A 72089-nucleotide genomic window follows, 5' to 3' on the forward strand; every position below is an offset into this window, starting at 1 on the left:
ATTAAAGTAAAGAACAAAATGTGCTACTTATGATAAGAGAAAAAGAAAAAAAAATGAATCAATAGTTAAATAAAAAAATCAAATGTGTTCGATTTTTTTTTTAGCTGGTTTTAACATTTAGCATGGGAATTATTGCGGTGTTCTTTGTCAAAACTTTTTAGATCACTCTCATCATGTTGTTAAAGTTAAATCTGCAATTGAAATCTCCTTGATCTGCACATCAAAAACTGTTATTTTCGAGCTCTAAAATGCTACACAGTAATAATCATTCATTCATATTACACTGATTACCGGTACCCTGCGTTCAAGGTCACAGGGATGCTGGAGCCTATCCCAGCTGTCACGGCAAGAGGCGAGGCAAAACCTTTGACCGTTCGCAGGGTCACATATTGAGATACAAGCTTCAAGCGTTTACCTTGCCTGCCAGCTTAATACCAATGTCATCATGATAATCATTAGGAGGTAAAATTTCAATTTCAAACTAATATATATGCATATATTCTTCTTCTGCTTTCCACTTTTCCCATCAGGGGTTCGCCGATATACAAGTGTTTATATATATATATATATATATGTGTGTGTGTGTGTTTGTGAATGTGATGAGAACTTCATTTATTTAGAATTCAAGCAGCTTTACAGTACTGACTCATTCACCCATTCATACTCACACTCATACTCTTATGGTACAGTCTGACATTGAAGATGCCAACCACATTATCAATTCAGTGCATTTATTCTCCTGCCCTAGGACACCCTGACATGGTCTCCATGGAGCTGTGTGAACCACTTTCTTTCCAATTAGATAGTCAATGTGCCTCCTGAACCAGGCCAACAAACCTGTTTCTAAGACTTTTACGGACATCAGAAAGAACTTACATTTTCAAGTCTGATGGGTAAAATGGGAGCATAATGTCCCTGAAATAGAATTCTCATCTCTTCATCATCACTGTCCGTTTTGAATTGAATGATTTAAAACTGCAGCAGAATAAGTGGTAAATTGTAAGTAAAATAAGTGAGTGTTATTGGGTGAGAAAACTCATATAAAAAGGTATTGTTTCTGAATTTAGGTAATGCAAGAAAACCCTACCCTGCAGTTGTTGACACATAAACATGTCATGTGCATGTCAACACAAAAGGAATACCTCAATTTTGAATGTTAATTTTTCTCAGATAATTATTCTTTTTGTGATATAGTTCCTATAATAATGTTTTTCTTTTCCTTCGGCTTTTCCCTTCTGGGGTCTCCACAGCGTATCTACCTTCTACATCTAACCTTATTCTCTGTATCCTCACACCAACTAACTCCAACTAACTCCTCTCTCACTACGTCCATAAATCTTCTCCTTGGTCTTCCTCTAGAAATCCTGCCTGGCAGCTCCAATTCCAGCATCTGTCTACCACTATTTTCACTATCACTCCTCTGTACATGACCCAACCATTTCAGTCTGGCTTCTCTGCCCTCCTCACCAAAACATCAAACATATGCTGTTCCTCTGATGGACTAATTCCTGATCCTATCCATTCTTGTCACTCCTAAATAGAAAATCAACATCTTCATCTCTGGGACCTCTAGCCCTGCCTCCTGTCTTTTTGTCATTGTCAATGTTTCTAGACCATACAGCATGACTGGTCTCACCACTGTCTTGTACACCTTTCCTTTCATTCGAGCTGATAGTCTTCTATCGCATAGTACATAGTCCATAGTAACACTTTTCTCCATCCCTTCCAACCTGCATAGACCTGTTTCTTTACCTCTTTTCCGCACTCTCCATTGCTCTGGACTGTTGAGCCTCAGTACTTGAAATTCTCCGACTTCTTGATCTCCACTCCCTGTAGCTGTACCGTTCCACCCGGGTTCTTCTCTTTAACACACATATTCTCTGTCTTGCTGCAACTAGCCTTCATTGCATTCCTTTCCAGAGCATACATCCATCTCTCAAGAATTTCCTCAACCTATTTCCCTGCTCTCACTAATGCCATGTGAAAACATCATGGTCAACGGAGTCTGTCATCCTATCCATCACCACTGCAAACAAGAAGAAGCTCAGAGCTAATACCTAATGAAGTCCCACCTCCACCTTGAACTTCCCTGTCACACCCACAGCACATACATGTCCTGTACCAGTCTAACATATTTCTCTACCACTCCAGACTTCCTCAACAATAGGGTGCCAAGAGAGGAACTCTCTTGGCACCCTGTTTTATGCTTTTTCTAGGTCTACAAAAACACAATGCAGCTCCCTCTGACTTTCTCTGTTCTTCTCTATTCACATTCTCAAAGCAAATATTGCATCTGTAGTATTCTTTCTTGGCATGAAGTCATACTGCTGCTCACAAATGCCGATTTCTGCTCTCAATTTAGTTTCCACTGCTCTTTCCCATAATTCATTGTATGGCTCATCAACTTTATCCTTCTATAGTTGCCGCAAATCTGCACATCCTCCTTATTCTTAAAAATGGGCATTGTCACACTTCTCCGTTCCTCAGGTATCTTCTCACTCTCTAAGCTCCTGTTAAATAATTTAGCCAGAAACTCTACCGCTGACTCTGCCAGACATACCTCCACAGGTATATCATCAGGACCGAATGCCTTTCAACTATTCATCCTCTTCAATGCTTTCCTCACTTCAATTTTACTAAACCCTGCTATTTTTTGAACTGCAGTAGTCACCTCTTCCACCCTTGCCTCCCTTTCGTTTTCCTCTATCAGCTCTTCAAAGTACTCTTTCCATCTTCCACCAGTCTTCTAGCATCTGTTTATACATTTTTCTCTTTGTTACTAACAACCCAGACTTGTACATCCTTACCATATCTACTGTATCTCTGTGTTGTACCAACCTGTACACGTCATTCTCTCCCTCCTTACTGTCCAACCGAGCATACAAGTCATCATATGCCCTTTGTTTTGCCTTTGCTACATCTGTCTTTAGCTTATGCTGCATCTCCCTGTACTCCTGCCCGTTCTCTTCAGTCCCCTCACTGTCCCACTTCTTTACTAATTTCTTTCTCTGTATATACTCCTGCACTTCCTCATTCCACCACAAGGTCTCCTTATCTGTTTTCCTTCCAGATCACACACCAAGTACTCTCCAACCTGTCTCCCCGATCACATTAGCTATAGTTGTCCAGTCATCTGGGCGCTCTCCCTGACCACCCAGAGCCTTTTTTAAATTCCTCCCTGAAAATCATACAACACTCCTCCCTTTTAAGTTTCCAAAGCACTGCCTACTGTTCTAACTTTGTCTTTTTGATCTTCCTCATCACCAGACTCATCATACAAACCACCATTCTATGCTGTCTGGAAAATTAAAAAAAAAGTTGGTTTCAGTTGAGTTTAAAGCGCTTCAATGCTTAATCAGATGTAGATTTAATTTCAGATGGAGAATACTCTCTTTGATTTGATCCATGTATGCATATTTTCTTTTGTCTTTTGCATCCCAGTATGCTATGTAAGGTTTCTGCTTCTGAAAGTGTGCATCATCGTCATTGATATTTGTTTTTCACCTGTGCCAGTTAAACTAGGTATTTTCAAAATTGAGCATTTAAACATTTCTTTTCAGCAGAAAATTTCACTATATGTATGATATTGCATGAAAGATGAAATTCATTAATCTCATGAGACAGGCTGTAATAAAGTGTAAAATTCTTCAAGCTTTTCACAGAATCTTTGAATTGCCATCCAGCCACTCTGGCTTGATATCCCCAGCTACCTATTTCATTGTATTCAGGGACTTGGTACATTATCATTATGTGCGTGCACGGATCTCCTCAAGGCTATAAAAAGGCCTTTTTACTACTCCCAGCTCATTCATTTTTCATTGGCCAAGCCTAGTTAATTAAAATGCTGAATGGCACACTTTAGGTTGCAAACACAAAATTTTCGATATGACCTTTTCTCATAGCCAATATGTGGTACTGTTAGGTGTTGATGAATGGATAATGTACTATCCCAGATGACAGGCCTCTTTGGGAAAGACAACAAAAAAAACAAAAAACAAAACCAATCAGTTACAATATTGTAAGCAAAGACAGGGATTGTTGAAAAGAGGAGTTGATCTCAAGCTATTGCTAAACTATTGTGCATGGATTTCAGTTGTAATTGAGCTCAGAATTGGTTAATTGATAATGTGCAGTTATTTATCATGCACACACTTGATAATTGAGTAACAGACAAAGGTGAGCAGATCCATGTGGAATGTAGCGTGTAGCAAAGTTGGTAATGTTGGGAAAGACACATTTATAATTGTGTCATCTGTCTGTCCAACATTTGGGCGTGTCTGTTTTCCATCCTCTTTGTTCTGCTGATCATTAAAATCAAATATGCAAACTTATAGCACAAAATGGATGCTTCTCAAATGGTGGGTTGTCAGACATGGCCAGTGAATTCTCCTCATTTGAATTAAAATAAGAATTACTCTACAATTAGAGGCAGGGAAGCTGAATTTCAAACAGCATGCAATTGAAACTCAACATAATGTAGCAGCAGTTGTGCTTTGTGTGTGGAGGGATGTCATCAAACCCCCGACTGATGTCTTCGCTCACTCATTCCCCTCTTCCTTCTCTTCTTCATTTTGTCAGGAAAAGCTGCAAAAGTTGGGGATATTATGGATGAAATCTAATGTCTGGTCTATTGTTCTTGACTATCTCATGGGTCATTACTGGAAAGGTGAAAAAGATTATCCAGCAGATTAGCATGTACAGAGGAAATGTAATAAATAATCCATAGCTTCTATGATGACCACATGTTCAGAAGACAAAAAACATTTTTTGAAAGGTTCAGAGATTATATGTGAAGGAAGGAGTGATTTATTTAACTGATATGCAACATTGAATGAAGCCTGTTTTAGAAGATACACCTGGAGACCTCTAGATCTTCTGTAAGCATCATCATCATTTGTCTAAAATTACAAAATATATCATGGTACATATCCTGAAACAGTGAGCAATTTATGATGGTCACATACTGCTGTAGTATTAATATTTATAGAATTCAACATAATGTATTGTGCTTCATGCAGGGACACATTCATTTTATTATATTACATTTCCACTATAAGTCAGGGGCATAAATAATTGTCTGTGGCTACACATTTGTGAATCTACATTGATGTAGATGCAATCAGTCGGGTCAACAAAATTGTGGATGGGGTTTCATGTTGAACTGACACACATATCACCACATCTCTTCATCAAAAAAATCAAACCAGTGTGTTCACTTTTCTGCAAGACATAAGGTCTGTCATCATGGGAGGATTCTGTCTGATATCTACCCGTCTGCAGTAAAAAGCATATTAATCACTTCCATAATGGCCTGGTATAGCAACAACTCAGCATCAGGCTGCAGGGCTCTGCAGCGGGTGGTCATGACATTCTGTCTAATCACAGGGGCTGTTATACCACCCATAAAGAACCTCTTCTACAAGTGAAGTCTCAGTAGAGCCTGCAGCCTCGTCAGCGACCCTACATACTTGAGTCATCACCTGCTTGCCCCATGCCATCTGGTTGAGAAATCCAGATACATTGGAATACACATGCAGACTAAGATACATCTTATATCCCAGCGATACACGCTAATATATTATATAGATTCCTTTTTTATTTTCAATTCCATTTTCTAGATCATAGTGTACCATTTGATTTTATCAATCTATTCATTGCAACTCGATATAGAATCTATCTATGCACCAGTTAACCAGTGCAGGAACATAGTTGAGCTGTACTGTGACCTAAGAATACTTTAGATAATTATTTGATCTGTTATCAATCCACCCGTATATTCATCAATGAGATCAGATGGGCTGTTTCCTTTTTGTTTTTTTATGAACAAGCCAATTTGCGCTTTAGAAATTATAAACCAATGAGGATTAGCCCAATATGCAGTTTTATCCTTTGCTTAACTTTGAACTAAATTACATATGCACATAAAGTGTTTAGTGGTGTCATGATATGTGTATCTCATTCTATTTGGACTTTACAAAACAAATGATTACATAAAGAATCATTGGAACCGTGTGTGTGTGTGTGTGTGTGTGTGTGTGTGTGTGTGTGTGTGTGTGTGTGTGTGTGTGTGTGTGTGTGTGCATGTGTGTGCTGTAAAATCAGTCATCCCTATTCGTAACACATTCAAACAGATGCACTTGCAGGTGGATCTACAGTAATTATCGAAAAAGAAAATGCAATATATATATATATATATATATATATATATATATATATATATATATCTGGGGAATTCTACACATCACAAATGCATGCTGTATTACACTGCATACCACCAATGCACTATTTTCAACATAAGACAGGAACTTGTACCAAGATCCTACCCTGTTCCTCTGCACACGCACAAGGTGATCCAAGTAGTATTTCAAACAAAGTCACTGAACTCCTCCAGCTTCAGTTTGTTTCTGTGCATTAACTGAATGGTCCACATCACTGTCTTGGTTTTAGAGATAATATTCATATTATTTTTTTTTTTATGGGCAGCCTTGGTAAATACTTGTAAATTATTCAAAATTACAGTAAAGTTTCTGGTAGTTAGAAACTTAAAGAAACTTAGAAACTTAAAATGTGTGGAATTCTCATGCATTCTTGATGCTCATTCTCTTCTTAGCTATAAAACTAGGAAAAACTTTGGTCTTCAAGGTGTCTTCCATTAAAAAAGAGATATATCTTCAGTCTGATTGTACTGATGAAGTCATGTTTAATGGAAAGTATTTCAAGTATGCATGACTTTAACCATGCTGGATAGAGTTACTACAGCCACTTTACTGATGCTGGATAACATTTTGCTTTCCTAATAGAGACTGTGATCAGACACCTGGTATCTGAGCTAATCAGGCACCACACATTCTTGCATGATACATCCTCTGGAACTGTTAATTGCCTGTTTGGGGTCTGTGTTCACTAATACCCTTAACCCAAAATAGTGTGGTCTGTTTGAGCAGAAAGCATCATTAGCTCGTAAGACATGGTCTTCAAGCTGCATCACTTGCCTCAGACAGAAATGGATGCATTGATTGACTTACCAACTTTGCATGACATTTAGCTTTAAAATTCAACTTTCCTCTGGGAAAAAACTAAACAGAGCAAAACAAAACACCCACACATCTGTCCAGTGCTGTGCTGATCTGGCCATTTTTACTCTACTGAAAATAACTGATACATTTTCTTTCCATTATCTGAAATGTTGGAGAATAACAACAAATGATGTATTTTGAGCAATAGTGTAACATTATGGCTCAAGTTGACCATGAAACAAGTTGTGGATATCATTGGGGCCTTTTACCTCACACTCTTGGTTTTCCAGATAATGCACTTATCAATATATTTACCGTTTATGAGCATTTCATGGGTGTTTCTTTGTAAGGCCATTAGCAATGCTAACATCCAAACAGTTTTAATGAAAGAATTTGAAAAGGCTTTGTATAAAGAAATTAACTTTTAAATGTATATTGAAAATAGTGTTTCCAGCATTGAGCATGGAGAAGCTAACGGCATGTACTTTTGGGCAGCAAATCAGGGAAATCATGAGGGTCCACGTTGCCAAGATTCAATGAACGATGCATGCAGATGCAAGGTCTCCGTTTATCATTGTTCCTTTGACGAAATTGTAAAGGATTTTCATGGGACATATTAGGCAGATAATTACACTGACCCAGCAGAAAAAAAAACTATATTCTTTCCATGTACTGGACTGTGAAATGAGTATCAAAGTGCATTACCTCCGCAGGCACTTAGATCACACTCCTAAAAACCTTGGCTGACCTCAGTGAAGAATGGGGTGAAACTTTTCAAGTACCGAATCTAAGTCAAGGTCCAATTACCACATTATGATTTGACAACAACAAGCTGAACGATTACACATATTTAAAACCTAGGATAGAGATACCATGGCCGGTGGTACTCCCACATCATGGTGGAATAGTGCTGCTCAATTCAGTATGTTGTCCTGGGACAGCTCGCTGCACATAGTCCCTTGAAATGCCACTTTTTGTGAGATGTATGAGTAAATTCGCTGTGTAAATGACGTGACGTTCTGTGCTTGTTTTACTCCCATCTGGTTTTGTCATTCAAATTGATGATAAATAAAATTAGTTGCATTCTGGGGGGTCCTCTGGGATGTGATTGGCCAGTTGATTGGACTTCCCTTTGAGTGTTCAAAATAAAAGACTTACTGAGAAATGTTCCAGCATCATAGCGCAAAACTCACAACCCACTAAAAAATCATGCTACATCCAGGAAACAGTTTTATTGACTAAAAAAGGCAATACTAATGATTTTTTTGACATATGTCCTTGTGCTTATCAATTGTTTGCATTGTTATATCATATTTCTATAACTTGAGCTGATGGTTTGTCTTTAAGCACCGGAAGATTGCATATTTAAAATAATAGGAACCAAAATCTACTTTGAAAAAAAAAAAAAAAAGGCCAATATTTCAGGCGCCAAATTCTCTGTTCCCCAGTATAATGTACTCTTAATTTAATTTATTAATTATTTTTTGATAAGAATACGATCCCAACATGATTGTTTTTCATGATCAATGCTATAATTACTTACTGCTTAGGGTTTCCTTACCCTTGCGGAATTTCGCATCAGGACTCCTCTGAAGGGATGTGCATCTTTTAGCGCCTGCTTGTGTCTATGCTGTAGGGTTTCTGCATACATTTAATTACTTCCCTCTGTTCTCCTCCGTTCTGCTCTTCTTCTGTCAGTGGAAAGAATGCTGCTATCAAATTTCTGTCCTGTACTTTTTTTTCTTTTTTTTTTTTTTTTTTTAAATGCAACATCAGTCCAGGAATTTCTCAGACAACAGAAGTGCAGCTGCTGGGAGGATGAATATGTCAGCAAACTGGTTGAAGAGGATTTGATAATAACAGCTGGTAGCTTATGCTAACATTCTAGAAACATTCTAGAGGAGTTTGACATCAGTTGTCTGTCAATTAATCTATCACAATCTACTGATGGCACAATGCTCTGTTTCAAGCTTAAACTGAAAATATATAGATACATATACACATAAATGAATACAATAATAAATTTAGTTGACCACTTTGATTTCTCTAAAACACAAACTACATTATTTGTGAAAGCTTGGATTTTGCTTTGCTGGAGTTACAAGCTATTTTTTTTCAATTTCCAGTGTGTCTTATTTGAAATACAGAAATGGCTTGTCATAGCCGAACAGTCACTATTAAAGTCATATTCTTTGTGGGAAGACACCATGTCCAATTTGTAGACTATTGACATTTACGACACTTGGAATCTCTGTTAGATATTAATGACATTATTATTATTGTCATCATCCAAGCTTGGGAGCAGAGCTGCCATTTCTAAATCTGATTCTGTAAGGCTGATTACAACTGACATTCAGACGCCATTCTCTTTTACATTTAAGAATATGTTTATGGATGTTTCCTATTGTTGGTGTACATTATTTATCACAGTGAATTATGGATGGTTTTTCACTGGTTCTGAGAATCCATGCAATTTTAGCAGAAGGTTTCTTTCCTTTCCTCTTCTTCTTCTGAAAGGAGAGCGGAAGTAAACAATCTCCATCCTCCTGCCCACCAGCAGCAGCTTGCAAGGACAGCCCCCCTCACCCCGCCCCAACATCTCCTCAAATCCAGACACAACCATTACCTGCCTCCCTTTCCGCTGCCCATCCACAACTGCCACAGACAACCACTCTGGATCCTGGACTATCACACAAAACATCCGCAGTATGTTAGGGTGGATGGCTGTGTTTCCAAGGCCATGGTGTGCTGCACAGGAGCGCTCCAAGGTACTGTCCTGTCTCCATTCCTCTTCATCCTCTTCACGTCCGACTTCCGGTACAACTCCGGTTCCTGCCACCTCCAGAACTTCTCTGATGACTCTTCCATTGTTGGATGCATCAACAATGACAACGAGGAGGAGTGCAGAGGTCTGATCATGAGCTTTGTTGAGTTAAGCAACCAGAACCACCTCCTAGTTAACATCTGCAAGACCAAGGAGGTGGTTGTTGACTTCTGGAAGAATTGGAGGAGACAGGTATGAATCACCATCCAGGGTGAAGAGGTGGAGATAGTGGACTCCTAGAAGTACCTTGGGGTCCACATCAACAACAAATTGGACTGGTCACACACCACTGTTGCACTCTACAGGAAGGGTCAGAGCAGGATGTTCTTCCTGAGGAGAATGAGGCTGGCTGGCATCTGTAGTGGGCACCGCAAGACCTCCTACCAGTCTATGATAGCCAGCACACGCTTCTTTGGAAGTGTGCTGGTGGGGCGGTTCCAGGACTGGTGAGGTCAATAAGCTCAATGTGATAGTGAGGAAAGCCTGCTCATCGGTGGGACTGAACCTGGACCATCTTCAATCAGTAGCAGTGGGGAGGGTGAAGGACAAACTGGGAGCTATCCTGGACAATCCTTCCCACACCGTGCACAAGGATCTGTGGCTGATGTGCAGCTCCTTCAGCCAACAGTTCATCCCAGCCCAGTACAGAACCGAAAGCTCCTTTGTGCCCACAGCGATCAAACTGTGCCATCAAACAGCAGTCTGGACGGCACACAACTCTGACGGGCCTGAGTGCACCTGTGCTGCTTCCAAAGCTCCACAATTTCACTACCCTATTCCATTTATTACCTTCCCCATTCATGTCATGTCCTAACTCTGCTTTCTATGTTATCCATGTTTGTCCCAGCCCACACACATCCAGCCTATTTTTTTTTTTTTTTGGATTTTATTCATTGTTATTTTTTTTTTTTTTCACTTTATTTATATTGTTGTTTAGTTCTGGTTGATGATGGTGAGGAAAGATGGCTGAAGTTAGAATGAAGCAGGTGGGTTAGCCAGCACAGAGGAGTGAAGCTTGCAGTTATAGACACATTGATGAAACAGTTGAAGCCGTGCGGGTTGTCGCAGCCAGGTGAGTAATGTGAGAAAGAATCGGTGAGTTAGACAGTGGAGCTAGTAGGGGAGAGTCAACGACAAGCGACTGAGACAGGTGGTATCAGTGAGGCCGGCAAACAGATAAGTAAGAATAGTGTGGCAGGTGAAAACAGACGAGACAGCGGAATTGATGGAGCATAAAGCTTCAGAGTCTGTTACCAAAAGCAAGGCAAAACAAGAGAAAGCTGGTGCTGGCTGCTACAAGGGCCGGCAAGCAGAAAGCAGGGGAACACAGTCTCAGACAGCAGTGATAGTGAGAACTGCTGTTCTATCTACAGTGATGTCTCGCCTGCGCACACACACACACACACACACACACACACACACACACACACACACACACACACACACACACACATACGCATACACAAACTGGATAGTCAGGAGAACATTTACACTGTCACACTGTGAAAGAAATACCTTCTGCAAACCAAGTCCATGAGTCCAAAGCTAGAACTCTATTTCCTGGCATTTATCATTATTTTTCATCTAGCTATATTTTCTTAGATATGAAACTAAATAGACTGAAAAAAGTGTTGTTAACATTTAGAAAACGAACATGTTACTGTCTTGTAGAATAGAAACCCTTCAACAGTTTCTTATTTGCTGTTTTTTTGTGTAGTTTTTGACTTCTCATTCCCCACATGACCACTTTTACAATTGAGTCTTTAAACCTTAACTGGGCAAGAGATCCATGGAAAAAGAAAGTTATATTTTATATGAAATCACCAGACTGAAACATATTGATGTTTTATTTCAAAGTAGAAACACAGAGTAATGAAAACGTCAAAGTGGAGTTCTGTGTTGGGTTGTGTATAAAGACATTTTAAGGCATGGCAATTCAATTAGTGAAGGAGTTGGATTCTTCCTTTCCAAGACTATTACTAGGAACGTCTTTGAAGTGTAACATGTTATTCAGGGAAGGTGTCTTTTAAGGCAAAGGCAGCTTTTGATCATTTTTCCATTGTTTTAATTAATATTTATACCCCAAACAAAGGTGCTGTGAGACTACGGAATCAATGAAAAATTGTATGGTGAAAGGTCATCTAATTCTAATTCAAATTATTTAGGGGATGATTTTAATTGTATCAAAAACCGCAGCTTCAGGGCAGCCCAGGCCAATGTCTGCCTGAGCCAGCCTCAGGGGGGCGCGGGCCAGTGTCTCCCTGAGCCGGTCCCAAGCCCGGATAAATGGAGAGTGTTGCATCAGGAAGGGCACCCGGCATAAAACTCTTGCCAACTTTTGGTGTACATGGTGGTGTCATTTGCAAACTTGATGGCATTGTTCGGGTGATGGGGTTGCAGTTGCGGGCACAGTGTGTAGAGGCAGGAACTCAGTGGACAGTCCTGTGGAGAGGCAGTGCTGATCATGAGAGCTAAGGAGATATGTGATTCTACTTTCACCTTCTGGGAGCACTCTAAGTTATAAGGCCAGGTGCAAATCTGCTGTGAAAAACTTCGATCGAGCAATTTGGTGACCAGTTTGCTCGGTATGATGATATTAAAGCAGATCCCAATTCGATGAAAAGCAATCTGGTTTAGCTTCCTTGAGGTTCCAAGCGAGTGAGTGGGGTGTGAAGGGCTGTAGCAAGGGCATCTTCTGTAAATCTATTTGCCCTGTATGTGAACTGCAGGGGATCAAACATGAATGGCAGGCTCGATGTGATATGGCTTCTAACCACTTTCTCAAAACACTTGAGTGTATGAGTGTAGCAGTCACTTGCCCATAGTCATTTGGGCTGCTGATGAGTATTTTGGTTGAGGCATAATCGTGGAAGACTTCAGGCAGGATGGAACTGACCATTGGGCAAGAGCCTGGTTAAATATGTTGGCGAATATATCGGCCAGGTGGTCGGCGCAGTCTCTCAGAGCCCTTCCACCCACATTGTCTGGTTCAGCATCTTTGACGAGCTTCACTGCCCGCAGTATATGACTTACCTCGGGGGCTTGCACCTTGAGGATGTGGCTGCCAGTGTCTGGCATGTGTGTCCTTTCTACCGCTGGTGACCATGCCTCAAAGCAGGCAAAGAAGTACTTCAACTCCTTGGCCTGCGCGACATTGCCATGGGCTACCATGAGGTTGCTAGACCTGTATTTGGTGATGTTTTAGACTACTTGCAGACTTTTTGGACTTTTTGGAGAGAGTATGTTCTCCTCTGGTGGCACAATTACATTTTGATGGAACTTAGGGAGCACTACCTCCCCTGCAATAATTTTGGGCTCCCTCTGCATAGGTGTTCTGTTGGAGCCTGTTGGTATTGTACAGATGGCTATGTTAGCATCACTACTTGGTGGCATGTACACAGCAGTCACCATGATGACAGTAAACTCTCCTGCTAGATTCGTGGGTCTGCACTTGACAGTCATATACTCCAATGATGATTGTAGCATTGGTAGACCAGTTGTTGTTGTGGTTGTTGCTCTTACCAGAGTTATTGTCTCTGTCATGGCAGTGAGCTGTGCATCCTGCTACCTCGATTGCCATATCTGGACTGTATGAATGGAGCCAAGTGTCCGTTATTAGCATAATACAAAAGTCCTGGACGAATCTGTTTGCCGTATTCTGAAGCTTCAGCTCACCCATTTTATTTGTGATAGATCTGGCAATTGAGGGAAAGATGCTGCGAAGTGGTAATTTGTGTGTCTGTCTTCTCATGTTTGGGAGGATGCCAGCCCAACAACTGCGCTTCCTCTCCTTTCGCTGCCTGCTCTTCCTGCCTGCTGGGATAATAATCCAAGGGGAGCCTGGTGTTTGGGCTATGTCCCGCAGTATAGTGTGTGATCAGATAAAGTCACTGTTTACAGGTTGTTTATTCGTTAATCCAATGCTTAGTATATCTGTACGGCAGTAGACAGGGTTTGCATGACAGACTGGGCAATAATAGCAAGTAACAACGCATAAAATGACATAGCACTGAACACAGAAAATGAGAGAAGCTACGAGCCACTTTGTCTGTGTGTGCCACCATCTCATTCCAAAGTGCTTTGTGACATCTTAAAAAAAGGTGACATTGAAACCCTAAAAAAATAAAAGACTGGCTTTAGCCAAACTGTTACCAAGGGAGCATCAGCATTACAAAGATGGATGCTCCCTTAAGCTTCTTCTTCAGTTTGGAGGGTAAACATAGCCAGAAGAAGCTGATTGACTCCCTGCCGTCAGACACAGGGCAGGGGCTAAGTGTAACGGGGCAGATAAGGAAGAGAGCTGTTGAATTTTACTCCTCACTCTAAAGGACTGGATATGTAAAGAATAAAGTGCTCTTTGAGGAATTCTACCGGGAACTACCTAAGGTTTCTGAAGAAATGTGCTCCAAGTTAGAGTGCCCACTGAGCACACATAACTTACTGCCCTGCAGACCATGCAGAACCAGAATGCTCCTTGAATTGATGGGCTCACAGCAAAATTGTATAAATCACACTGGGATATCTCAGCTGATGTTAAATGTTTTTAATGAAAGTCTGGTCATAGGCTTACTGCCACTGTCTTCCAGGGCACCCATCATTGACCTCCTGCCAAAAAAGGGACTTTGCAAGACAAAAAAAAACAACACCCCAATGTTTCTCCTTTGCACAGACTATAAAATCCTCTCCAAAGCCTTGGTCATCTGGCTAAGAGAAGCTATGGAGCATGTCAACTATCAGGACCAAACCTGCTGCATGCCTGGCAGGTCAATGGTAGATAATATCTACCTAATTTAGGATGTTTTGGAGGTCTCCCGTTCATTGGGTTTAAACAGGGGCTTGATCTCATTTGATCAAGAAAGGCATTTGACCGTGCTGAACATCACTTCCTCTGGAAAATTACGGTGAGGTTTGGGTTCAGCTCTTGTCACATTGTTAAAATCCAGGTACTGCACAGTGGCATTAAGTCGCTGAAGGTTAATCGTAGCTTGCGTACTACTTTTAGGGTGCATAGAGGTTTGCGACAGGGTTGTGAACTGTCTGGAATGCAATCTTCATGGAACTCTTTCAGAAATTACACTCTAATATTCATGGCCTGCCCTTACCAGTTTTTAATACAAGTATAATTTTATCTGCCTATGCCAATGATGTTGTTGTTTTGATTAAGGATCAGTAAGATACCTGATACCTGGTCTATTTCTGGTGAGTGAAAATGTTGTGGGGAAAAATTGGGAGGGCCTCATGAAAAAAAATAATGTAAAACTAGCTAAGTGGAAGTGGTTACAATTTGAAATGTTGTGTTGAGGCAGTGTTGGTTTTTAACCTAGTTGCCTCTCTACTGTGGCACTGGATGGTCTGTTTGGACGTCTTAGCACAAATGCAGAGCAAATAGCCTCTGCAGTGGCTGCTGATAGAGCCATGTATTTGTGACACAAGACCTGACGTGAGCTGCAGCTCCACACCAGGAATAATGGGAGCACTGTGCAGCAACCAGGAATGCTGAGTGCAGGGGGTGCCTGGCTGGTATGGGGAGGTTTGGAACTCTGGAGGCAAAGATTGGAAATAAAGGTGAACTTCCTTCAATAGCACCCAGATCCAATCCTGCTCTGACACTTTTCCCGGTTTCCACCAGATCCCCTGATTCCAAGTCTGCAGTGGACCCCTCCCGACCAAAACTAACAGAGTGAAATTAACAGTTCTGAACAAGGAAAAATAATAGTTCTTTATAACAGCTATATGAAAGCTATCATCAAAGGGTAGACCGTGCAATGGAGGGTAGTTTGTGTGTGTGTGTGTGTGTGTGTGTGTGTGTGTGTGTGTGTGTGTGTGTGTGTGTGTGTGTGTGTGTGTGTGTGTGTGGGAGGGGGCCAGTAGGAAAGTGGGACAGACTTGGACCTTACCCCCATGGTGGTACTGCTGCTTGTTTTTTCTGGCCCTTTTTTTGTGGGACCTTATACAAAAATACCAACAAATTTAAATGGTCCCTTTTAAGTGTTTTAATTAAGGAAATTATTTATTGAACTCAGATGGAAAACCTCCCTTATGGGATTGAACTTGATGCTGTGACCTTGTGGAAGTGCAATGTGAAAGCAAGGTTGAAGTTGGAGTTCTCCCTCGACAAGGCTACAGAAGATTTAAATAGATTTTTGGAATTAGGAGGATTCCAGGGAATCCTATGCCCCGTGCCTGAACAAAAATAGCTAAAGTTCAGAACATTTCTTGCTGAGTTCTTGGTTAAATCAGATGATATCACAGCCTTTTTTTAAAATAGTGTTTACCGAAAATCTTCTTAAAACTTCTTCTTCAGTGTGTTCCTAGATTCGTACAGTGCCTTTCCCCCCTCTTCATGTTTACCTATATGCAGCATATTTCATAAATGCTGTAGCTTTTATATTGCGTGCCTGTAAACCATATCCTACTGATTTAAACAGTTGTGAATCATGGTGTCTGCGTAGTATAATGCGTCAGATAAAAAAAAAAACTCCTTTCAATGGCTGACAGAAGTGTTTTAAGTTGCTCTATACTGTCAGTGAAAGCATATGTGTATTTATATGTGTGTGCATGCACACTAACATATATGTTGGGCTTATCTGCTGCATCTTCCATCTTGTCCATGTAGTTCTTCCTCCTGGGAGAACATTTGGATTTTTATATCACTTTTTTTTTCAACCCTGTGTTTTTTATGTAGGACAGTTCCTGCTTGATGAGTTGGATTGGGAATGTATGTGTGTGTATGTGTATGTGTGAGTGTAACGGGGGGATGTGCTTTGAGATGCTACTGCACCCTCTGTTTTGGAGAAGCTGAGATATGATTCAAAGCCTTGACAATTGTGTACTGAGAAGAAGAACAACTATTTCGGGTACAACGACAGCTCAACAAACACAGGATGTTCTGTGTCAAGATGGTTATTGCACATTAGGGGAAAGAGTTGCATTGAAAAGGCTGGAAGGTTAGGAAATAAATCACAAAGCGATGTAGATTTTTTAGTATTTCTAATATTAGTCATTATATATATATATACACACACACACACACACACACACACACACACACACACACATATATATATATATATATATATATATATACTGCTCAAAAAATTAAAGGAACACTTTGAAAATACATAAGATTTAAATGGGGGAAATATCACCCTGATATCTGTCCTGATAAGGAGTAGGTGAGTAGGTGATATATTTGTACTTGTATTTGCCTGGGTATTTGTGTTTGTAATAATACTCATTAGTTTGCGTGCCCCCTAACATGCACATGTATGCACACCTGACATCCTCGGGACCAGGGCATCTCTCAGTTCCTGGAAAGTCTGAGTAGCAACCGTATGGACCGAAACATAATCTCCCTATCTATATGTGTTTGATTGGGTGTAGGTCAGGTGAACATGGGGGCAGTAAATGGTCAGTCATTGTTGTGCACCTGGAGGAATCTAGGTCCTGCTGCACCATGGTAGGTTCTGACAATCAGTCTAAGGATTTTATTTTTATGTAGGACAGTGTCTGCATGGGTCTCCTCTGGGTTCTCCAGTTTCCTCTCACAGTCCAAAGATATGCAGTAGTTTCACTAGAGACTCTCAATTTCCCAGACGAGTGAATGAGGAAGTGCATGGTGTTGTGTGTGAGTGTGTGTACTTTCTTTTTTTATTCCTTAGTTTGACTGCAATACTGTCATGTTCCGATAAAATATGGTAAATACTGTATGTGGCATTTTTTTTAGACACAATCCAGGAGGTTAGACAATATGGAGGGTAGGCTCTTCAGTTATTTATTGATGTGTTCGTATAAAAACAAAGCACTAGCTGATAGTGCTGTTAATTTCATATTGAATGTCTTTTTGATCTGTATTATATCCAGCCTTGCTCTATGTGAGTGGAATGACATCTGCTCTCTCAGTCAGACAAAGTAAATGAGCCATCCCAATGCTTTCTCTTTATTTCCTCAATGAAGCTGACGGATTGTGAAAACAAAAAATAAATAAATAAAAAGTAGAAAAAATTCAAACATTCAATAATCATTTCTTCTTCTTCTTTTTTTTTTTTTTTTAAGAAAAGCAGGAGATGTATCAGCAGAACCACTTATACAATACACATCAAACAGCACCGAAGTGCAGAGCCATAAATCTTCCAACCCACACCCCAGATGGTATTGAGTCACTTTAGAGAGTGAGAAACGCCACCTGCAACTTCAAGCATCCAAAGGTAGCGTTCAGATCGTCATCCACACACCACATTCTATGCATGGTGACAGCCTTTCACCAAAGCAAAACCACTCTTTTATTGAAACATCAAGGATGACTTCTATTGGATTTTTTACCTGAATGGGCCACAGCCTTAAATGTTTTTGGATCAAATCAGTCTCTGCTGTTTTAATGTAATTCCTCAATTTTCACACTTTTGTAGCTTCTAACATTTCAGCAGCTGTATATTTGATATTTGCGGTCTTACAAAGTCCATCAATCCAGTGGTTATCGGAACCCCAAAGAGTGTAGTTAAGAATGGATGATTAAATACAACTTAATTCTAGAGTATTTTGGCTATTATTTTGAAAAGATAGGGGATTGAAAAGGGGGCTTGATGTTTCAAAAAAAGGGGCAAGGGATAGGGAAGAATGACTATGTGTTAGTAAAATATATGTGAACATATTGAAAGAGGAGATAAAGAGGAATAACAAGGGAGGGGGATAAGAGGATAAACACATATCAGGCAGGGATTTTGGGGAAAGGCTGTAAACTTGTTATCACAGTGGTGAGAATAACCCATCCATTGTAATCTATGGCTTATTTTGTTCCACAGCTGCTCAAAAGCTATGGTTGTTGTGGAACAAAGTAATTAATCTCTGCTGTTAAATAATAGAAGCTCCTTTTCCTTTTTCTTCTTTTTTTTGATGACTCAGGGTTTTTGGAGTATGAAGCATTGGTCATGGCCAGCTGGTAGATTTTAAACTACTTATAGAATTAGCTGCAACCACAATTGTCGAAAAACTTGATTATAATGGTAAGATTATAAGCCTGATTTACCCTGACTGTGTTTCATCTCAGACAAAACATTTACATCGGCCCATAAAAAATGAAAAGGGCATTGAAGCTGACTGGTTTTGAGAGCAATGGAAACCGACAAAATAAAATTCAAAATGAAATAAATGTCAGTTATTTGAGGGCTGATGTTGCCTTCATTAGAATAAACCTACCTTGAAGTTGGTTACATTATGAATGGAGAGGATTTCCAAATCATTAGTGTGGAAATGATATTATAGCTTTACGTTACTTGTTATAATAGTCTGATGAATGAGGACTGTGTCTTTAATTCCTCATTGTTTAAATTTGTTTGCTGTCCATTGCCAGGACTGGAGGTTACTGTCTTTTCTCCATGTGATTAAAAGGCTGGAAATGTTATCTGAGGTTGTGTGACGGCTGTAAAATGATAGAATGGTAGCCCCAATGCACGTTTGAAATTAGACAAATGTATTGATCTTAAACTCTCCTTAAACTTTTTAGCTATAAATACATAGATACAGGACCTTTGAGCAAGGGGGGGTGGGCTTTGGTCCCAGAATTCTCCAGCCTCCTCATACTCAGCTTCAAGCTGTGGTCCCTGGGCCTGGGTAAGGCATCAGTTGGTGATACAGGGTGATCTATGATGCCACCCAAAGCTCTAAAAAAGTGCAGATTTTGCCCTTAACACGTCTCCTGGGGACCTGGGGAAACAGGACCCCCTATAGTTCAATTTGAGATCAGTCTCCCAGCTCTTTGTAGCTGGATCCAAACCAATCTCTCACACTGGATACCCCTACATTCCTTTTTTTAGTTTGGGTGACACTCCATTAAGTAACATAGGAGGTGGCTATCATAAGTCTAAATGTTAATTTTGATTAAAAAAACCTGAAATAGTAAAAACCTGTTGTAGGCATTTGTCAATACAAGTGAAGGCACATACAAATTACAAAATAAAAAAGAAAATAATAACAGTGTGTGTTGCTTAGGATAGGTGGCTTCCTATCTAAGTGTTGATAAATAGCTTGCGGATATGAAGCTGAATAGTAAGTGTGTCTTTCAAATGTCTGCTGCAGTGTAAAATGGGCATAACAACATCTGAGTCATTCATTTCAAAATGTCAGCATTGTTGCTCATCAGAGAAAGGTTGGATTTTCTTAATTATCATTTCTATTTTCAGTAACGCATCTCCCCCCCAAAAAAACAGACACTTAGTGACAACTGAGTCTGTGTAATAACGTCATGCTATTTGGAAAAGGTATCAAAGCCAAATGTTCTTCAAAGTTGGGATGCAGCTGTATTGTTTGAAGATAAATATTAAGTAAAAAAATTGCTGCTTAAAGTTATAAGATATTTCTGATTAATTGGATTAATGGTAGGGGAAAAACGGTTTCTGAGTTCTCTCAAATCTACCAGGGTATAATTCTAAAAGTCCCTAAATGCCTGATAATTGATTTCATGTGGTCAGTGACCCAATTCAGCACCTTCAAGAGATTGTACAGAGGGGCAAAAAAGCATTTTGTCAGCCTCCAATTGTGCAAGTTCTCCCATATAAAAAGATGAGAGGCCTCTAATTTTCATGATAGATACACCTTAACCATGAAAGACAAGATGAGAAAAAAAAAATCAGAAAATCACCTTTTCTGATTTTTAATTAATTTATTTGCAAATTATGGTGGAAAATAAGTATTTGGTCGATAACAAAAGTTCATCTCAATACTTTGTTATACTGTATATCCTTGGTTGGCAATGACAAAGGTCAAACATTTTCTGTAAGTCTTCACAAGTTTTTCACACACTGATGCTGGTATTTTGGCCTATTCCTCCAAGCAGATCGCCTCTAGAGCGGTGATGTTTTGGGGCTGATACTGGGCATTATTGACTTTCAACTCCCTCCAAAGATTTTCAATGGGTTGAGATCTGTAGACTGGTTAGGCCACGCCAGGACCTTGAAATGCTTCTTATGAAGCCACTCCTTCATTACCCGGGCGATGTGTTTGAGATCATTGTCATGCTGAAAGACCCAGCCACGTTTCATCTTCAATGCCCTTGCTGATGAAAGGAGGTTTTCACTCAAAATCTCATGAAACATGGCCCCATTCATTCTTTCCTTCACACGGATCAGTCGTCCTCGGCCCTTTGCAGAAAAAAAGCCCCAAAGCATGATGTTTCCAACCCTTATGCTTCACAGTAGGTATGATGTTATTTGGATGAAACTCAGCATTCTTTCTCCTCCAAACATGACTGGTTGAGTTTTTACCAAAAAGTTCTTTTTTGGTTTGACCGTAGGACATTTTCCCAATCCTCTTCTAGATCATCCAAATCCTCTCTAGCAAACTTCAGATGGGCCTGGACATGTACTGGCTTAAGCAGGGGGGACACGTCTCGGACTGCAGGATTTTAGCCCATGGCAGTATAGTGTGTTGCTTCTCCTTTTGACTTTTCCCTTCAGGGGTCGCCACAGCGAATTAACCTTCTCCATCTGACCATATTCTCTGTATCCACCTCTCTCACTCCATCTGCCCTCATATCCTCTCTCACTACATCCATAACTCTTCTCTTTGATCTTCCTTGAGACCACCTGCCTGGCAGCTCCAATTCCAGCACCCGTCTACCGATTCATTCACTATCCCTCCTTTGTACATGACCGGGCTCATCCTGGCTTCTCTGACCTTCTCTCCAAAACATCTAACATGTGCTGTTCCTCTGATAGACTCATTCCCGAACCTATACACCCTGGTCGATCCCAAAGATTACCTTAGCATCATCATCTCTGCGACCTCTGCCTTCTGCCTTTTCGTCATTGTAACTGTATCTAGGCCATACAGCATCGCTGGTCTAACCACTGTCTTGTACACCTTTCCTTTCATTCTGGCTGATAGTCTTCTATTGCATAGTACCCCTGACACTTCTCCACCCACTCCAACCTGCTTGAACCCGCCTCTTCACCTCTTTTTCATACTCTCCATTGCTCTAGACTGTTGACCCCAAGTACCTAAAATCCTCCAACTTCTTGATCTCCACTCCCTGTAGCCTCATCTTTCCAACCGAGTTCCTCTCTTTCACATTGCTGCGATGAACTTTCATCCCTCTCCTTTCCAGCACATACCTCCACCTCTCTATAGTTACCTCTTCCTGTTCCCTGCTTTCTCGACAGATCACTGTGTCATCTGCAAATATCATGGTCCAAGGACATTCCTGTCTAACCTCATCTGTCAGCCTGTCCACAACCACTGCAAACAAGAAGGGGCTGAGAGCTGATCCCTGATGGAGTCCCACCTCCATCTTAAACTTCTCTGTTACCCCTACAGCACACTGCACCACTGCATAATGCAGCTCCCTCTGGCCTTCTCTGTACTTCTCTATTAGCATTCTTACAGCAAATACTGCATCTGTGAAACCATACTTCTGTTCACAAATGCTGACTTCTGCTGTCAGTCTAGTGTCCACTTCTCTTTCCCATAACTTCATTGTATGTCTCATCAACTTTATCCCTCTATAGTTGGTGCAATTCTGCAACCCCCCCTTATTCTTAAAAATAGGCACCATCACACTTCATCTCCTTTCTTCAGGTATCTTGTCACCCTCTAAGATCCTGTTGAATAATCGAGTCAGAAAGTCTACTGCTGCCTCTCCTAGACACTTCCACAACTCCACAGGTATATTATCAGGACCAAGTGCCCTTCCACTCTTCATACTCACTTCACTTTCCCTAATCTCTGCTACTTTGTGCTCTACAATAGTTACCTCTTCTACCCTTGCCTGTCTTTCATTTTCCTCATTCATCAGCTCTTCAAGGTACTCTTTCCATCTTCCCATCACTCTTCTAGCATCTGTCAATACATTTCCTTCTCTATCATTAATCGCCCGGACATGTTGTACATTACTGTTTCGCCAATCTGTATTGATCATTCTTTCCCCCCTTACTGTCCAACTGAGCATAGAGGTCATAGTACGCCCTTTGTTTTGCCTTTGCTACCTCTATATTTACCTTACGTTGTATCTCTGTGTCTGTTCTCTTCAGTCCTCTTAGTGTCCAATTTCCTCTTGCTAACCGCTTTCTCTGTATATACTCCTGCACTTCCTCATTCGACCAACAAGTCTCCTAATCTACTTTCCTTCCAGATGACACACCAAGTACTCTTCTACCTGCCTCCCGGATAATATTAGCTGTAGTTGTCCAATCATCTGGAAGCTCTCCTTGACCACCCAGAGCCTTTCTCAACTCCTCCCTGACATCCATACACCACTCCTCCTTTTTCAGCTTCCATCACTTTGTCCTTTGATCTGCCTTTGTCCTCTCAATCTTCCTTGTCACCAGAGTCATCCTACAAATCACCATCCTATGCTGTCAGGCTACGCTCTCACCTACAACTACTTTGCCGTCACTGATCTCTTTCAGGTTACCTCGTCTATATCTCCTCTATACAAGATGTAGTCTACCTGTGTGCAACTACCTCTGCCAATGTTTTCTGGAAAAAAAGTGTTCACTACAGCCCTGTCCATCCTTTTTGCCAAAACTACCACCATCTGTCCCTCTGTGTTCCTATTCTGTATACCAAATCTGCCCATCACTTCTTCATCCCTCTATCGTCTTCATCAACATGCCCATTGAAGTCTGCACCAATTACTACACTCTCATCTCTAGGGATATTCTGCATCACTCCATCCAGCTCATTCCAGAACTTCTCCTTCTCATCAAACTCACATCTCACCTGTGAGGCATAGTCACCAATAACATTGAGCATCATGTCTTCAATTTCCAGTTTAAGACTCATAAGTCTATCTGACATTCTTTTCACCTCCAGAACATTCCTTACAAACTCCTCCTTCAAGATAACTCCTATTCCATCTCTCTGCTTCTCGGTACCATGATAGTACAACTTAAAACCTCTCCTAAGCTTCCAGCCTTAATACCTTTCCACTTGGTCTCCTGGACACACGGAATATCCATTTTCCTTCTCTGCATCATGGTGACCAACTCTCTACCATTTCCTGTCATCCAGTGCCAATATTCAAAGTCCCCTTTCCCAGTCCCAGACTCTTACCTTTCCTCTTCTCTCTCGGCTTCCGAACACGCCTTCCTCCTCTCCTTCTTTGACCTACAGAAGCCCAGTTTCCATTGGTTCCCTGTGCGTCATTGGTACCGATCCGGTATGATCTAGTTATTATGTTTGATTCGCAGGTTTGGTTTTGGCAAAAGTTTTACGCCGAAATGACCTTCCTGACGCGACCCTTTTCTCAGGGAGACACCAGCCCATGCGTTACTGATGATAGCCATTGTTATTTGGTCACAGCTCTCTGCAGGTCATTCAGAAAGTCCCCCCGTGTGGTTCTGGGATTTTTGCTCACTGTTCCTGTGATCATTTTGACCCCACAGGGTGAGCACTTGTGTGGAGCCCCAGATTGAGGGAGATTATCAGTGGTCTTGTATGTCTTCCATTTTCTAATAATTGCCCCCACAGTTGATTTCTTCACACCGAGCTGCTTACCTATTGCAGAGTCTGTCTTCCCAGCCTGGTGCAGGTCTACAATTTTGTTTCTGGCGGACAGAGGGGCCTCAAAGAAGTAACAGGTCTGTGAGAGCTAGAAATCTTGCTTGTTTGTAGATGACCAAATACTTATTTGATCGAGAAATTTCCCAATAAATTCATTAAAAATATGAATTTGTATCAATCATAATATATATATATGATTTCCTGGATTTTTCCCCCCATCCTGTCTCTCATAGCTGAAGTGTACTTATGATGAAAATTATAGGCCTCTCACATCTTTGTGGGAGAACTTGCACAATTTGTGGCTGACTAAATACTTTTTTTTTGCCCCACTGTGCATCATGCTTGAATTGCCATATTTTCTCCAACCAGAAAATCACTCGTTAATTCATTAAATGCCTTATTTTTCTAAACTGTAATTTTCTGAAGCACTCGAATGTTCTAGGCCCAGCCAATATTGATGTTTCAAACATTAGCCATTTAAAAGTAAGTGAGGGTTGTGATTTCAGGGATGAGTATTACTGAATAAAAGAATGACATTTAGCGAAGACTTGACAGTTTTGGAAAAAAAAAGTGAAAACATTAGACTCCACAGTCAGATGCTCATTGGTTCTCTGACTCCATTCCCCAGCCATACACAGTATGACTTAACACATGTTGCCATGGAAACAGGAATTACCAAAAGCTCAATAATATCTGAATGGAGAGGGAGAGGGGGAGAGAGAGAAAGAGATGAGTTTTAATGCCTGTGCGCATACACACACACACACACACACACACACACACAAACATACACGCACATGCATACTTACATTGTGATAATCTACTATAGGGCTATTATAGTAGCAAAAATATTATGTAAATGCAAGACTTATGTAATTGCATTCCAATTTGTGTTTGTACTCATATCTCTGAGTACGTAACAGTATTTGTGATATTTTAAGATTTGAACATTTGTAGACTAGTCTGTAAATTCACGTCCATATATTTTAAAGGCTGAATATTTTATTCCAGTATCTCATAAACATACAGCGAATCAGTTACGACTCATATCAGTCTCTCAGTTGGCATTTGACTGAGAGATATTTGCTACGTGAAAATGAATTATATTTAATCTTCGGATGTTATAGGCAAAGCTTTTCATACATACTGGTGTCCGAAGCAAGCCCATGTGCCCCAAGTGAGATGCATGATTCCATCATATACTGTATAATTAGACACTTTCAATACAAAAGTTACTTTTATACTGCTAAACAATCAATCACTGGTCACAAACAAAACATAGCAGTGACAAAATAGATCATAAAACAGTTATTTGGAAGTGATTAGACTGCATTACGCCCAGGCTAAATTGCACACAATGTGACTCATGCAGAGATGATGCTTGCTGTGATATTTAACTGATATTTAACCAACAATCTCATCTTGGAAAACTGCATACTCACCATTTTTTGTTAATGCTGTATTTGGCATTTATTCACATGTCCATACATATTATGCAAAGTATAGCACTGGTAAAGAATACTTATTTATTGTTAGAGTGTCATTTAATTACTTTTACCCTTACAATCTTTGCAAGCTATAAGAAATTCCTCTTTGAACATTAGTTGGATGCTGTGATCTTGAGGTCGAGTTGGATGGAAGGCCAAAGGAAATTTGCCTTTCAACCTCTGAACCACGATCAGTTCATTTCTTAGCTGTGATGGACCTTTTATCAAGTTTGAAATTCTTTTCTCAGTTTCCCTTTGCTATTAATTTCACAACAGTTGGATTGATGGACAGATGATCAAAATAAAGATGTTGGGCTGTAGGTATAACTAAATGTGACAGTCAAAAGGTCTGTCTGTCTATTATTGCCGATAATTGATATTGCTAGTCATTGCCAAAAAGGTGGTTTATTTTACTCATCCGCCACTTCAGCTTCCCTAAATAATCTTCAGATGTTCATGGATTTCCTACTGTTAGATGTATTTTGTAATACAGATGTTTTTTGAAACCCCCTTCCTCTTAAATCAACAGTGAACTTAATATGGGTGCATGTCTAGTCGCATCATGTGAGAAGGTGTTTGTCAGAAGGAAATAACAAAGCCCAGGTCACAACTATAAGAAATGGACACAGCAGATTCTATATGACATTTTGCCACTGTCTTATAAATTAAGATGCAAAATAAAATTACCAGCATGTTCAACATGCCCATCACAGAAACAATTGATTTCTGGTCGAGTGAACTCTTCATCATAAGGGGCTAAATCAATCCCATTATTACACAGTGTGGCTAATTGTGTTGTGTTGAGCTATTTTCAACACCAGTGTTTCCACCAGTGTTTTCATCCAGGTGTGACTGACACAATGCACAATGCATTTTGGTATGTTCACAAAAAGAATGCCAAAAAAATCTGACCTCTTCAGTCATACCGTTCCTTTTTTTCCTATAGTCATGGCAGTACCATGGGTTCTTTGGAAGTCTTTTCCTTTCACTACATGCTACAAATGCATGCACGACACATATGCCTGTGGCATATCTCCATCTCTTCTTCACCATTATCACAGGCAATATCAGAAGTGCAGCTGCCGCGTTTGCAGGGAGACACATTCCCCGCACTATGAATTAATCTGTCAGAAGCAGGATCTCAGTGTTCTTCTGCCTCTCCTCCTTATCAGCGCTCTGAGGGAACTTCTTAAGTGAAAATGGGAGATAAGATGAGTCAGAGAAATGAGGTATCACAAACTAAACTGAGATTTAATTTGTGATGGAATTTCAACATGCATGGCATGCTGCTGCACAGGTACCACATTTGGAAGGTATGGGCTTTCCATCCGAGCAAACAATTGCACTCCACACATGAAACCAATTCCTAATTACTTCTGCATGATTATCTAGAGACTCAGATTAGAGTTTCAGAAAAATATAAATCACATGCGTGTAGGGGAAGACATCACATGAAACCAAAGCACACAAACTGACAATCCTACCTGAATATTTGCAATTAAGGGAGTATAATGAAGCAGAGCTCTCCAATTCATAAAAAAAAAAAAAAAAAAAAAAAATTATAGTGGAAAATGACCCTTTGGGTTTTGCATGTATTTATTTCTTTTCAATTTTCTGTGGAAGTCTAATTTTAATTTAAAACAATGTATATATATATATTCAGAGCGTGGTGCACATAGCAAAAATATAGAAGCTTGGTAGTTTCAATCAAAATCAACAATATAACAACATCGTGTTAAGCTAAAAAGAGATCGATGAAAACCGATACATTTCCTAATTTTACTGTATCGGTCCATTTATGTATCAGTCCAGTATTGCCACTTTCTAGCTTTCCAATTCACTTCAGCTGGACCCCCAGTCAGTGCACTACTACTGTCTAAAAAATAAAAAAAAAATCAACATAAAGGACTCCCTCAACATTTTTTTTATTTCAAGTTATTTCATTCTGGCTGAATTATTAGAATAATAATTATTATTATTATTATTATTATTAACACTGTATCAATAAGCACACAACTATTCTTTCCATATCCATTGATTCAAATACTCATATATTATTATTATTATTATTATTATTATTATTATTATTATTATTATTATTATTATTATTGTTGTTGTTGTTGTTGTTATATGAGCATTTGAATAAATGGATATGGAAAGAATAGTTCTGTAGTGCTTATTGATAGAGTGGAACACTATCAATAAGCTGCATTGGATGATTTATCCCCATCTAAATCGATGAAAAGGTGAAGAAAAAATAAGAATTAAGAATATGTAAAACCAGGTCAATATCTAATTTATTTTAGATACACAGTTACATCCAACACATACATTTAAAGGACAAAGAAATTAAAAACACAAACAAACAAACAAACAATAAAATAATAATATAGCTTCTTTACCAGGACCTTCTTTGTCTCAAACTATCTCTTTGCACTTACAATACAATAAAATGTTTGTTCTCATATTTTTTTTCTTTATTTGTCTCTATAATTCGAAAGTGCTGTCATCAATAGTTTTCCTTAAATGGATGGCACTATGGTCCAACAAAATCCAGCGCAAGCCACCAAAATGACTGTAATCCATTTACCTCCCGGATGTCCCAAACTAAACTGACTCCCTCCAGTGAGGGACACTTACTAACATCACACATTTTAATTTGGCCTGTCCTCTATCTCTCACTATGGAGATATGCACCGCGGGGAAGGGAGTGCAATCTGCTTTTTTGGGATAACAATTAATGACTAGCTGGTCTGGTATCTTCAAGTGGATCCAATTCGCTACAAGGATTAGATACACTTGTTCCATGCAAACTGTACTTGATTGAGTTAGTTGATAAAACTATTCAGTAGCAAGCAGAGGCTAGAAAGAAATGTGCTGTATGCACCTTTTCCACAGATTTTCAAGCAAATATATCAGAGTTATCATACAGTGGTGAATGTGGAGATTGTATGGAATCACCCAACAGAGATCAGAATGAGGGAGCTACAAAACAGCAAGGGAAATATGCATTTGTGGTTACGTCTTAATAATCTTTATTTTATTTTAATACTGATTTTAGCAGCGGATGAACCTAATGCGTGTTAACTTTGTCGAACAAGTATCTGAAATGTTCTGTGGAGAAATCCCATTACAGGGTTCAGTGGCTCTTCTGAAGCTCCATATCTGGGCAGGCGTGAAATATATGCCCTTGTGGGGCCTTCTCTTCAATCAATCTCCCTTTTTTCAATTACCGACATCCCTTCTCTGCACATTACTGCCTTTTTTCCAGCTTCATATGTTTATCAATGTTGGATGCACTTAGTTTCATTTTGGGTCTGATTTTCAGAATTAATCAACACTCCTGCGCACTGTAGAATCCACATAGACATTTACACGGATTGCAGCGATAATCTAGTTACCTCAGTACAGCTACATTACTTTTGCCAAATTATTACCAATATTTTCTAATGGGCTTCCTCCTTTTTCTCTCAATCGTTTCACCAAACCATGAGGTTCATGGACTCGTCGTTTTTTTAACCAAAAAAAACCCCAAAACATTATTGTTGCAAAATGGGAGCACTTTGTTTTTTGATTGCTGATTTGAAATTTTACTAAAAGGGAAGGGTATCTCCATTGTCATGACTCAGGTTTGACTTTCCTTGGGGTGTGTGAAGGAGCTCCTCTTAGAAATGACCTTGTGTTTACTCAAGTCCAGGGGAGAAATGAAGCGGAAAGGGCAAGTATGACAACATCAGTTATTATCTCTCATCCAAAATGTCAAGTGTATTCCATCACTTGTAACATTATAATAATCAAACACAACAATTTATTTGCATTTTAAACCTTTTCACTCTGTCACTGATATTCTCTCATGTAGTCCTCAAGAGAAAAAAAAAACAAAACAAAAAAAACCACATTAAACACTATCACTCAAGATCTATTCTATTTTTTAATGTATTTTTTTTACACACAGTATTACATAAATTCTTGATAGACTCTGGTTTCTTAGTATTTTATTTTAAGTTATATATTATCTATTTTTTTTTATGTGTATATTTATTTTTATTTTATTTTTTTTATTTTTTTTTGTTTTGTTTTGTTTTTGAGACACACAATTTCATCCATTTCTCATTTCATTTTTCAAATTGTTTATGATGTTGTTTGACTCCATAATATGAACTTGAGTTAAAACGGTAAGGAAGGCCTGTGTGTGGGGCCATGATGTCAGCCGGACACTGTTAGAAAATGACAGTCCACCATATGGACCAACAGCAGTGGTCTCATACAGCAAGTCAGTGTGGTCACTTCATAAATATGTTCCATCCAGACGAGTCCAACCAGCCTGCTGGGATTCCACCCGGCTCTGCTGATTAGCTGGTCCACACTGCAATAAGAGCCTCACAGTGTCTGTCAGACTAATAAACCTTAAAATCAGCCTTTACATGGATTACACTTTTAAGTGGTGGCCTGCATCCAAACATAGCCTCTGAGTGTGCAATTAAAAATGGAACTCAGCATCTAACAATTTAAGTGGTTTGCACTGACACATATGCCATCACCACTACTCAGTAGTTTTTTTTTTTTTCTTGTTTTTTTTTTTTTAATTTGTGTGCCTATTTTCTTTATGAGGGGAGGTGCTGGTAACTAAACAACACGAATGATTCATTACCATATAATCCATTGGCAGGTCATGGTAAATTGGAATTAAATGTCTGGCTGACATTGTGTGTCCCAGTGTAGTTGCGCAATAAGCTAAGCAAGATTAATGCGTCAACTGTGGCAGACCACTTTCAGAATTCAACGACACATTGCACTCAATACCAATTTGTAAATCATATACAAAACAAGGTGTCTTTTTGAAAGTTTTGAGGATAAAAAAAAAAATCAACAATGCACACTAATGCACACTCTTATCAAGTGCATTATCAAGTAGACAGTTAAAATTACCTTAAATGCTTTCATATGCAATGCACGTGCAGAATCAATGTATTTGTCTGTTCTCCGACCACTGTGTTGAGTACAAGAGTGGAATTACCTTCCATTGCCAGTTTATTGAGAAAAAAAACTTCTGAATAAACAATTTATGTTTTTGTGATAATTTGATTGACAATCCTTTGCCCTGTGTAAGCGTGGTCATCAGCTTGGATATTTGTTTGCCAATGGAATTCAGTTGGCATATATTTTATCAACTCCAGAAGAGCCTAAACATCCAGGACCCGATCAATGAACCATCTGTCAGAGGATTCTGGATTATAGCTTGCTATAACAGAATGTTTTTGTTTTATGTGTACTGACACAACTGCTCACATTAAAGAGCTATCATATAACACTGTCCAACACAATTGCTTTCCATTTTTCATCCACAGTTAAATGAATATGAGGAATAGGATGTTGGAAACCACCAAGACGCTCATGATGATGCAAACATACTGAATCCCACCTCAGATGTGAAGTCATTGGATCACATTTTCTTTTATGGAAAGCCGTTATGCTGCAGTGTGTGGTACTTAATTGGTAGCAATATGTTGTCTGACCACTTGACGCACATTGGTTTTAGATAATGACCTCAGATAGTCATTTTCATCCAACTAATGGGCTTTGATAGGCATGACTAACTTTTGCTGTTCAGCTCATAAAACAAAGCGATGCATGCTTGGGAACATGTTTAAGTGGACTGTCAGACACTGCATCTTAACTAAATATTTGCCAAGTTTGATCCGAGGAGGCGCTCCCCACATCTCACAGTATAACAGCATTGATTACAGATGTGTCATCCAATGGCTGCAGTTGTATGACTGATCAGTGCGTCTTTAACATCATCAAGTCTTTAAAGATGAAGTCGACAATTTTCAATTTCTAAAGACAGATTTTCACACAAGATTTTGTCCATTTTAGAAATGATAGAAACATTCAGTTTCTTAATGGACCACCTACCCATAGTAATGACTTTTAATTTTTTGAAAAAAAAAAAAAAAAGAAATTACAAAAGCTACAGTCGGTTCATCATATGTGAACAAAGACTTATGAATAATATATAATACAGTTCGATATGTGTGATAAGTATTTGTATTCATATTTAGAATCAAATACGTCTTTAATCGTCCCAGAATGAGTAAAATGCAAATATATATTATGCATGATTAAAAGTAGCATGATTGGCAATGTCAATTTTATTACTATGCTGTTGACTGCCAATGATTAAGTGCAACAAGAAAAGTGTAAAAAAATAATTTTAAACTATCAATTAATAAGATGCTATGACAATAATACTTTTACAGCCAAAGAGTTATCGTAATGATTTAAGTGTGGACCCATCAAAGATACATTTATAATACTAAATTTTAACATTTAAAAGTCATCCAAGCCTGTTGTGCTTGCTGAAACTACATGTTTTAAAAGAAAAGCTATAAATTACAGTCTGTAGGGATGAGATAAGTTGAAACATGTGGATATTACACAAATATCCAGCAGCCATGTCCCAACCTTTGGTTGCCTCCTCCTGAGAGAGACACCGAAAAAAAAAAGAAACGTTGTAACTGCTGTGAACATACCCGCACAGGTCACAAACATGATGACTCTCATGGTCGGGCAAACAAAAAGGATTTAGAGGATGATATTCATCCAAGGAGCATTTGGTGAATTTCCTGCAGCACCTGCTTCAGTCCTATAAAGCTTTGCTCTTTACCGGGATAATTTTGAGTGCTGAGTTTAGTCCTCCCCTCCCTGTCAGGGCTCTATTTATTGAGTGACCAATATGTGGGGAAAAAAGAGGAAAACAAGACTGTAGTTTTACTGCAACCATTATTACTGTTATTTCTTTGACATCATTCTTCTTCTGATACATTGCCATCAGAATTGGATTGTTAATTCTAAGATATTCACTTCTCAGGTTTACAATCAGCCAGCATGACCCGGCTCTCTCGTTCTTTCATGCCCTTTCAGTTACTGACGGAGTTCCGATAAAAGATGGCATGAAGTCAAAAGTTGAGAATATGGAGAGAGTGCACATTTAACTATAATCACAGATACCTTTTTTTTTTTCTAGATACACTATGTTTAATGGTTAGTAATTTTTCATATGTTTTAGTGACAATGTCTGTCAGGGTTACGTTAACCCATAATGTTAATTTTGGTAATTGTGGTCATTATTTTGTTTGCAAACTAAAATGATATAAAATAATGAAGAAAATTATATATAATTATATATTATTCATAGTTTCTGTTCTTCAGAGACAATTCACTTTCACATTAACAAACAAACAAAAACTTAAAGGAATCAACAGTTCACTTTAAGATGATGTTCAATCATGACATATTGCAGAAAAATATTTCAGCATGTACACTGTAGCACACACTTTGTTCTAAAATTCAGGTGTCCGTTTGACTCTCATCCAGGACCTCCTACTGTCGATAATAACACAATTAAGAGAGCTTCACCACCCCAAATTCAATTTCTACACTTCCTGAAGTCACTGCCATTAAAGGAGGGAGACATATGTGCTGTCACTATGAAATTTAATCAAGCCTGGACCTCAGTGCCTGTTATGTTTTCTGGTATTCAAAAGGGCCATAATGGTACTGTTTGTACAGCTTGCATGTCAGTGTTGAGATTCCTATTGCATGTGATATGCAAAGTTACACGTTCATTCTCCAGGTGTCATGTTGTTCCATCCTTTTTCACACTGAGTGGTGCAAACATTTTTGCACAAGTCCCCAGTGTCCTCATCTCCTGTCTTCAGTTTCATCTGTCTTAAGTTATCTGTTTTCATCGCCCATATTCGATCCAGATCTTGTCTCTTCTTTTGAATTTTTCTCCACCACATCTTTTCTAACTTTCTGTCAATCACTGAATAGTTATTAAAAAATGATGTTTTTTTCATGCTAACCTATGGCAGACCTATCATTTAAAAGGTAGGATTTCTATCAAGCTTTAGAATTGTAATACGATTAACTGCTTAGGGTAAAACATCAACTTTTTAAGTGTATTTATTTATTGATCATTTATCCAGATATGTATGTATTCAGTGCTACACACACACACACACACACACATATATATATATATATATATGTGTGTGTGTGTGTGTGTGTGCAAACACTGTATTAAGGTTCCAGCTCCAGTTTATTGGTATATCCTCATTTTAACAGGAAAAAAGAGACCCTGAAGTATATACTGACTTTGAATACCATAAAAAAAAGCAAAATGATATCTCTCAGAGAGATTTATCAGTTTCTTAGCTGTTGCGATTGAATCGACGTTGTTTGCTTTTAAATCTCGATGGTTGATCAAACGAACATTGAGAACCAGTATTGCAGAGTGAGTCCCTTGTTCAAGTCCCGATGTCGGTTATGATCTCATATCCGTTTCATTGTAAGGCACTTGAACATTTCCTTATTACCTGAGTATCAATCCTGCACTTGACTGTAGTCAAAATCTATCAACAGAAAACAATTACTTTCAAGTGGGCTATAAGTTATTTTTGGACTTCATATAACTTTAAGCTTTCTGAGAATCTTACTGTTTTTGAGATTAAAGCTTCATTCTCTTCAGTTCCATTGTAAGTGATGTGTGTGAAAACGTATGCTTCCCTCCATAGCAACTAAGTGCTCATAATGACATTAGCAACAGCAGCAGGAGAAATGTCCTTGCTTGTGGATTTTGTAGAAATTACTAAATGCAAACAGAATGGCTAGTAGAGTTTTGTTACTTATCATAGTGTGAGTCCATCATTACAGGCTAACAGCCAAAAAATGGCAGTCAACATTGGAGAGGTTTGCAGAAAAAAACACATACAAAAAGTGTTAAACATTGGTGTCACATATTCCGATTTGAAGACTATTATTTGTATTTTTGAATTGAATTAACTTTTTAGGTCGCCTGTTGCCCTGTACTAATACATTTTGAAAAATCCTGTTATGATCAAACTGTTTTGGTAATAGATTCAACATTTGGTGAAAATTAAGGCTAACACTTACCATAGATGAATTTCCCACCATGATCAAATGCTTTTAAATTACATCAACCCGGACACATATATCAGTAAATCTTCATTTTCGTCTTTCCTTTTTGGCTTCTCCCTTCAGTGATTACCACAGTGAATCATCATCCTCCAACTAATCCTAATTTTCTGTTTTCTCCTCTCTCACACCAGCAATATCAATAAATAAATGAATAAATAGATAGATGTAGTCCACTCTACAGGTCTGTGTGAAATACTATCAAGATATACATTGAAAAATGACCATCAGGTGATTGGCATCCTTTGGTTCGGAGAGTGCACACAGGTGTTATTTCCTGATAGCAATGTTTATCCCAAAACAAAAAAGGGGTTGACTCAAAGTTGGGATAATATTCTTGGTGAGGAAAGCACTAATAAGCTCAAACTAATTATACTTTCAAATTAGAGCAAGTGCTAGTAGTTCACACCCCATTGTTTAAGTTTGATGTGTACAGGCTATTGCAGAACTTTCATCCTTTGATTGGGTCAGCAATGCCTGCAGTCTTTATTTCCAGTAATTTTAAACCAAAACAGACTTATAGTCAGTTGGCTTGAGGGACTCAGGGTAGAAGAACAAAGATACTTGTTCATACTGAAGAACTGGGACAGCAACTGTAGGACGAGAGACACGTAAAACAATCAATGCATCCTCCAGAGGAATCTACACTCTCCATATCTATATTTCAGACAGCAAACATAAATTATTGTGTCAAATTGAATTCAGAAGTCAAGAATGAGAAGTAAGGGATATGAATTAGGTTTGGATTCAGGCACATACAGGATCGTGGACAAATTGTACTTAAAACGCAGACACATCATCTCAACCCCTCTCCCCTCCCTGCCCCCGTCTCAATGCACACAAACACCCTATTCTACTCACAAATTCACATTCACCCCTAAAAGCAATCCTTTTTTGAAAGAGAAAGTAGGGGGATGAGAGGGGGCACAGAACACAGCACGCTCACTAACATACATAATGAAAAGTGCAAGCTCTGTCATTTTCTGCAGATAAAAGTGTTCTGATGAGAGCCGGAGACAATAGCAATGCATTAATCTCCTTGACGTGCGGAGCTTTGACTTTAAAACACTCACATCCCCCATTCAGGGGCTCTCTATCTAACTAAAGCTGCATACTAAAATATACACATACACAAAATGCACACTTGTGTAAATGTTTCAGATAGGAAACCTTTTCAGGGAAAAATAAAAAAAACAAAGTCACTTTTTTTCAATACTCTGACAGCACTGTAGCTGGTTCGCCATGAAAGATGCACTAATGAAAGTCCAGTTTTTTTTTCAAAATAGGCTTTCTTGAATTCTTCATGCTTGATAGTTTGAAAACTGTAAATATTTTGAAGGTATACCTGCCAAGTATAAGTTGTGCTTCACAAAAAGTCATTTTGGTTTTATTTTATTTATTTTTCTTAAGTTTTATGCAATCATCTGAACAAATCAAATTAATAAGGGGAAATAAATACATGTTAAATCATTTATAATTTACATCAAATTAACCTCATCCCTAATCATAATTCAATAGATGAAGAATAATTCAATAAACAATCAACTGATCAACCAATCAACCAAGGAAACAGTTGTCATATTCTATTGGAGGGAAGGTTAGTGTCTGGCTTTCATTGTCACAATGAAAAAACAAAAGAAAATCACTGAGACGTAAATCTTTGGCAATTTAGTCTATTTGTTGTCACTGCAGGTTGCGCTTAAACAAGTTATCATTGTCTTAGCATTATTTAGGATTCTATTGAGACCACCTGGCATAATCTACTGCATTTCTCTCTCAACCTAGTATGAGGGTGAATGACTGCCGGTTCCTTTTCCACTGCTTTTCAGGTTTGTGTTCTCAGAGTTTCTCATTCAAGGGGAAATTACATTTTGTTGGGCTGTTTAAAGTACTGTACTTCATGCACAGTTTAGGTGTTCCTGGTTTGTGTTCCATCATTCTGACCACTCAGAGTGACGATTTATATGATTCTGGAAGGCTTGTGCGCAGATACTTTTCTATTTAGCTTTTTTTTTTATGAGCATGATTTCATCTGATCTGTGATAAACTTACATAGTTTACCAACGTATCTGCAGTAGATAAAGCATCTCCAAAGCAAGTTCCCATTTCCCTTTCTTCACTTTCTGTGAAGTTTAAACCCATTGTGTGAAAGTCTGGCCATCTTTCTGCTGACTCAGCAGCTGGTTCAAAAGCAGCCATGCCTTAGAGTTTAGTGGTAACAACCACACTCCTTTGTTCCATTCTAAATCTGCCTTGCTCAGAGGATTTTGGAGGATTTGATCATCCTATTACTTTACAGTGTAAGAAAATAAAAAAAACAAGGCATAAATTTTGTATTATTACAGTGGAAGCCAACAAACCTAGAAGGAGACAGTATTTGAAAGAGATGTCCATGGAGTTACTTACCTTAGGCCGTATATATATATTTAATGTTTGCAAATTTACCAAATAACATCAAAGTATGCTGCCTAACAGATACAAACCAATGTTTTTTTTTTCTATTGACCCACGCAGAAACAAGGAGAACATGCAAACTCCACAAAAAAAGGCCCTCTATGGAGATCAAACCGTGATCCTTTGTGCTGTGTGGCGGAAGCACTAACTACTGTGCCAATCTCCCGCCATTATTATGATTAATCCATCCATCTAACCATCTTTCCCCAATTATCCAGAGTTGGGTCATGGAGGCAGCAGCCGAAGCAGTAAAGCCCAGACCTCCGTCTCCCCCGCCACATGGTCCAGCTCCTCTGGGTGGACCCCAAGGTGTTCCCAGGCCAGCCTGGAGACATCACTCCAGCCTGTCCTGGGTCCTCCCCGTGGTGTGATTAATTAGCTAATCAATTATCATTTATCCTGCACTCGGACCGTTTTCCAGTCAATCATAATACCACATATAGAGACAAACAACCATGCCCTTTATCATTCACACATCTGAGTATCAAATGAGCTGACTGCATGTTTTCAGACTATGGCAGAAAACTGGAGAACACGGAGGAAACCAAGGCAGACACTGGGTGAACATGGGGATTCCACACGGAACAGCGCCAATGAATCCGATCAGGGACCTTCTCGCGATGAAGCAGAAGTGTTAAACACAACACCACTGTGCCACCCAAATCTAAAATAATCTTAGCCAACATATATAGGTCCAAATAGAAATAGGTAAACATGGTTAAACACACAAATGAAAACAATAAAAATGACTTTTCAGATGTCTTTTAGAAGTGACATGCTGGGACTGGCACTTGCTTTTTACGCATCCTATTTTAAGTTTAACAATGTGGTATTGGATTTTCAAATGCATGCACAAACTAGTTAATGCAGCAAAGTCATTTCTAAAAGCTGAACAAAAAAAAAAAAAAATTGGGAAGTTAAAGTCATGACAGAAATGATAAAGGAACAAAAAAAAAAAAAAAAAAACAGAAAAAGCTAATGAGATCCGCCCTGAGTTCCTCAGGGCTCAGGATAACTGTCCTGACTTACACCCCTCTGCAACATTGATGTTGGGGTCAATGCCTCCCCATTGATCCTGGAAACTGGAGGGTGTATTGCAGGTACAGAGGGATCACATATTTTGATTTGCATTGAACAATTGAATCATTCTGTAAATCAATTAATCATGGATTAATTGATATTAGGCACCCCAAATAAATAAAGAAATACATACACACATATATATATATATATATACACACACTACACAGACATAAGTGTACTGTAGCTTGATTATTTGATTTCTCATCGGCAGTAGTGTAATGTGTACTGTAAAGGCCTTTGCTGTCCAAACAAACTCCTCTCAATGAACCCGTTTTCATTAGGATTTACTCAAATCCACTGGGAGTCAGAATCAGCATTACAACTTGCATCACATGACAGTGAATAATATGTCTGCGAGGCCCTGACGACTGTTGGCAGCAAAACCAGAAAGTTTGTTTTCACTCGTCTTCAGCTGTCAGCTCACATTTATAAATCAATCTGAGAAGGCAGTCGGAATGCAGCCCTACTGCTGTTTCATAACAGGCTCGTCTTGCTTAGTCAGAGTGCCTCTTTTCCCTCTCAGTCTCCCTCTGTTCCACTCTTTTTTTCCTCTTGTGTGTTCCATCACCCCTCTTGCACTCCCTCCCATTTTGTCTGTTCTTTGCACATCTTTCTTTTCTCTCCTCCTGTTTGATTTCCGTCGCACTCTGCTCTCCACCCACGTACTGAGTCTCTTGTGCTTTGATCAAATCTTGGGCAATGATGTCAAAAAAGGCTTCATTTTACTTACAGTATATATGTATCCTGTATACATGGGTGTTGATATGCTGTACAATATCTTGGTTTATAATGCTTTTCTTGGATGCCTCAGGCAAAACTGCGGATACCTCGTCTAATCTGTAATATAAATATGAAGCTACCCAAAAAAAAATCTAGAGAATTTAACGCACACACACGCACCCACGCACACACATTCTAACAGTGGCAGTGATATTTAGATACAGCAGAGAGCTTTGGAAGATTGCGATTGGCAGTGCAGCAGACTTCAAGGCGGTGAATGTCTCCCCGGGGATGGAGCCATGTGACAGTCTTTTGTGTGTGTGTGTGTGTGTGTGTGTGTGTGTGTGTGTGTGTGTGTGTGTGTGTGTGTGTGTGTGTGTGTGTGTGTGTGTGTGTGTGTGTGTGTGTGTGTGTGTGTGTGCGCGCGCGCGTGCGTGCGTATTTGTGTGCAAGTGTGTGTGTTTGTGTGTATGCCTGCGTGTGTCATGTGATGAGGGCTATGGGTGGATGGGGGAAGTTGAGGGTGGTGCTGTTTGTATGTCTATGTCTATGTCTGTGTGTGTGTGTGTGTGTGTGTGTGTGTGTGTGTGTGTGTGAGCTACACATATTAAATGTGAAATCAACTTTGTTTGTCAATCAATCATCCAAATGACCACACTGTTGTCTATCACAACTGCCAATAATGCCAACGAAAGTGTAATTGTGTGTGTGTGTGTGTGTGTGTGTCTGTCTGTCTGTATATTTACAGGACAGTCTCAAGAAATTAGAATATTTTGATAAAGTTCTTTATCTTCTGCAATGCAATTAAAAAAATAAAAAATACCTTTTCACGATATTCTAATATTTAGAGATAGGATTTTTGAGTTTTCTTAAGATGTAAGCCATAATCAGCAACATTAAAATAATAAAAGGCTTGCAATATTTCAGTTGATTTGTAATGAATCCAGAATGTATGACATTTTTGTTTTTGTAATTGCATTACAGAAAATAAAGAACTTTATCACAATATTCTAATTTTCTGAGACAGTCCTGTATATGTTTGTATGTGCATATATAAATATGTATGTATGTGTCTCAGTATATACACTATATGGCTAAAAGTACTTGCTCACCTGCCTTGATTCGCACATGAACTTAAGTGACATCCCATTCCTAATCCATGGGGTTCAATATGATTTCGGTCAACCCTTTGCTATGCCAGCTACAGCTCTTCTGGGAAGGCTGTCAACATGGTGCAGTAGTGTGTTTGTTCATGTGTGTTTATGAGTGCACATGTAAAGTCTTGCACATGTTAAGAATACTGCCACTTACTTTGCACTCAAATTGCACTCATCCTTACACCTGCACTTTGTGAGTTGCACACCTAGCTGCACTCAAACGTCTTACACTGTAATCTACTTACTGTTCTAGTGTAATGTTCACATTCATTCCTATGATAATATTTATAGCAATGTTTACACTCTTCTACCAGCACATATCCCAATGCACTGCGCACAGCAAAGTTGGAATTTCACTGTATATGTGACAATAAACACTTTGAATCTGGAATCTTGAATCCAAAGGGAGTTTTGACCATTCTTCCAGAAGCGCATTTGTGAGGTCACACACTGATTTTGGACGAGAAGGCCATGGCTCTCAGTCTCCACTCTAATTCACCCCATAGGTGTTCTATTAGGCTTAGGTCAGGACTCTGTGCAGGCCAGTCAAGTTCATCAACACCAGACTGTCATCCATGTCTTTATGGACCTTGTTTCGTGCACTGGTGCACAGTCATGTTGGAGAGGGAAGGGGCCAGCTCCAAACTGTTCCCACAAAGTTGATAGCATGGAATTGTTCAAAATGGATTGGTACGCTGAAGCTTTCAGAGTTTCTTTCGCTGGAACTAATCAGAGTCAGAATTGTTTTATTTGCCAACTAATTTTGCAGCTACAAGGAATTAGCTTTGGTTGATGGTGGTAAACAGACATGAAAGTGAGATCGGGGCAATCATGATTGGTTGTGCAAAATGGCAAGTTGTGCAAAGCAGTGCATTGTAGTGCATAAGAGGGGTTGGTCCAGTGTCACTGGGGGACCAGGACATTATTTATGAGGCAGCCTGCTGAAGAAACTGTTTTTGTGGCAGGTAGTTTTGGTCCTGATGGACAGCAACCTCCTGTCAGAAGGGAATTGTTGGAAAATTCTATGTCCTGGATAGGAGGGGTTGCCAAGAATCCTGCGCATGCCTCCAGGTCCTGGAGGTGTACGGGTCCTGTAGAGAAGGTAGATTACCGCCAATCAGCCTCTCTGGAGAGCAGATGATATGCTGCAGTCTGCCCTCGTCTCTGGTATGACGGCGGCATACCAGATGGTGATGGAGGAGGCGAGGATGGACTCGATGATGGAGGTGTAGAAGTGTACCGTCATTGTCTTTGGCAAGATAAACTTCTTTAACTTCCATAGGAAGAGCATCCTCTGTTGTGCTTCGTTTGTGAGAGATCAGGTGTTCAGCTGTCACTTGATGTCCTGGGAGATGATTGTTCCCAGGAAGCAGCAGGACTCCACGGTGTCCGCTGGCGAGTCCCTCAGGATAATGGGGAAGGGTGGGGCTCGAGTCTTCCTGAAGTCCATCACCATCTCAACAGTCTTCAGTGTATTTAGCTCCAAGTTGATCTTAATGCACCAGGTCAATGAGTGGTCGACCTCCCATCTGTAAGCAGACTCATCCCCCCCCAGAGATGAGTCCAATGAGGGTGGTGTCGTCCGCAAACTTCAGCAGCTTCACAGACTGGTGACTAGAGGTGCAACTGTTGGTGTAGAAGGAGAAGAGCAGAGGGAAAAGAACAAGCCTTGGAGGGATCCAGTGCTGATGGTCCTCGAGTCAGAGATGTATTTCTCAGCTTTGCTTGCTGCCCCCTGGCAGACAGGATGTCTGCGATTCACCTGCAGATGGAATCTAACACATTCAGCTGGGAGAGCTTGTCCTGTAAAAGAGCTGGGATAATTGTGTTAAAAGCAGAGCTGAAATCTGCCAGCGGGATCCTGGCATAGGTTCCTGCTGTGTCCATGTGGTGTAGGACGTAGTGGAGGGCCAGGTTTACTATGTCATTTACAGACCTGTTGGTTATGTAGGCGACTTGCTGGGGCTCTGGGGAGGGGGGTGGCGGGATCTATGATGGATTTTACATGGGACAACTCATGACGCTCAAATGACTTCATCACGGTCCTTGTTTTTTTGGGGGGACAGGGATAATGGTGGAAGCAGGCTGGTACATGACATGCCTCCAGTGAGGTGTTAAATATGTCAGCAAGCACTGGATACAGCTGGTCAGCACAGAGCTTCAGGGTGGATGGGGCGATAGAGTCAGGCCCAGCTGCTTTGCGTTGGTTCTGCCTCTTGAAAATTATTTTCACATCTCTTTCCAGAAGGGAAAGAGGTGTTGCTGGGATGGCGGAGGGGAGGGTATGTAGGGCAGCCCCACCTTCTCCTGTGATGGAGAAGGTGGGGCTGTTGGGCTGGTGCAGGAGAGTGGTGTCACAGGGATGGAGTCAGGACTGTCCCACTGTATTTCAAGCATATACAAATCCACAAGAAAGTAAATCAATTCAATCTCCAGGATTTATCTTTATCAATTCCTAAACTATATTTACCAAGGTCTGAAACAGTGCTCTGTCCAACTTAATCACCGGGGATTTCTTCTCCAACAAGCCTTGGCAAGTGCAGTCATTTTCAGAGTTATTTGAGTTGACCTGTGCATATAACGATTCACCTCAGCGCCACAAAACCTCAGGCTACTAATATACTGTAAGACAGGTCTGCCTGCCGTAGATTCATTGCTGAAAGGAAATAGCTTGATAACTAATGATAAATAAATAAATAAATATTTGGCAGACTGAATCATGCAAAGCATTTGATAAATCAATATTTTCAGCCTTGCAAAACTTCCAGGCATATACACATACTTTTGCATTATTAAATGTCAAGCATGCCTGCATTGTATGCTTTCCAAGTAGTGAGTTGAATTTTCAAATCTACTCTGAAGGCCGGCTTAATAACATTAACTGTGACATTTAACAGCAGAAATCTGCTCTGTGAAGGAACAAACAACTATTTACAAGTTATGCTTCATGGCATAATATCACAACAATGTCAAAGGCAATTGGATGGTTAAACTATTATTGTATTTAATTAACATAAGCCCAGCTAAAGCACTGTTCTCTGTCACCTGAGACACCGCAGGGTGAGATATGAAACATCTAGTACCTGAAACATGCAGAGGGATCCACGGAAAAACATCATTCAGACGGGGCCAGAAGGTTTTAAATTTCCTTCCCGGCTCTGGTAAACTCGGTACAATTTCTTATCTGGCTGTCCCTTTAAAGAGAGCTTTTGGTTTTGTAGCTGGAATGTTACCCTCCTCATCTGGCTTCAATCCTCTTGCTTCAATTTCATTGCCTAGGAATGAGTGCTTCTTCTAAAAGTCTGACCTCTCAAATGGCCTTGGTTTAGCATTTTACTTTCAGTATATTTAATGCATTTCTAAATGGTAACTATAAGTGACTATCTCCTGCCACTTGTCTTAATATATAGTCCTTGTGGAGCAAAAAAAAAAGAGATAATGGACTTGCATTCCTTTTGCGAAGATCACTGAGCTTTTGTACTTAAATACTTTGAGACTTGCATTTGTATACACTGTAATTAAACTCTTCGTTAGCACTCTAATGTTACTGTCTACGGATAAAAAAAAGGATTTAGCAGCTAGATATTTTAAAGATGTTTGATCCATGATTGGCTCCGGATGTTTTCACCAAAGCTTTATAGACTGCCGCAGTTGATGCCTCTGCTCTTTAAAACTACAGGACAGCCACGCATCTACCATTTAGCAGCGAAACAACTGAGAAAACAACAGTTTAGAACAGCTCCCAATTGCTCTGGTAGAAAATGAACAATGTAGGCACTTTCCAACCTGTCTTCAGGCAAAACCACAGCTCAGGGAGTCTCTTTTTGAGTTTTTAAATGACACCTTGCTGAGTTCTGCTTGAGTGTATAATCTGGCACAATGTATTGTATTGTGCCTTTGTACTGAATTTCCAATTTCAACAAATTTGAGCATCATTCGTACCCATTTTTTTTTTTTTGTTTTTCGAAAACTGTTCAAGTTAAAAAATTCAGTGAGTCATTTGTTCAGTATCCATATTACATCAATGACAGCATCGTCTAACTAACATCTTAAATCATCCTAGTCTTCATGCAACGGTAGGTCTATTAACTTCACCATAGTTTGAGGCAAGATAGATTATTAAATGATGTCTTTACTATAATAATGAAAAAAATCAATAATATAGCTGAAAAGTTAGACCCATCTTAGCATTTCCTTCCAACTCCGAGATCTCTTTATTTCCCCCTTGGTTCTAATATTATCAACTTCAGTTATTAAACTGTTTCGCTTTGTTCTATTGAAGACATTTTTAAAAAAAAATCCTTGTATCTTGATATGATGAGTGCTCTATCTGAGAAAAGGTAATCCTATTGCATATTTAAATGATGATATTTAACATAAAAATATTGTATACATATGTACATGTCCAATTAGGCAGAACATAATTCATATAGAAATTATAACAAAAATCTTGTATTTATTTAATATGATTTGAAAGCCCTTTGCTTGTTCATATTTCCCTTCATATAACTTAATTGTGCCCTCATATACAGGGTAGCTCTCTCAATAAGATGGTGTGCAGCAAGTTTTGTTGGCCAACTATAATGAAGTTCAACTCTAACTGAAGTACCCTAATTGAGCCTTCAGTGGCTGTGGAAACTGCTAACATTAGCAAGCCAGCACAATGTCAAGGGCTAAGATTCCACATCCCTCTTTACTCTTCTCTGGCAGGCCAGCGGACTGACACGTACTGTCCCTGCTTACAGTCCATCAAACCAGAGCATTCTTAAGTCTCTGTCATGGGTATGTTTTCTGGGACCTAATCCTGAAGGTCCTCATGAGTTTGGTCTATTTATTTACAGATTACTAGTACACTACATATGCTTATTCAGCAGTTACAACTTCCATATAATCTGTAATCACCTTCACACTGAAATGGAACTTAGTAAGTGGGTCTTACAATCTTACCATAATACTGCTATAGCTATTACCATTACTAATAATGATAATACTAACAATGAATGCAAGTCTTGACAACTGCTTGGTTTTGTCTTCTTCTTATTATTATTATTATTATTTTATTTATTTATTTTAATATATGTAAAATTTTCCAAGGGATATGTGCTATTAGAATGGAAATCAATCTTTCTGATAACAGAACCATTACAACTGTCACTCTTTTGTCTATTTTTTTTTTTCTTTCAAGAAATGGTCAACAAAATGATATGATCAAATAGTCCATGTAATGGTAGTGAATCATTTCTTGGGATTAATTGGATGGTACACATGCATCCTTTCCTTTTTTTAAAACCTCTGCATAAAGGATTCCAACATACATTGATTGAAGAATTATACTCTATCAATACTTCACCATTTTGTGCTCTTTTCAAATGAAGGTAAAAAGCCTAAGGGAGGCTTAACAGCCCTCAAGTCCAATAAAGAATTAAATAGTTGAACGTGTAAAACATACAACACATCTGAAAGAAGAATGCATGAGATCCCCTCCCTCCTTGGATAGTTGAATCAAATAAACGTAAGAGCGGTGCAAGACTTTTCATCAAATTTAGATGCTTGTTTGTACATTTCATGGGTAAAAAAATCAATTTGACACATAGTCCATGAGGCAGTTCACACAATTTTCTCCATAATGCTTTTTGAATTTGGTCACAAATGTATTCTTGGCATTTGTTTATGATACTGGAAATAACTAATATAATTCTTGAAGCGAAGGAAGAGAAACGATAACGAAGATATATAAAATCGTAGTTGAAAGGCCCAAAACACACTACAGCTCAAGACGATATCCATTGAATGCAAGTAATCTTGAGATAAACCTAGGGCAAATATTCTGAGCAAAACACATTTTTCCAATGTCCGTAACCTTTTCCATCTGTGTACATGAATAAAAGGAAACCTGTTGTTTGAACCTCCTGCGAGAAAATGCATATCACATTCCCAAATTATCTATTAAGCCCGTTTGATGTGTGAACCAGTTTTGTTTTGACAGTATTGCACATTTGAGGCCTGATATTTATTGTGTGGTGTGAAAGAAACAAGCAATGCAATTCTAAATTGACACCATACAAATTATTTTGTGCCATTGAGGAAGGTGCTAAATAGGGAAAGTGTAATAGAACATTGAATTTATTGTCAGACGAGCATTGGGGTTAAGTGGCAATTTGAGAGAAACGTCACGATGAAACAGTGTTGAAAACAAAACCCAAGTCAGATACTGGAGTTGCGGCAATAGTTGAAAGACACTAATTTTTAAATGCAGATATAAAGGTATATCATATGAAAAATAGATGAAAATGATAAAAAAAGTAAGATTTTGATAAAAATGAACACACTTGTCATTTACAATAATTACTCAAAGAAATGACTCTAGGCAACATTGAGCCCATGTGTTGTAGCCTTTCGTTTTCCCCCAAGTTCTGAAAAAAAGACAGTTGGTGAGAGGAACTTTTCTTTTCATGCATTACTGCTGAGAACAGTCTTGACTCGACATTAGTCAAAACTGCTTTGTTGCAGACTTTCAAGCAAATATGAAGCCCCACTTCTTTGCTATTTCTTGTGAGACTTCAGTCATATTGTTGGGTTTTATTGGTTTATGATGCCCTCAACGGCAAGTTAAGTGCAGTCACAGAGCAGTGGTTGACATTTCCTCCCCCCAGCAAGAAGGCTGCTGGTTTGAAACCAACTTTCTTTGTGGAGTTCACAAGGTTCTCCAGGTGTCTGTGTGACTTTTCTCCTAGTTCTCCAGTTTTCTCCCACGATCTGAAAACTTTCAGTTGGTTAATTTTGAAACCTGTAACCCCATTGAAACCCTGATTATATTGTAGGTGGAATACATAATGAATTTGATGATTTTCTATTTCATTGTCTCCTATTATTACTTATTCTAGTTTGTACAGAATTTTGATAAAAAGTACTTCATACTTAGGTTTAAACATTTATTACAATAATTCTGAAAATCACATAGCAGGGAAAAAAGGAGGTGGTGTGGCATAGGAGGTAGAGCAATTGTCTTTGGAACCAAATCAAACTTTGGTTTGATTCCCGGTTCCTCCTAGTGTGTCGAAGTGTTGTTGAGCAAGAGACTGAACCCCTAACTGCCCTCCTGCCACTGGACGGCAGCCTACTGCTCATGGTTCATCCATGATGGATTAATTGCAGAGAATTAATTTCCCCATGGGGATTAATAAAGGATTGATTATTATTATTAAAATTGACAAAAACACAACAATAAACATACTGACATTTCACTGTGCATAAAATATGATAATCCAGCAACTGAAAGAAGAACAAGGCGCCATATTAACACAATAAAACACCAGTAAAAGTGAATTGCTTGAAAGTAAGAAAAAAGGAAGGGAGATAAAATATCAAAATAGCAATTAATTTTCTTCCCGAGGCAATGCATTTTAATGAGGTGAATAGTGTCTCTTTGAAAAGGTTGACCTGATGTAAATCCGTCAATTTAAAATTGACTGGCTTATTAAAAACAAAAAAAAAAAAAAGAAAGCAAGAACAATGTTGGAGGCATACATGACTGCACTCATTCAGTGCTGCTTTTGCAAATGTATTTGCTGTATGAAAGCAAAACATACTCTTATTTTCTCAAATGAGCCAGACATACAGTACCAGACAGCTTGTCCGCTTGATACTCCAGAAAGAAACAGACGGCTTTGAATTGACAAAAAAAAGGTTTGGTTCAATCTTACAAGAGACCATCAGATCCAAAAATGGACATAGTTCAGAGGCAGCAGCTCAAAGCAAGAGTGTGATTTATCCTTCCATCTGTCTTTATCAGCAGTGGCAGCTGGCAGTCCCCCTGCCTTCCTATGTCCTCCAGCTCCTCCTGGGGGATCCACAGGTTTTCCCAGGCCAGATAGAATGTGTAATCCCACCAGAATGTCCTGGCATGGCTCAGAGGTCTCCTAGTTAGAGTTCAAAGAATAACTCCACGGGAGAAGCGTCTCGGAGATATTCTCATCATTTGGCCATACGCATTCAACAGTCGGCTTTAAACTTGAAGAAGCAGGTCAGAACTTTCAGTTCATTCCAGTTGTTTTGGCGCCGCATCTTCACACTGATCACAACAAAGTTAAAGGGAAATTGTCAGCAATTCCTTCACCTTATGACTCATTTCCTTCTAATTGTTATAAATCAACATACATCTTACACTTGACTCCTCACCAATTGGAACAGCCGTTATTGATTTTAACTTTGATTTTAACTTTTGACTAAAAATCTTATTTTTAAAATAAGTCTAAAACTGAGGGACCAGTTCAAAGATCTGCTGCTTAAGAAAGTTCCCCCACATTCCTATGGCGAAATCCTAAAAAAAAAATCTCCAAAACCCATGACTTTTCACATTTTAAAGAGTGTCAGAGACTTCTATTTGATTTTATCTTGAACCAAGGTTCAGAATCACAGAATTCAGATAAAAAGTTATATACAGTATATTACTGTATACAGTATATAGGTCAAATAGAATATGTAATCCAGTATTCACAACACATAGGTAAGTCACACACATGTTGGGACCTCTGATCCCCCCCCCCCCCCCCCCCAGTTCCTCCTGTCTCCCATCATCAGACTAGGTATGCCAAGCACTGAGAAGGATCAACCCCCCTCAAGGTAGTCGGACTGGACAATGTCCCTGGGCTGGCCCTCAGAGGTTATACCAGTGAGCTGGCTGATGTTCTGTGACATCCCGGAAACCTAGACCTCCTGTTACTTGTATACCGGCCCAACAAATCCACCTCAGCTGCACAGCCGCCATACTCCACTACTCCCTCTCGCACCCAGAAAGCAAAGACTCCTACATCAGGTTGCTCTTTGATGGCTACAGCTCCGCATTTAACACAGTCAAAACCCCCAACACACAAAATTTCCACCCTTGGCCTTGACCCTACCCTTTGTGACTGGCAGACGCCAGTCTGTCAGGATTGGTAACAGGATCTCAGGCAGTATCATAATGAACACAGGCACTCCTCGGGGATTTTTCCTCAGCCCCATCCTCTACACCCTGTATATCCACCACTGTGTCACCTCCCATCAGGACAAAATCATCCTGAAGTTTTCAGACAACACTGCAGTAACAGAACAGCCTACAGGATGGAGTTTGCCAGTCTCGTGAAGTGGTGTGAGGACAGCATCCTCACCTTCAACACAGACAAGACCAAGGAGATGATAGTAGACATGAGGAAGGAGAGGACACCTCATCAGTGTTTCTCCAAGGTCTTGAGGTTGAGAGGGTGAGCAGCTTCAGATACAGGTGAGGTCTTTGCTCATGTGGATACTCACCACATGAGCAAAGACCTCACAACGCACATGGTCAGCATGGCTCGACAGCGGCTGAGGAGGTTTGGCACGTTGTCTAAGATCCTAAGCAACTTCTACAGCTGCATTGTTCAGAGCATCCTTACCAGCTGCATCACCGTGTGATGCAGTGGTACGGCAGTACCACTGCTCTGGACCGCAGATGCCTGCAGTGAGTGGTAAAGACTGCAGAGAGGATCACCGGAGCCCCATTGTCTTCTTTGCAGAGCATGCACCACTGCAGTCCACAGGACAGCTGCCTAAATCTCTGAGGACCAAGCCCAACCAAACATGGACTGTTCACACTCCTATCCACTGAGGTACAGGAGCATGAAATGTAGAACACAACTAAACAACATATTCTACCCGGCAGTCGTCAGACTCCGAAACAGCTGACATTCATTCCTCTTTTCATTCTTCTTGAACATGTAACTATTGCCCATTTAAACTGCGTCATATCTACAAACATAATTATAATAATTTTACACTCTTCCTATCAGTACATATCAAAATGCACTGCGGACAGCAAAGTAGGAATTTCACTGTACAGGGAAACACATTTCTACACAAAAAAAAAACAAAAAAAAACAAGCCAAAATGTTAACTAGGTTTGCCATCCTAATGAAAAATAATATTCAATGAAAAACATGCATTCCATCAATGTCTAACATTTGTCAAATTCATTCAAAGTCCTTTTCCAAATGCCAACACAACACCCATCATTCCATCATGGTTAAAAACAGCTGTCTCGGGAATTGCCTTTCCACTTTATAAGGCTCAATTCACAGTAATGTGTTTACCATAAAAACAACACTTGTTTTATAAAACAGCTTATTTTGCAAAATTGGGGTTGGCATAGTATTATAACACATGTTGGCTGAGCTACAAACTGCATTCCTTCAACCACCCAGACAGTGTGAGTGAGTGAAGTACACAGATAAAATATTGGATGCTCGATAAAGCTTCAGCTTTGCACTGAGTATACGAGCCATATCAAATCAATATAGTTTAAAAAAGCAGACTACCAAGCCTCATGACTTTGGCCCAGAAATTTTGCAAAGGATAAAAAAGGGAATTACGGACATTGTGCTGTGTTCAAACACATAGCTCAGTGGTTAAAGCCATCATAATATCTTTAATACAAGAATTTCCACTCCAGGGTAATCAGTCTCAAATCATCACTATTTAAACAGTGCTCAACTAGCCCCATGGAACACTGGCACTTTCACAAATGTATACATATAGGCACACACAACAAGACACACAAAAAGCACAATTGACATGAGAACGGTAAAGCACACACTCACACACACTCACACATACACACACATATGCATGTAAGTGCACGCACACACACTCTTAGACACCCTTAAGGTATATCTGCCACTTGGAAGTATTAAGGGATCATGGTGGAGAGGTAATTACAAGCACAGAAGAGTGGGGACAAATACAGGACAATGCTACACTGTGTGTGATGTTGAGGTCTGCAAACACAACAGATTGAGGGCTGGAGAAGAGTCATGACCTTGTTTTGTGTCGATCAAAACTATGACCAGATGGAAAGAAGAACTTTTAACATTTTATGTGAAATAAATATTAGAAGCATAATGCTCCACATAATTTCCCAGGTCCAGATAATTACAGTTGACATGAAGGGGGGGAATCACCAGAAAAAAAGAAAAAATAGAATTTTGCAGGTTTGGTTGCTTGACCCAAAAACATAATTTTGCTTTGCGGGGGGTGACCTGCTTCTACTGACATTGTAAACTCCTCTGAAGCAAATGCTGAAACATATGTGTGTATAAGGAGGTGCCAGGGGAACTATGATTCTTCCTTTTGTCTTATCTAAAAGAACAAAATCTGTTGCATTTCAATCACGTCTGAATTTGAAAGGTAGATCAATGTTTTCAAATACTTTAAAATCCACAAAGGAAAGGTTGCATGTGACAGCATTCTCTGTTGGGAAGCACCAGAAAGTCCCTTTCTGTGAAAATGGCAAAATAAAATAATTCATTAAATGAATAAATATGATAAACATAATAATTGCATACATATATATATAAACATAAATTATGTTTACTTAAGACCAAATTTGGTCTTAATCCCCACAATTAATTCATACATATGTGCAAATCAAAACACTGCAAATACAAAAAAGTGGTCACCTCTGTAAATAAATGAATAAATGAAAAATCTTAATAGCTTATTAGACATTTCCTCAATCTACTCCTTTGATTGGAATTTCGTGACAATTGTTGTCTTTGCGTCCCTGGTCAAATCAAGGTACTACATGAACTGTGGTTATCAACACCTTTTGGGGAAGGAAAAAAAAATGAAGTAAAATAAATCAATTTTAAAAAGCTGGAATTATTTATTAAAGCTTGTACACATTCAGATCGTATATATATTGTGTGTGCTCATGCACACACAAGATATGAGTTGACCGTCTTCTTATATGCATTAAGGAACACAACAATGTCATTATCCTGTCACCTTGCAGCACTCCTGACCAATGAAATCATTGGTTCATTGCACACATAAACTATAGCATATCAGTATATAAGCATCCCTTATAGCAGCATTTCAAAATGAGACTTTTTATATCATATAAAAATATGATGCAGTTCCCTTTATGGTACTAATCTATGCCTCCTTTAAAAAAGTTATTCATTTTCTAAATTAACAGTGGTGCTCTCAACCAGGCACACTTTGTAACACCTCAAGATTCTTCAGCGTGATACTAATCTAGACTGACAAATTTGCTAACAAACTTACTAGACCTACTAAAAAATTAGTAAAGTTGATATTGAATATCATTATGGATTCATTCTTTGACCTGCTTTTTTATAAGCTTTTGGAAAAAAGACAGTTCATTGTTATCATTTAAAATAACAGAGGGCCAATAGACTGCATAATTGTATAATGCTTGCAATTACCTAAAAATTAAAAGTCTTGCTGCTTCGAAAATGCTTCAGGAATAGAATCACAACTAATCCTAGTGATGATGCTTCCCAAATGATTTTCTTAAAATAAAAAAAAGTAAAAAAATGCAGTGGTAGCTTTGTTATATTAGCTATTACTCCAAAACAAATATTATGATTACTAATTCCAACCACTGAACTGTAACATTACAATTCACGAAACACTAATCAAGCAATTAAAAAAAAACATTTTGACAACAAGTAATCTCATCAAAATATTAAATTAAATATTATATGTCCGTCCATCCATCCATCCATCTTCCCCCCGCTTATCCGGAGTTGGGTCGTGGGTGCAGCGGCTGGATCAGTGAGGCCCAGACCTCCCTCTTCCCCGCCACATGTTCCAGCTCCTCTGGGGGGACCCTGAGGTGTTCTCAGGCCATCCTGTAGATACAGTCTCTCCAGGGCGTCCTGGGTCTTCCCCGTGGTCTCCTCCCAGATGGACATGTCCGGAATAAAGAGGCGTCCATTAGGCATCCTGACCAGATGCCCGTGCCACCTCATCTAGCTCCTCTCTATTCGGAGGAGCAGCGGCTCTACTCCGAGCTTCCCCCAGATGACGGGACTTCTCTCTCTATCTCTAAGGGAGAGTCTGACCACCCTGCTGAGGAAACTCATTTCGGCCGCTTGTAACCACAATCTCGTGTGTTTGGTCACTGCCCACAGTGACCATAGGTGAAGTTGGGAATGTAAATTGACTGGTAAATTAAGAGCCTCGCCCTTTTGGCTCAGCGCCCTCTCCACCATGACGGACCGGCACAGAGTCCGCATCGCTGTAGACGTTGCACCCATCCGACTGTGAATCTCCCGCTCCATCCTTCCCTCACAAGACCCAGAGATGCAATTGGCTTTCTTTTACTTTACAGGAACACTGAGCCCCCCTCCTCCTTTCATACTGTACATAATTTACTTTGTTTATATATATATATATCTGTGTCTAAGACTTATTTCAAGATGAAATTATTGATGATATTTTGGAATTTCTACAGCCTGCTTTTGGGTTCTATCCTGGACTTTTTACTCTCATATAAACCATTGCATGTATGGAGATTCTAAGGCAGAGATCTTCGCTTTCCTCCTGAGTCCAGACAGAAAACTAAATGGGACAGAGTCCTTGTAATTGGGTCCTGGAAGGGTTTGCAAAGAGCAGCCTGAGGAAATAAGGATGTCTGAGTCACTCTGTTCTTGCAGGTGCCTTCTTTAAACATAGTGTTATTGAACTTAAATTCCACTAAGTTCTTGGAAGTCAGTATGGGAGTCAGTATGGTTGGGTATGAAGAACTGAAAGACAAAATTTCGATCTTTACATCTCATAACACTTTATAACACATATATTACCCTAACCTGGCAACCAAATGAATATGCCCATCTTGGTTTCATTTTTGTCTGACTATCCTGCCAGTCTCCCTTTTAGTCTGAGTATAAGTGGTGTTAATCTGTGCAACTGGTGATAACTATTTACGTCATGGGAGGCAAGTATCCTACAAGGGATGTGCCCATAGCTAATGTCATTGGCTGCAATATTTCAGATAAGGTTGAGGCTATGTTGTGTTTTATTTTGGATTTCTGAGCCTGTTGCTACAGCAGTACCTTGAAAGACACAGACTGTACGTGTTTTCCAAAAGAAAAAGAAAACTGTGTATACTGTGGGTAAATATGTGGACTATTTTCAACTTTTAAGTGTTAGTACAATGCAACACTCTTTATTACTCTGATGTCTTGTTCTGTTGTGCATTACATCTCTGAATGATAGTAGCATCACATTTTTCTTTACCTCTATTGTCTTGTCTGTTTTGTATACAACTATTGTTGTTATGCCCTGTTGAACTTGACATCTGAATTTAACTGAGGTATACAAGCTCAACAATCCTTTGCTATTCGAGTCTGGTGATGCCAAAGTATTATTTTATTGTGGATTTCGGTACAAGTATGCGGTGCTTTGAATGATGCCTTTGTGTGCACAATTGGAGTCACAATTAAGTGTAGTACAAACAAACTGGGTCATCCTGATGATTTTTATTTATTTATTTATTTATTACATTGGTAAGGTATGTTGAAATCAGTCAGGATATTCAAGAGTATTGATACCAAGCATTTATTAATTGTTAATTATTAATGTGGTAAGGGGCATGATTTGTAAACAGGCATGGCAAAATAATTGTTACATAAACAAATTGAATTGTCAAATTTATAAGTCACTTTGGATAAAAGCGTCTACCAAATGACTGTAATGTAATGTAATGCAATGTAATGAATTCGATATTATACGATCTGCGGTGAGAGCAGAGAACAACTTGAGGAAAATCTAGAGAGGTGGAGGTATACCCTGGAAAGAAAAGGACTGAGGGTTAGTCGCAGCAAGAATGGGAGTGGAGATCAAGAAGTTGGTGGACTTCAGGTAATTGGGGTCAACAGTCCAAAGCAGCGGAGAGTTTGGAAAAGAGATGAAGAGACAGTTACAAGCAGGTTGGAATGGGTGAGGAAAAGTGTCAGGGGTACTATGTGATACAAGACTATCAGCCAGAAGAAAGGAAAAGTATACCAGACGGTGAGACCACTAATGCTATGTGGCCTAAAAACAGTAACAATGTCGAAAAGACAGGAGGCAGAGCTAGAGGTTGCAGAGATGAAGATGTTGAGGTTCTCTTTGGGAGTGACCAGAATGGATAGGATCAGGAATTAATCTATTGGAGGAACAGCACATGTTAGATGTATTGGAGAGAGATGGTTCGGGCTGAGATGGTTCGGTCATGTACTGAGGAGGGATAGAGAATATATTGGTAAACAAATGCTGGAATTGGAGCTGCCACGCAGGAGGTCTCGAGGAAGACCAAAGGGAGGATTTATGGACGTAGTGAGAGAGGATTATTAAGGTAGTTGGTGTTAGAGAGAACGATACAGAGAATATGGTTAGATGGAGAAGGTCGACTCACTGTAGCGCAGCCCTGAAGGGAAAAAAACGAAAAGAGAAGAAGAAGATCATATTGATTATATTTTAATATGGAACAAAAGGTTGGATGTCTGGCAGATGTCACCAGTTCAACATTGCAACATGTTTCGACATCTGTTATGCTAAATAAAATGCTAAATCAAGTTCTCATGATGAAAAAAACTACTCATGATGAGGGATGGCCCCATCCCTAAATTCATAGGGGATTAATAAAATGTTCAAAATTAACAATGAATAAACTAACAAGTCAAACAGATAACCAACCAAACTAAACCAAACTAACCTCCATTTAATGAATAAACACATACATTTACAGAGTATGACATATTAAGTGTCTCATAAATATGTGAAGGTGAGGTAAATGCAACCTTTTCATGTTTCAGCCTATAACGACGATCTGTTTATTTAACTCAATTTAACTCAGTGTTGTCGAGTGTGCAGCCTCTAGTCCCCTCTGAACATAGGTCTAAGTGGTTTCCTTTGGCATATGGTTCAATACTTTGTGACTGAAACCTCTGAGGCATGTCCTTTGAAACCTTTAAAAAAATATAGAAATATGACTTTGAGGCTATTTGGCTCTTCCTTCTGTATGATCTTTGGTCATGGATGACTTATTACAATACTCTTTTGTAACCATATTCTGCTCGGCAATTCTAATAATGCTGGCTTTGAGCTAACTTCTCAAAACAACTGTTTCCATGGCAAATATTAAGCTGAAGTTTTATAAAGCTGAACCTTCATTGAGAAAAACTAAAAGGAAAGTAAGGGTCTTTCATGACATATAGTTTGAGGATTCTGACAGTAAATTCTTCCTGTTTCTTTTAAATCTGTTCACACTCTTTGCAATCCCATTAGTGTCAACGGTGTTATAAGGTACCAATATTTATTCAAAGAAGGTACTGAGCCCTGAGGACTCCCATTAAAACCAGTGAGGAAAGCCATTTCACTTTTTGTCTCCCCTGAGGAGGCTCATTAATGGACATCTTCTGTGGAATTTATCCTAGCGCTCCCATTGGCGTTCACACGGTATGTTTGCAGGCGGTGTTTTGATTGTAATTGAGATAAGCAATAGTTCTTCTATAAGAACTGGAGTCATTCGAGGCTTTAAATGCTGTACCTCAAAGCACATGATGTTAGTTGTTAGATAGTAGCATTACCCCTGTCTTGGGACAAATATTTAGTTACAAACAATCACATTCATTTAAGTGGAAGGTATCTAGGAGTTTCTGGCAGCCAGACAGTTTTGACCAGGGCTTTGAAACTTGACTGGTTCAGTGAATACAAAATGTAAGAGTATTTTTTTTTAAATTGGTTCACAAAATATTCAACTTGAAACGACTTTCAAATATTATAGTGGTAATAGCAAATATGTCTCAAACTTATTTTCCGCTGCAATATGACAAAAAAAAAAAACATGCCAACATATTCAACCTAGATTTTGACCACTATGAAGACCAACAGTGAGTGCCAAATCACATATGATATACTGTATACACTACATGGCCAATAGAATTGGCTCACCCATCCAAATAATCGGAATCAGATGTTCCAATCACTTCCATGGCCACAGGTGTATAAAACCATGCGCCAAGGCATGCAGGGTGGCTCTCGGGAGTTCAGTGAATTGTAGTATGGAACTGTGATAGAATACCACTTTTGCAACAAATCAAGTTATGAAATTTCCTCTCTCTTAAATATTCCAGTCAACTGTATTATAAGAGCATTTAATGTTTGGGAACGACAGCAACTCAGCCACGAAGTGGTAAGCTACGTAAACTGAGAGAGCGGGGTCAGCGGATGCTGAGGCGCACAGTGCGAAGAGGTCGCGAACTTTCTGCAGAGTCAATCGCTGCAGACCTCCAAACTTGAAGTGGCCATTAGATTGGCTCAAGAACAACGCACAGAGAGCTTCATAGAATGGGTTTCCAGGGCAGAGCAGCTGCATCCAAGCCACTTATCACCAAGTGCAATGCAAAGTGTCAGATACGGTGGTGTAAAGCATGCCGCTACTGGACTCTAGAGCATTGGAGACATGTTCTCTGGAGTGACAAATCATGCCTCTGGCAATCTGATGAATGATTCTGGGTTTGGTAGTTGCCAGGAGAATGTTACTTGTCTGACTGCATTGTGCCAATTATGAAATTTGGTGGAGAGGGTATTATGGTGTGAGGTTGTTTTTCATGAGCTGGGTTTGGCCCCTTAGTTCCAGTGAAAGGGACTCTGAAAGCTTCAGCATGCCAAGACATTTTGGACAAATTCCGTGTTCCCAATTTTGTGGGGAGAGTTTGGAGCTGTCCCCTTCATTTTTCCAACGTGACTGTGCACCAGTGTGCAAAGCAAGGTCCATAAAGACATGGATGACAGAGTCTAGTGTGGATGAACTTGACAGGCCTGCAAAGACTCCTGACCTCAACCTGAAACAATACCTTTGGGATGAATTAAGAGCGGAGACTGAGAGCTAGGCCTTCTTGTCAAACATCACCTCACAAATGCTCTTCTGGAAGAACGGTCAAAAATCCCCATAAACATACTCCTGAACCTTGTGGACAGCCTTCCCAGAATGGTTGAAGCTTTTAAAGCTGCAAAGGGTACACCAACGCCATATTGAATTCTATGGATTAGGAATGGGATGTCTCTTAAGTTCATATACAAGTCAAGTGAATACTTTTGGCCATATAGTTTTCATATGTGTGTGTGTATTCCACACACCTTTGGGTCATCATCCTTATGGAGCACACAGTTTTTGAAATGCAGTGTCTAATATTGATCAATAAAAACATACTGGACTTGGTTTGACAAAATGAAATGTTTGAAATGTATTTAATGTATGAATGAATGAATGTCTGCTAGAAGTTGAAACATAAATAGTTGGTCCCTGAAAGGAGTCAAGAGTGTTGAAGGTGGAATGATGAACTGTAATAAACAAAGTATGCTATTTATGTATTTTGCCATAAAGTTGAACTTCTGTGGGTTAAAGCTCAACCGATTTAATATAACAGGTGCATGATCAAGAGATACTTGTTGACAAAAGCAGCACTGCTAACACTGGTTCCTCTTCAAACATTAAATTCAACCTTTACTTGACTATATCTAGCTGCGGTCCTTCATTCATTTGACCAGTTTCCTTAAATGTCTGCTGTGCTGAGATTCTGTAATGCTTGAAATTACATTTTTTGAGTATAGATTTACTACCCTTAATAAGGCAGTGGAATGGATTCAACCTAAAGAAATTAATGCTCTTTATACTAACAAGAGCTTGCATCATCATCATCATCATCATAATATTACTATTATTATCATTATTATTATTCCTTTGAATGTATTTATTTGTTTATTTATTTGCCCTTGCTGGAAATTTTTAATCATATGCCTTTAACCCATCATGAATGAACCGTGAGCAATGGCTTAGAATCTTCCTTAAATACACATCAACAAGGCAGAAAGAGCTTGGAAATCCAACTTTTCGGTTCCAAGATGAAAGTTCAGATGAAACTGAGCCACGTCCATAGATTGTTTGCTTGTTTGCCTCGTTGTTTGGTCATGTATACCCTCTTGAAAAGCTGAAAATTAAAAAAACGCAAGCTTTAATTCATTACCAGTAGGATGTTAGAAGGCATCTCGATGAGAGATATCAGAGCAACATCAGGCCATAAGATATCATTGCTTATAAGAAGTTCTTTTCGTCTCAACCACCAGTCTTCTTTTCTTTTTATTATATTTTTCCTTTTTTTCCTCTCATCTTCTTGTACTTTTCTAAAACTGTTTCTTTTCTCTTCCTCTCTGGATACATCTCTATGATTCTAAATGGTAAACATGTTGTTTGACATGAACTTTGGATAGCCAAATGGAGAAAAAACAAATACGATCAGGTTTAGCATTCAAGTTTGGTTTAAATTAGCATACATTGTTTTTTTCAAAAATAATCAGGTTTTTGCTAAGTGACTGTTTTAAAATAAAAGTTTCCACATAACACCCCCCTTGGTGCTTGAAGTATGTGCTACAACTGTGAAAAAAAAAAAAATATATATATACATATATATAACTATAATGATAAGTAGTGGGATGGGCTAGGACTTGACCCAGTTCCTGTCGTTATAACCAGGAGAATGCTGGTCTCACCCCTCATCCGAGAGGCTTTATTCAGTTCTAACAGACTGGGGAGTTTGAGGTATATAGCCACTGGGTTTGGTTTTGCACTGGTTTAAGTTGAACGGGTTGTTTATGTTAAGGACTGAGTTGTTTTGCTACTACTGGTTTAAATGGGGTTACTATATGAATGTGAGTTGTTATGTGTTTGCTGTTCAGGGGACAAATGTAAGAATTTGGAAGACACACCTGAGTTGGTATTTGAGTAGGTAACTATGAGGCTATTGTGTACATTTTGGAATCCAGAAGAAGATTACTTCACTTGGAATAAGTCCTCCGGGATCTGCTGTAACCTCTCTGGATGGGTTGTACATTCCAGATGGATCTGCAGTGTGTCTGATGATCTGTCATGGAAAGGTGTGTCGAACCCCCCCCTCCCGTTCAGAGATGGTATCGCTGATTTGACAAATATGGCTTCTTTGACTCCTCTCCCAAACCATTTGTCATCTTTGGCCAGGATACGAAGATGGATGTCTTTAAAGGACTTTTGTCCTTAAGGTGTAATTAGACTGCAAAGTCCTGTCATGGGGAGGTGTCTCTCCTTCATTGGGCTCTGTTTGTGCAGCAATTTTTTTTTTTTGTCTCACTGATATAGATGTCATCACAATCCTCACTGCAGCAGCAAACACCAGATTCTTGATTTTGTGCAGGGGTGTTCTACTCATGAAGTATGCAAGTCTTTACCTCTGGGCATTGTGGCATTTGAAATGAACCAATATTTTTTTCAAATTGGGGTACAATCTCAGCTGATTGGCAAATATGGCATTCTTATCAGCCTTGGGGATAAGAGCCTAGGTCAGAATTAACTGTGAATATTTACTACACTGACTGGACTGCATGTTCAGCTTTTCATTCTGAAAAGCTCAATATCTCTTTTATCTTGAATTATCCAGATATGTGTTGTCTAACTGCGTATTTGCATACAAGATCACAAAAGCGGAATGGTTTATCATGTATGCCTCCTCTATGTATGGCGTCTTATCTTTGACGAGCAAAATCACTTCCTTTTATTATATAACTGACCAAGCCATGTATGTAAAGACCATCTACAACTCGCTCAGAAGAAGAGCGAAATACTTTTTTCTGAGATAGACGCTTGTTAAACCAGCCCAAAGCCTGTCTAAACAGATGGAGCATAGCTGTTCTTGGTAAGGGCAATAAGGGCAACACATAACTTTCTAGTGTCTAATGGAACGTGAAAGGTTTCTCTGCAGTGATTGTGCAATGTGCAGTCAGTCTTTACATATAAAAAGTGCTTAACACCTTCTTCTTCTTCTCCTTTCACCTTTTCCCTCCAGGGGTCGTCACAGTGAATCCACCCTCTCCATCTAACCCTATTTTTTGTATCCTCCTCTCTCACACCATTAATGTTCTCTTTGGTCTTCCTCTAGACCTTCTGCCGGGCAACTCCAATGTCAGTCTCCATCCTCCAATATATTCACAATCGCTCCTCTATACATGACCAAAGTATTTCAAACTGGCTTCTCTGACCTTCTTTCGAAAATATCTAAAATGACCTGGTCCTCTGATAGACTCATTCCTCATCCTATCCATAATCGTCACTCACAAAGAGAACATTAGCATCTTCATCTTTAGGACCTATAGCTCTGCTCCTGTCTTTTTGTCACTTTGTCACTGTTTCTAAGCCATACAGCATCACTGGTCTCACTACTGTCTTATACATCTATACTTTCATTCTGGGTGATAGTCTTCCATTGCATAAAACCACTAATAGTTTTATCCACCCATTCCAGCCCGCTTGAACCCATCTCTTCTAGAGCTGATCCCTGATTGACTCTCATCTCCAACTTGAACTTCTCTGTTACCCTACAGCACAACGCACTAATGCCTCAGCTAGAATATACTGTGTGTCCTGCACCAGTCTAACATACTTCTCTGCAACTCCAGATTTCCTCATACAATACTAGAGCTCCTCTCTTGGGACCCTGTCATATGCTTTTTCGAGGTCTACAAAAACACAATGCAGCTCCCTCTGGCCTTCTCTGTACTCTTTATAAGTATTCTCAAATCAAATACTGGATCTGTAGTACTCTTTTTAGGCATGAAGTCATGCTGCTGTTCACAAATGCTGACTTCTGCTGTCAGTCAAGTTTCCAGTCAGTATCATGATAGTACAACTTAAAGCCTGCTCCCAATCTTAAAGCCTTATTACCTTTCAAACTCGTCTCCTGGACACACAGTTTGTCCACCTTCCGTTTCTGAATCATGTCAACCAACTCTCTACCACATCGTCCTGATATTCAAAGCCCCTACTCTCTGTCCCAGACTCTTGCCTTTCCTCTTCTCTCCCTGCTTCCAAATACACCTCTCTTTCTTCAAGTAACACGTTCTGTTAGTAAAATCAGAAACATGACATATGAAAGCATAAATAAATACAGCTCTAAATAAATAACTAGTTAAGCAGCCCTGAGTAGATATCCAGTTTCAAGTGGGGATGAAGAAAGACTGATGAAGAAGTGGGGATGAAGAAAGTGAAAATTATCGAGCAGATCCAAATATGATTTTACTCACATGGATGGCATGAAAATGAATTCATTTACAAAAATGAAATATCTCTTCCTACAAATGAGAAAATCAAAAATAATCAAAATCAGTTTTTGTCACAGTAATTGGGCACACACTTTCTAAAAATTTCTTTTGAGAGAAAATATTCATAATATTTTTTATGGTATTTTCAAAACACGATTTAAGGTACTTCACCGATTAAATAAAAAAAAGGTATTATAAGTATTAAAACCACTTTAAGTAAAAATTAAAAAGGTAAACTTACCACAATTTTATTTTCAAGTTTATTGTGAATACATGCATGTACAAATTAACATGTTAATCAAAGCATGTATCAATCATTATCTGCAACCACAAGGACAATCTTAAGTCCAAGTAGTCAAGTCATATTGTTGACCTTGCCTTTCCATTCTTAGTCTCCAAAATTAAATGTTTGACAAAAAATCACCAATATCTATGTAGAAATTCCTTTGTATGTATAAGGAGATTTTCAGCCAACCAGGTCATTGTGAATCCTTCTTCAAATGAAGAAATTCACGTCCAGTTGCCATGACAAGAAGATTTCGACAGGAATGCACTTCCTTTGAGAAACCTTTGATTTAAATGGTGGCTTCAAGATTAAAGAATCAAAGCGTTTATTGTCACATGTACAGTGTAGAAACATTGTTCACTGTAATGTGAAATTCCTACTTTGCTGTCTGCAGTGCATTGGGTAGAAGAGTGTAAACATTATTGTAAATATGATTATAGATATGAAAATGAACAGTGCAATAGAATAGTGGCAGTGTAATAAGACATTTGAGTGCTGCATAGTATGCAACTCAGTGCAAGGTTGAGTGCAGTTTAAGTGGGCAATAGACTTTATGTGTTCAGATGAATGAGTGTCAGCTGTTTAAGAGTCTGATGGCAGTCGGGTAGATTGAGTTCTTTAATTGTGTCGTTCTACATTTCACACTCCTGTACGTCCGGCCAGAGGGTAGGAGTGTGAACAGTCCATGTTGGGGGTGGGCATGGTCCTTGGTGATGGAGGCAGCTCTCCTGTGGACTCTGCGTGGTAGATGCTCTGCGGAGAGGACAGTGGGGTTTTCGTGATCCTCTTTGCAGTATTTACCACTCGCTCCAGGTGTCTGAGCAGTGGTGCCGCCGCACCACACAGTGATGCAGCTGGTCAAGATGCTTTGAACAATGCAGCTGTGTAAGTTGCTGAGGATCTTAGGCGACACAGCAAACCTCCTCTGCTTCCTCAGGAAGTACATCCACTATTTAGCCCTCCTGACTGTCTGCATGGTGTTGAGGGACCAGGTGAGAACAACGCTTATGTGGACACACTGGTATTTGAAGCTGCTCATTCTCTCAACCTCAAGAGTTTGCCAGTGACCTTAAAACTGAAAAGCAGGTGAAAGTCAAACCTACAAGGAAAAGAAAGTGGAAGCCCATGTGTCATGCTTGCTCTTTCAATCACCCTGTTGAATTTCATGTCCAATTTCTTACCCTGGTATGTCTCTTCCCCCATTCATGCCATTTCTTGCGATAGGCTCTCTGAACATCAATGGCGGGAGAGATAGAATCAACAAGAGAACACTCATATCTGATGTATGTTTCCAAAAAATGCTGGATGTACGTCTTCTTGCAGGAGACGTACACAGCTCAGAAGGATGAGGTGGACTTGGGTGGACCATATTACCTCAGCCATGGAACCACCAAAAGGGCAGGTGTAGCTATCCTCTTCAAAGCCTCAGTCAGTGCAGTTTTCCTGTCTTCCACTGAGGCAGTGGAGGGCTGCTACCTGATTGTGAGGGTAGCAGTGGTAGAGTCTGTTTTTTGCCTGGTTAACATATACACTCCAACAAGGGGTGTGGAGAGAGTTAACTTATTCTGCACTCTCCAGGATGAACTTTCCATGCACTAGCAATATCATAGCGGGTGGGGTCTTTTTTTGCACTCTTGATGATACTGTTGACAGGTAGGGAGCCCATGCAGCATCTTCTCAGGCCATCCAATCCGCCATATCTTCTTACAATCGGCTAAATATTTATAGGATACAAATCCCACGAGCCAGACCATACACCTGGGTCTGGGGCTGCAGCGGTCAGGTGTCAGCAGCCAGACTTGACAGGTTTTAATTTCTAAGACCCTCCTACCCTGATTAGTCAAATGCCATGTAACTCTAGTTGGCTTTTCCGATCATCATTTAGTTGGATTCGAGCTGGTCACGACCCCTGACCAATGGGTCAGGTCATATTGGCATTTGAATAATTATCTCCTATAACACTGGGGCTTCTGCCAACAGTTCACTATTTTCTGGCAGGAATGGAGGAAACAAAAAATAAAATTTCAGTCCTTGAGTTTATGGTGGGAAGTCAGCAAGGCCAAGATTCAACTGTTCTGTAAACAGTACATGTCTCACTCCTCGGCCAAGACAAAAGGGGTAATCAGGAATCTTGTATCTTAAACTCAGAATACTGAGGAAGGGTTGGATGGAGGCACAAGCGCTTCTGCAGAGGCCTTGCTGAAGGGAGGAGACTCAAACTCAGCAGACTCCTCCAGGAAAGGATGAAGAGAGCTCTGATCAGGTCCTGGTTCCTCCATCTTAAGAATTTGGATGCCCCAAGCTCATTCTTTTTTAACCTGGAAAGGTCTGATGTGCAGCGAAAACCGATGCTCTGCCTGAGGCTACCTGGAGGCACTGACCCAGAGACTACCGACCTCACAGAAATGAGGGGTCATGCACTTGGCTTCTGCACAGACCTCTTTTGGAGAGTGCACTGTGACTGTGGAAGTCGTGAGGATCTCCTGAAGGACCTCCCCCAACTCAACATGGAGGAGAGAGCAGACTCAGGACCAGGACCTGACCATTAAGGAGCTCACCACAGCCATAAACAAGATGGCCCTAGCCCAGACTCCAGGACTTGATCGGCTCCCTGTGGACTTTTTTAAATACTTTTGGACCAGTATTGGCCATTACCTTCATGTAGTGCTGGTGGAGTGCAGTTGGACTGGCTCCCTGCCGAGCACGTGCCATTGGGCAGTCCTTGGTATGCAACCGAAGACAGGACCTGGCCTTGCTGGAGAACTGGAGGCCTGTGTCCCTCCTGTGCATGGATTACAAACTCCTGTCCAGGGTGCTTTTCAACATAATTAGTGGTTGTTGAGGTAACATTGTACAAACAGATTGTGTCGTGGAAAGGACTATGATGGACAACATATTTCTAATGAGGGATTTGCTTGACATATGCAACAGTTACAATTTGAAAGCTGATGTAATTGAGTTAGATCAAGATAGGGTGGGCCGCTGACACTTGTTTTTGGCTCTCACGGCTTTTGGTTTTGGCAATTTCTTTGTATCCTGGCTGTGCCTACTTTACAATAATACACAGTGACTGGTCAAAATGGGCACAGGGTTGCGGAATAAAGCAAGGCTGCCCATCTCCGGCCATCTGTATGCTTCAGACATTGAGCCTTTGCTCTCATGACTCAGGAACCAGCTCCGTGGTTTCTCCTTGCCAGGGCCAAGGGGACAGGAGCACTCCTGTGTGTTAATGCTAATAATGTGCATGCGTTTTTTTTCGACCAGAATGATGTCCAGCACCTTGTGAATGCTCTCTCCCAATATGAGAGGGCAAGCTAAGCAAGGTTAGCTGGGAAAAGAGCAAAGCTCTACTGCTGGGCCAATGGAGTGGCCACACTTTTCACACCTTACCTGGCCTCCGCTGGAAGAGGGGAGGCCTTACGGTGCTAGGGGTGTAAGGAGGGGCTGACGCCTTGAGGTGAAATGACTGGGGATGAATGAAAGAAAAGGTTAGTGCACAGCTGTCAAAGTGGAGGTGGCTTCTACCACAGCTGTGCTGTAGGGGAAGGGTGCTAATTGTCAATAACCTGATTGCCTCCATTGCATGCACATTTGGTACTAGTGCCACCAAGGGGCTTATTAGAGGAGATCCAGAGGATCTCTTACTGGTCTGGAAAATGCTGGACCCAAGTAGTAGTCCTCTGTCTTCAAGTTGCTGAGGGAGGCCAAGGCCTCACTCACATTTCTAGCAAGGTATCACATTCAGGACTGCACACAGCGAGTAGGACCCTGTATGAGTGCAGAACCAGCTGGCTGGTCACTGCGAAGCTACTTTTGCGAAAGGTTGGGCGGTTTGGGTTGGATAGACAGCTCTTTTTGATGCAGCCGGAGGTTCTCAACCTGACCAGATTCACGTTGTTTCATGGCGTAGTCCTCGAAGCTTGGCAAGTTCTAGCAATTTCGACAAGTGGTGGATGAACCCAGCAGGTGGTGACTGGTGGAAGAGCCTCTGCCCTTTGACAATTCCGTGATGTCCCAGTCTCTGTGTTCCACAGGCTTGGGTCTCAGCCTCAGCAGGGTGGGTCTGACAAACCTGGGCCACCTCTTGCTGCTAAATCCCTTTTCCTGGATCACACTGTGGAAATCTGGACACGCCACTTCTGCCAGGCTTATCACCTGGGTTATCAAGGAAATCGGTGATGCTCTCCCTCCCCTCCTGAAGAGTTTTGTGTCAGATCACTCCTGCCAGGAGCTTTGGAACGAGAACATTGACAACGGGTTCCCTTCACCGCCCATCCTGCCACAGGTTGCACAGTGGGGGGACAAGGACGGCCTACTACTAACATTCAGAATCCCAAGATTGAAAACTTTTCAAGCTACAGACAAAAAAGACTTTGATGCAACTTCTGTCAAAGTTCTTAACCCACAATCCCTATCACAGGTGAAGGACTCAAAGTGGCAAGATTTCTTTGGACCGGGCACCTCTCCGAGCCCATTATTTCTAGACCACAATTTGAGCCTCAGGTGACCGGAGACTGTTTGTTTTGTTTACGCCCTGAAACACAGCCCCATTTATATATTGAATGCCCCAGGCTGGTGCCACTGTTTTGTGTCTTGAAGGGTTAATTCCTTGGTTTGAGGGTTCCCTCTACCTTCCAATTATTTATTTTTGGTCCTAGATATTAAAAGAACAACAAGAGGATGTCAGTTACGCTAAACTTTTTATTTGGCTCTACCAAATTGGCCATTTGGCTGACCTGGAAGAAAAAGGCCCGTGATCAAGGGAATGAGAGTCCAGTAACTGTCTGGATTCAGTCTTAACACTGATTAAGACTCGCCTAAAAGTGTTTTTTGAGTTCTTCTCCATAAGTGGCAACCTGGGGGACTTTATTTCTACTAGGGCAATAGGAGGCGTTTTGTGTTACGTAAACAACCATGGCGCGTTTATTTTCTCTTTCTGAGTTGATACCCACAACTGAGCTATACTGTGTATCATTCACTGTTCTCGTTGAATGTATACCCGTTAGATCCCAGCATTTGAATTAAGGGAAATTTTAAATTCTTCTTCTTCTTCTTCTTCTTCTTCTTCTTCTTCTTCTTTTACCATTTAAGTCTTTTAACTTATGAGAGGAATTGCACTTCAATGGCCAGTAGCAGTTCTTAGAGACAGGATATGCAGTATCATTCATTCCAACCTAGATTTAGAATATATTTCTAAAAGGAGATATTTTTTTCTATATGAAGGGTTGAGGAAAAGGTGGGGGCAGGAAATGGTGGGGCAATGCCAGTAGACATACAGTATGCTGAAAGGCCACTGGAAATGAAGCAGGTCTGAAAAGACGAGATAGGTGATTAACTTTAAGATCAGTTGTTGAATAGCATCAGTAGATTAAGCACATTTATGCCTTGTTAGTCATATCAACACATTTAAAAATGCTCTTTGCCACTAAGATGACAAGATGAATGGAATTATACTTAACAATAGTTCTGCAAGCCACCATGTGCTCTTGAAATTTCCAAATTTCTACATATTTACTAATATGTAGATTAGCTACATATTGCTAAACATACTGGTGTCTTGTGCAGAGCACTGGTTTTGAATTCATGTATTTGTATATGAATTATTGTCGAAATCTTCTTGTCTTGGCAACTGGACATAATGTTTCCCCCCTCATCCAAGAGGCTTCTTCAGTTCTAATGTTTCTGAATATAACTGCCAGGTTTTTGGGTGGACCCAGGTTATGGTGATTTGTTGTGTAAATGGAGAAGCTGATCTGCAGAAACGAGGTGCAAGCGGGGTTGTTATGATCATGAAGGTGTCGTTTGCTGGAACAAATGAACAATTTGAAAAAAGGAGCAAAGAGTTCTGGCTTCAAACAAACGGCCCTTGTCCGTCAGCCATTGGTGAACTGCAGACACAGGAGAGCCACCACTTCAGGACAGGACTCCTGTTTTCTTTTTTACATTCCAATCAAGGTATTTCCACTGAGTTGTGCCACTGTTCCAACAAACAACACCCCCATTAGCATAGCAACCCCGCTTACACCATTTTACAAATTCATCGTAGTTCTTAGGAATGTTTGGCAGTACTTTAAATTTTGTTTTTTTTTCTGGCAATAAACATATTTATTTCTCTTTTTTTATCATTGTTGATGTACTTTGATCACCTAACATGTAAGTCGGAATGTCAAATTAATCATAGTGTACTTGTTATGTACTACTTTAACACAAAAATGATAAAATTATGTTATTTAACTCCTTTCGGATTTTGATATGGTCATTTTAAGTATGTAAGAGTTACAGCTTCCTTCTATAGTCTGCGTATCTAAACTAGTGGCCTCAAAGCAAATCATTCTGTTGCGAAATGAAGCTCTCACTTACTCATCTCAGCCTACTTCAGACAGGAGAATACATCATCAGCAAAGTGCACAGGGTACAAAGACAGCTGGCTCCTCAGATTAATTTCAGCATCTCTTTATTCTCTCCTCCATGGAAAAATAATTCATTTACTTGATATTCAATGCAGGTGAATGACTCCCACTTTACTCTGAGTCTTTGTCACAAACAATCTCACTCACATAGACACTTGCAAGCATGCACAAATGCACTGATGCACAATGTCAGGGACAATTGCTTTGACCAGGCACAGGGCCAAGGGCTGTGTAAGAACTGTAATTTCATCCTATTGCTTTGCTCGGTCACCTTATGCTTGACCTATCCATTGTTTGTGCCTTGTGTGTGTGTGTGTGTGTGTGTGTGTGTGTGTGTGTGTGTGTGTGCGCGCATGCGTGCATGTATATGTATTTCACAAAACCTTTTGGCGTTCGTGGCATGATAAAGCATTACTGAATATAGTAGATAAAATGTAATGTTTTCAACCTGGATTGCTTGGTGAGGAAAAACTGTACTTGTCATCTGGTCAAAACTTTAACTAATATTTCTGTCAAAAATAAATACTGTTTTTTTTTTTTTTTTTTTTTTTATCAAGCAAATCACTCATATGTGGTGTTTTGTTAAATGATTTAAAATGCATTTAGACTTCAGTGTAACAAGCTAGGGAGAGCATTATTGGAACAGTATCAGTGCTGAGATAACAGTCTTGGTTAAGTTTGAGCTGCAAATACTGATCCTGATCAAATTTAGGGCTCAATTTGAATTTGAGGTCTGTTTCTCTCGACATATATAGGTATAATTAACAGTTCCACTTGAAAGAATGTTCTATTTCTATGAAGTGCTTTAAAATGATCCATTTAGTCCACCATCTTCATATTAAGGAGGTGTTTTATTCAATTTCTCCCTTTGAAAGAGATTGTGGATATCAAAATGGGTTTTGTTGTGCACAATACCTTTATGAAACCTTTTCATGGAATTTATAGATATTTTAAAAGGATTCCTTTTTTTTGGAACAAGTTGATATCGATATGCTGATAATGAGATGACCATGATTTTTTTTTAAATGATTTTACCAATCTTTGACTCACCAAGAAGCTTTGGCAGTGGTTACCTTGTATACCAGGTTGTTGATTTCACCCACCCGAGTAAAAAGACAAGGGCCATAAAACATGCCTTTGAGAACAAATTTACAAAAAATCTATTGACAGTTATAGAAATATTAGAGCTGTTATGTATAATATCCAAGATAAATTTAACCTACGATCTCTGTTTTTTTTTTCTCCTCCAGGAAATTAATCATGGTTGATACACATACAGAAATACACAAATAGATAAAAAACACAACCCTAATTCCATCTGCAGTCCCAACAGTCATTGTTAATAATATATGTGCAGAACTCCTCCGATTTGCATAGCACACAGATCCGACCCAAACACTAAAATAATCACAGTGTGCTCACATTATCAGCCACCGTAATTAATGATTTCCCTGTCTTTCAGTCATGAGACTGTCAGTCTTCTTGGAAATAATAAGTGGTTCACCAAAATAAACTGCCTGAAAGAGCCCTATGGAATAGAAGAGATGATCCAATGATCCAAACTCGTTGCCCAAAAGATGCTCATGCCCCAACACGTTTACCATGTACACACAAAGCAGGGTGTAATAAGTGTGGACTTATATTCACATATGCAGAGAGAGAGATAGATTGAGAGTGAGTGACCACTCTGTCATTATTTATTTTTTTACTTTTATAAGTAATTGATACTGAAGTTGAATACATGATTTGACCTGACAAATAAATATGGAAAGGATATGCCATACTATGTTCTAACTTTAGAGTAATTTCAATTAAATGAATTAAACTGAAACACTGACAAACGATTAGATACAAGGCCATATGTCTAATAAAGTAAATGGAGTAAGCCTTTTTAAATCAAACACTGACAATAGATGTCAACGTAATATGCCAAAAGTGTTATTAAAAGGCAAACATTTGAAAAAAAGCTTTCTGTTGATAAAGATTCCATTAGAGGTTGACAGATACTGCCGGCCATAAGGATCAGCTGTCACCAATGATTCAGCAATGATTTTATATGAAACTGAGATTTTTTGTGTTTGCAACCCCATTAAATGGCATTGTGAGAGAAACCTGATGGCCTTCTGCACAATTAATGCAGGGATGGGAAGTGCAGTGACCGACATGATAAAAATAAATTATCTCCAGTTCAGAATTTCGGTGTGATTTTGAACTATTGTGACACGGTCGAGGTCAGACACTGGTAAATCATTGTCCACTCATCAAAACTACCAAATCTCCATATACATGTACATTTATCCAATTAATTTTCAGTGTTTGATCTTAGTGATAATGTGTGAACAAACATATTTTTTTTTTCAGATATCTTTGTGTGGGGTTAAAAAGGCAACACAAGAGTGTTCCTTTTATGATTATCTTCAAAGAAAGACACACAACATTTCACAATAATGTTGTGTTTGGTTCTTTAACGAACAGTTTTGAATGTTTTCAAAGTGCAGTGTTGATGTATTTGCAAGGGCAGAGAAACGTTTTGTATAAGGAAAAAAATACATGACTGCAAAAAAAAAAAAAAAAAAATCCAGACTATAGCAGGAAGACAGGCATCTTGTGACATTTGGGTACACTTCTGAGATCATTTATAGTAACACAGTCATCCTTTTTTGCATTTCTAAAGAGTCTAAAATTACATTTTGCTTGCTTGCCAATATCCTGGTTTATTTCCAGAGGGAGAATACTCTGCATCAAGAAAAGCCACTTTGCTCATGGCGAACCCTTAAGGGAATAGAAAAAAAAGGACAGAGGATGCTTGCAACAAAATGTAAGGGGGCTAAGGGGAAAAAAAAGCCCTGGGATACATATAGTGTGCCTTTGCATTTGTGTAAAACCAGAGAACAGATGTCATACACCGTTGTGGATTTCAGGATTGGTCCCTCCCAAGGGAGGACATTTTCCCCTTGAAAATAATTTGTCTCTCAAAGTGGATTTGTGAATTTAAACAGATTAGGGAGTGATCTGCAATGTATCACCCCCTATCACAACCCCCTGTCCCAACCCTGCAAGGTAGATACCAATTGCAAAATTCAGGGAACTTTGTGTTTTGCTTATCACGGTGTGTCGATGTCAACAAAATAAACATTCTAATAACTCTAGATAGTGACAATTAATGCTCCAAAAGAAGTGTGTGTATATATATATATATATATATATATATATATATAATATA

The sequence above is a fragment of the Fistularia commersonii genome, chromosome 6, assembly GCF_037954325.1.
Source record: "Fistularia commersonii isolate RoL2024-O1a breed Wild chromosome 6, RoL_Fcom_v1.0, whole genome shotgun sequence".
In the NCBI taxonomy this organism is placed as follows: Eukaryota; Metazoa; Chordata; class Actinopteri; order Syngnathiformes; family Fistulariidae; genus Fistularia; species Fistularia commersonii.